The following is a 72,089-nucleotide window of genomic DNA, read 5'->3' as shown; positions in this document are numbered from 1 at the left end:
ACTTTAAACAAACTTTACATTTATAAAAATTCAAGCCTGGCCCGGACTCAATACGTATATATATTTTCTTAATTTTTTCGAAAAAAGACACTATCGAGCGAAAAACGTGATGGGGCCGTGGCCCGGTTTGGCCCGAATAAAGATCCGTCCATGACTCACTTCCCATTTTATCTATACATTGGCATAGCAAGGTTTACTTTGCTTTCATTTTTCTTTTATCATAAATCATATCATGTAATGTGTATAGAGAAGACAATGATTTAACGAATTTCTTCGGATAATGATCCGAAGAATTTCTTCATTTTATTCGCTATCACATATACTCGTTTTTAATCTATAGGTAATATTGAATAGTTCAACACATAATAGAAAATAATACTAATAAATAAACACTGGACCCTCAACGAATGAATAATAAGAAAGTTCACATTAACTCAAAATTCTTTCATATGTTAATCAATATAGAAAACTTCGGTTTTAGTTTCTGAGCTTTTTTTTAAATTATCAGTTTTGGTTCAATAGTTTGTTTTAGGCTTTGTTAGGGGTCATTTTATCTCTAGCATGATCCTGAAGATGATCTTGATAATTCGGATTCCCAGATAGCTGCAGGATCCTGAGCGACCGACCATGTTTATTTTACTTATGATATACTTGCAGGTTACTCAAGGAAATAACAGCCCATAACGGCTAGTTGAATATTTCTACTTAAAGCTCGGAGAAGCAACTAAAAATGCACGTGGGAAGAAGACTAAGTCGTTATATACTAAAGGCGGCTAGGGTTCCAGGAATAATAGGAATATTAGTTATTTTCTCTTTCTATAAGAGGAGGCTGTTGAGAACGTTTTAAGAACACGGTTTTCTACACTCACAACACTAATACATGTACTTAGCTTTCGTTCTTAAACAGTTCTCGAGCTGTAACCACTTTTTGCATTATTAAATTGAGGCAGGGGATAGTACTTTTCCCCTCCCGAGGTTTTTTTTTCGAAGATCATTTGATAATCCCAATTATTTTATTTTATTTATATTTTTCAAGTAAAAGAAGTTAGAAATAAACAATCAATATTAATTATCTATATATAATATCTATATTAACGGGAAAAATTATTTGAGTTTTTAAGCTAGATCAGTTTAGATAAAAAAAATTAGATGACAAAAATATTTGCTTCATATTATTTTATGTATATGTAAGTGTATATGTGTGAAATTATATAAAGAAACACACACATATATATATATAATAAAGAAATCATATTATATGCGTATACATACATATAGATAGGAAAATATGACGCAAAACCATGGTCAAAAAATACTTCCGGGGTTCGGTTTCGCTAAAATAATGTTTATTTATTATTTACATTATTATTAAACTAATTAAAAACAAAGAAATAAAAAAAACAAAACCGGGCCTGGAGCGGTTTGAACCCACGCCTCCAGGCCGGTTCGAAGTATTAAAGGATTATGCGCCTGCCACTGGGGCAGGTGTCTAACTCAGTTATAAAATCAATTAAAATTAAATATAAACCAACATGAAAATTTACCCCCAAATCAATAAACCCTAGAACTTCAAATTGGTTTAATTGTTTGTTGTTGATTCAAATTGAGGTAGGGTTATCGATTAACAGACAAAAATGAGCTATAAGCATATACTACCTGTTTTGATAACTGATTGAGGGAGAACGGCAGACTAGGGTTCGCGGCCTAAACTTGGGATCATTAGGGGATGTAACAGTTTCAAATGATGAAATTACGTTAGGGCTTCGGTTCGCGAGGTTAACAGGAAGGTGTGTGCAAGTCCAATTGTAAATTGATCATGTATCTATAGTGGTTTAGTGTTCATATAGCCGCGGTTTGAAATTATGGGGTTTAGCTGTCATCTGATCATCGTTTTCTATAATTACAATGTCGGTAGGATCATTTAAGGCATGAAATTGATTTTGGTAATGTCAATTATTGATTAACTTCGAGAATTAGGGATCAAGAAATAGAGATTTGGGTTCTCGGCCAATGGAGGGAAAGAGGAAAGAAGAAGAAGAAGAAGAAGAAGAAGAAGAAGAAAAATTTTGAGGTCGGGTTTTAAGGTCGGGTTTTAAGGTCCAAAATTTAACGAATGTAACATCCATTTATGCATACAACATCTGATTATCATCATATACACTATACAAAGGTGTTATTGGTGTTTTGGTGGTCAAGCAAGTAAACGAAGGAGGTTCTGGCCAAGGTGGTGTTCTGATCAATTTTACAGTAGTATTAGAAGTCATTCCGAATCATTCTTAGGTTCTGAGATAGCTTAGAAGCAAGGTATAGTGTATCTAGAGCCCGTTTAAGTTCGTTTATTTGAAGCGAGTATCCAAGCTATAATCGATTCAGTATAGTTATACTATAGAAGTTGTATGTGTTTTTAAGCCAGCATATGGTCTTACAACATAGAAACAAACATTGAAAGTTGATTAAAATGATTTTTTTAACAAAACCGGGTCTGTGCAGACAATTAGATGGATCGTCTAATCATGAGATGACCCATCTAATAGTGACGGGGTGTATAAGTTATTATGACCCTATCAAAACATAAACATACGATATAATTGGTGATACGGTTCGTCTCACCCAAATGGACCGCCTAGTTTTGTGACACCCCGTATGAAACCATTTTCAGTCAAAGGGTCAACAAAAATCATACGAAACCGTATAATCATCATACTGCCCGTCTAATATTAAAAATTATTATTTAAATGGAAATTAAGTTTTGAACCTATAAACCGAACCAGAATTTATAAACAAGGTTTAAAACAATAAAATCAAGCCAATATGGTTTGTAGTTGGATCAAAAGATGATCCCGGTATATATGTAAGCATATTTGTTGTAGGTTAAGCATCCGATAAACAGAAGGTTTTCAGAAGCGAATCACTAAACAGAACAGATTAGATGAATACGTTAGACCTTTACAAACAGTCAAATAGATGCACTCTTTTAGGATAAATGGGCTATTTGCATTAAAGAGTCAATAAACCATTTACATGAGATTACGTGATCTCTAAAATGTTATAATACAAAATTGAAAATAAAAACAATCAAATCGGTTACACATGTGTTTGTATTCGAACATAACTGACTAGCAGGCATGTTACATGTCAATCTTAACCAGCTCTCCAATGGGCACAGCTTCCCTCCTGGGGAACCCTTGAATTGTGTGTGTAGGGCAGTGGCAACAAGCTGGGGAAAACATATTAGATATCCCTGCTGAGTTGTACATAAAACTATTTTGTATTTAACGAACATTAAAATCTTTTAAAATCTATCAACGTTTCACCAGCATATTGCTAACGTGTTTTTAAACATTTCAGGTAACTAAGATTAAGAATGATTAGGAGCCATTAATGAAGATAGATGTTCACAACTCAAAAGATGGCTCAATTTTGTTTATTAAAAATCCTTGTAAACTAATGATACAATATTTTTGGAAACCGTATACTAAGGTATTTAGTTATCGATAATTTTCAATGTAAATTAAAATTTAATATTAAAAGTCTTTCATTAAAATAAATGTTACACTCTGATATATTTACAAAATAGGTGTCAACTCGTAGTCACACTTCCAGGCCCTAAGTCGGGGTGTGACAGGGCCCTAGTTCTGTTAATTTTTTTTATGATGCGGCAATTTTTTTAAATGAGTTGGTAAGTGCCAGAAGAAAACAAGGTGAAAGTTGGAAGTTGTGGTAAAGATTTTCTTAGTTTGGACATATTTCCAGACATACGGTGAAAGTTGGAGAGTATTTAAATCCAGTACCCTATAAACAATATTAATTAAAAGAGCCAAATTTGAAAAGTCTAGCAAGATATCGAGTTCTTCATATGATGGGTTTACTTAACATGCCAACCGTTTGTATCTAGTGCTTAACATTATGTGGATTCTATTGAGCTATTTTCGCTCATGTTTTAATTTCAAGACTTGATTCCTTGGCTTTGGCGGACAAGGCCCTTGGTTGCAACCTGATCATGCAAGTCGGAAGAATCCCTATAACAAATATCATAATTGAAATATTTATCATCCGGTTAATTAAATCTTCTAGAATAAGTAATAGTTTTCACGATGTAGATTATAATCAATAGCAGATTATAGCAATTTTTATTGCTGGGCCTCAAAAACATTAGAATAATAATAATCATAATGTCGTTGAAATTCAGTGTTGGTTTGAATAAATGGAATCATTTTCAAAACATCCTAATGTGAAAGGAATTTTATCATGGGACACACACATACATTGGCTTCAGTACCCATTCCTTTATCTCTTGTATTTACCCAAATGGCCCCACACGCTAACAAGTCATGAATAAACCTTTCACACAATGTTTTTGTTGTGAACAAATTAACAGGTTACACTTGGAAGAGTTTAAAGTATGTAAATCCCATCAACCGCCACCCATCCCAAAGAACTTAATTTATAAAAAAAGCAACAATTATAAGTTTATAGCATATGTTTTTTGCTAATTGGCCAATGTGTAAAATGCCTCTCTTTCTTTTGCTCTCAATGAATAAAGAGCGGGTAGATAATACCCTGCAGGTCCACACACATGACACATGCCTCCTTGAGAATTCATCACGTGAAAACATACCGTAATTAAAAGGCATATAAAAGCAAAAAAGAGTGGAAGTATCATAATACAGGAAGTACAGTTTTTGTAGAAAGGATAAAAAATAATCTTGGCTATTGATTTTGAATATGAAGGGTTGAAATTAGTTTATGTGGAAATCAAGTGTGAAAGAAGGGGGTAGGGCATAAAAGGAATAACACATTTGTTGTCTGTCTCTCTTCACATGCAAGACACAAGCCAAATTCCCCAATCATTTTAAAACGTCCATAACTTTTTTTACTACGTTTTTATTGAAAAACAAATTCACCATAATAATGAGTGTCTTTTTATCTTTAATATGAGTACCATATTGTAATATAAAAATTAAAAAAAAAATAGTGGGTTTTTTACAACTTGTGTTTTACCAAATTTGTTTTACAAAATTGTATTATACAATAGTATTTTTCATTGTGTTTTTTTTTTCATTGTGTCATACAATTGTGTTTTTTATTGTGTTTTTATCATTGTGTTTTTTTTTTCATTGTGTTTTTTTCTATTGTGTTTTTCATAGTGTTTTCCATTGTGTTTTTTCGGACTTTCCCGGCGAGGTGATGGCGGTGGGTGACGGGTGTGGTGGCGGTGGGCGGTGGAGTGGTGGTGGATGTAGGAGATGAGTGAAGATGTAAGTAGGTTTTATGTAAGTGGGTTTTTGAAATTAAGTTAGGTGGGTTTTGAGATTAAAATAAGTGAGTTTTGATATAAAAGTGTTAAGACAAAAATACCCTCCTTCCTAGTCTTTTTAGGAAAATCAAACTTCTTATTTGAATATAACCTATCATAATATATTGTAAGAACTAGTGTTTATGGTAAGATCTCGTATTCAAAATAACTATGTGGTTCAGTAATAGTATTAAACGTTTTATTTGATTGTAGAAATTATAACATGAAGATTTAATTGGTTTGAGTTAAACTAATATTAACCTAATTCTCAGTTAATTAAATTAAGAAAAACAAACAAAAAAACACATAAAAATACAAGATAGTTAAGAAACTAGACATCCCATCCAGGTACAGGTTGATAATTTACACTATGTATAAATGTATAAACCGACTTACTTCACTTGAGTACGTAGCAACATAAACATAGCCACCTTCAATATAGAGCATGATGGACAATTATAAGACTAAGGTATATAATTTCTTATTTTTATTTTTTTAGAACAGCTCTTATTGAATCAAAACTAGCAAAAGATAGCAACAAAAACAAAACAGTTATATTACAAGAAAAGGATTTTTAAGCCACTCGTTACAACTAATAATACTTTTACTCTCTCTTTTTGTTATCCATGAAAATGAGTAAATAATAAGAGAGTTGAAAATAAGATCTTTTCTGCAAACTTTCGTTTGAAAAACAACTTCATTCCGAGCCCGCCAGATAATCCACCACACGGAGAGAATAATACCATGAATTAATTTCCACTTCTTACTAGTAACTGAAAGCATGTCGAGCCATATCAATATACCCAAAACAAAAAGTCTTGTATCGAAGGCAAATCAAGCCACTTACATATGGCATTCCATACTCTAGTCGCTACTCCACATGCACCAAAAACATGATCTAAATACTCCTCCGAGCTAAGGCAAAAAGAACAAAGAACCGAAGGGACATCTATACCCTTATGCACTAAATTGGTGTGACATCCTACATCGGTTGAGGAGGAGAACTAAACATTTTTTATAAGGAGGTGGATACCTTCTCCATCATAACGCGTTTTGGGTGCTTAATGGTAGTGGATGAGAGGAGAACTCCATAGTTAAGCGTGCTCTGGTGGAATTAGTATAAGGATGGGTGACCTCCTGGGAAGTCTCCACCTGGGCAATCAAAAGCAAATCCATGAGGCGATGGTGGTACGTCCCGGCCAAAGCGGACAATATTATGGTGCGACGGTAGCTGAGCTGTTACAATTGGTTCGTAAGGCACCCGATTATTATGATAAATGCGTCAACCCAAAATGTTTACTATTAAAGGAACCAATCTATTCCACTACGTAACAAAGCCCCAATCCGGTAATGTCATAGAATAAATATGTTTCCTAATAGTTTTGACTGGAAACTTATAATCTACATCAAAATCCTAAAACCACGAATTCGGATGATTAATGAACTCCATCTGTGAAATCTCCGCCAATATAAGATCAAATTGCTCCTTATCCACACCTCCCCCAATCGGTCTCCGCCAAGACCAACTCCAACCAACCATTCCACGTTTAGAGGTAATTGAGCATCTCTTATTCGTTTCTAGGTGATACAATCTATTATACTTAGAACAAAACGAAGAATCACTTAACCACAAATCCTTCCAAAATCTAGTGCCCTCCACGTTCCCACCTTCTTTTTTAGCTTGTTCCAAGTAATAATGTCTTTTTCATGAAGGATTCTACTAGACTTAACAATGCGGTGCCAAACTCCATAACCCGACCCAATCTCAATCACATCAATAACACCTCCCATACTCCTGGCCATGAAGCACTTTTATCACTTTAACCCAAAGATCATTAGGCAGATTAACGAAACACCATCTCCATTTTTGAAGAAACGCTAGCTTGATGCCTTTGAAGCTACCAATGTTTATACCCTGTTTTTGTTTGTCCTCCAAAATCATATCCCATTTTACCCGCGGAATTTTTTCCGCCCCCTCACCTGAGCCCCAAAAATAATTAGATTGAGTTGATTCTAGTTTCGAGCCACATTATCAGGCAAAAGAAAGATGTACATATAATAAATCCCCAAACTTCTGTAACATCTCGAAAATTCTGAGCCAAATTGGACAAATATATAAGACCAAGGACTAAAAAAAAAATTTTGAAAAGTAAGACCCATCGCGTAGAAGATGATCATCGCGATAAACGATGGATTTTTCACAAAACTCGAGAAAAAGGTGACGTCGCACTACGCGATGAACCATGTCGTTGGTCATCGCGATACGCGACGTGGTTGACACGGTCAACAGACACATGGTGCACCACGTGGCAACACATGGCACAATCTGGCATGCCATGTGGCAAACCTAGGATGACGAAGCATACCTAGTTGGTCCACGTCGTGCTACAAGACGATCTAAAGATTAGTTCGTCGCGATACGCGAAGAATTAAAATAGCTAAAGGGCGGTTAAAGGATCCATCGCGTTATGCGATGGTGAGTTTTCTCTTCCATCGCGATTCGTGACAAACTTCAAAATTTTTCCTATAAATAACAAGGTCGAGCTCTGTATTTGTGCATCCCAAATCACACTCCCATGTCACATATTTAACATCGGGTCTATTTCTACCTTGATCGAAATTGAAGTTAAATATAGTTTTTCATAAATCGGGGGTATAGTTAAAATATTGTTTCTTTATATAAGAAATATAAAGTTTTACCTGCCGAGGGTATAGTCAAATTAACATTTTTCTTAAAGAGGAAACCTATTATATGTGTTTCTTCATGAAGAATAAATGTACCACATAGTTGATAAATAAAAAGGGACTAAAGGTCCAAATGTTTTAATAATTGATATATCAAGGTAAAGATAAGGGGACTAGATCTTTTGATCTAGATATTTATACAAGGTTATTCTCGTGCTATAGGTTCAAGATAACTTCAAATCATATTCTGTGAAAGTGTTGATCATAGAAAAGGTGAATACGCTCACATCTAGAAAACTCTTTAATTGAGTCATTAATTCAGAAACCAAAGTTTACATGGGATTAAAAATCCCTAAAACTTTAGCATCTGCTGGCATTCAGGCTAGTTATACTTGTGTTTTGATCCTTACATATGTGGGTAAAGGGTAGGCATTCCCCACCACGCATGGTACCGGGTCCCTGTCTCATTGAGCCAGTGTATAGGGTTACGAGGGATGGACTGATGTGATATAATTGGTACTCTGGTCTAGAGGGCCACTGATTGTTTTAAGTATGAACTAAAGGTTTTCATAAATGTTTTAAAGTCAACATGCTCACCAGTATGTATTGTTGACTTATTTTTACAAAAAATGTTTTACAGGTAATCAGGAATAGATGTTTGGAGACGGTGTATAGCCATTAGAAAATTTGATGCCTCGGATGAAGTTTTAAATTTATAAATGATGTAAAATTTATGGTTTTGTCAAACAAACTCCTTTGTAACCGTATCGGGTATTAAATTCCCGACCTGTGAAATATAATATTTTAAATAAACAAAAGACTTTCTCTTTAAACCTTAAACTCTAATAAATTTACAAAACAGGTACCAACTTGTGGTCACACTTTTAGGCTCTAAGTTGGGTTGTGGCAGGTTGATATCAGAGCCATCGATCTTAGTAAATTATGTTTTTGAGCATAACTAAGCTTAGATCAGAGATAAGTTTTAATATTATGTTATATTATATTATATATAAGGATAAGATTGGTTGGTATTCTTTCCTATCCCTTCATAATCTAACTTTGGAAGATGTCTATTAATCAATATGTTAATTATTACGGTCTTAGGAGAAAGATGGCTTCCCGCTCAAACCCAATTCCTCATCCGACATCCGATGACAGCGAAAAGAGCTATTTCATAAATTTCTTCAACTATGATCATTTGATCAAGTAGATAATAGAGCAGGTAGTGTATTTCCCATGTACCCAGCAAATGCCATTGAAATCCCTGGCGGTCCTTTAGGAGGTCGTAATCCCTCACTTAACATTCCCGAAGAACTAGAAGCAATTGAACGTGTCAAGCAAGAACTTTCAACAAAAATGCTAGATTTCCAGCCAACAAATAAAATGGAAATACAAAGCAAGAACAAAGAACCAGTGTCTGACGGTTTTAGTTGGATGAAGTGCCATTCAGATAAGAACCAATGGCAGTTTGGAAATCCTCAATATAACCCGGGTATATCCAGCAGTGAAGCATGCCCATCAAGGAGGCCAAAGATGAGAGTGATTAATCCCATTGAAAAATTTACCTTTCAAGCAAATAATATGGAAGAACGTCCAAAAAAAATCTGAACAAGTCAGAAAAAGAACTAGAAGAAGAAGATCCCAAGGAAGAATCATATGAGGAAGAAAGTAATGATGAGTATGAATGTCCATACATAAAAGAATAATATGAAATGTGAGTGTTCTGAAGATTCCAACTCTCCTGAACCAATACAACAAGGTTCTCAAAACAATGATATTTAAGGACCATCAAGCAATGTTCCACCTTTTCCTAGTGTTATTCCTTCAATATCTGAATAACCGATGAAATTCACCGGCAAGAAGCAGCTGTTGAAGCTTTTTTATAATTTACTATTTGAAGCAAGTCCCCCACCACCATATCCGAGGAATCACTATGATATTGTCATGATGGGTTACAAAGATCCATCATCACGGTATGGATTTCCCAATTTCATATCACGGTCTCAAGAAAAACATATTGAAAAGGCATTACATGAAACTAATGATCTCAGGAAGATGGTAGCCAAGGATGGTAAGAAGAAGAAGAAGAAGAAGAAGAAGAAGAAGAAGGTTGGAAACAAGTTACCTCAAAAATGAAATAAAATGAAGAATTTCATCAAGGATTTCATGAAAGATTAGAAATAGTGTGTGTTGATGCTTGTAATTGTGTGGTTGCCCTATGGCAGTTGATGTACTGTACTCTATCATCAATACTAGCGTTAGTTGATAGTATTTGTAAGATATCGTGGTAGCTTGTACATGATTTGTGAAATAAATAAAAGTTTCTGTTTCTAAAAACTATTCTACTTTTATTTGAATGTCAGAACAAAAATTCCAGGACAAAACCCTCATTCACAAAACAGAGAACCTTCTAACCCAAGAAGCAATCGAACAATAAGTCAACCTGCTCCAGAAATTCCTAAGCAATTGATTAATAAAATGCAATAATTGATAGCTAATGATATTAATCCACTAGTTGAAGCCATGAAAGGCGAATCAACACTTAAAAGTGAATCTCGGCATTCAAATAAACCAGTCAAATCTAGATCTCGTCCAAACCCTTCAAACCCGCATGAGGAAAGTGATCAAGGTTCAAATGCTGATGGAATTTTCAACAAAAATTTCAAAAAGAAGTTAACAATTGAAGGTTGTCTTTTCAAGGATTTTAAGACTTATGGACCAAAGGAATTTTATGGTGATAAGGGCGCCATAACTACACTTCGCTGGTTAGAAGAAATGAAATCGATTGTGATTATTAGTAAGTGCGCCAAAAAAAAAAGATTCAGTACACGCCCCAAATGTTCAAAGAAGAAGCATTAAAGTGGTGGAACACTCTAATAATATCAAGAGGTAGAGAACCCATGTATCAGTTAACGTGGGAAGAATTTAAAGGATTGGTAATGCAGAAGTTCTATCCACTGCATGAGACAGATCTGATTAAAACAAAGTTCCTAAATTACAAGGTGGTCAGAACTAATCTGAAAGACTACAATACGAAGTTTCAAGAGTATTGTAGACTTGTTTCATAGTTGGTTACACCAGAATCAAGCAAGGTGACTCGTTACATCTGGGAGTTACCATGAGAGATCCGATAGACGGTGAGGTCTCATCTGCCACAAACCATTGATTCAGCCATGAACTGGCTGGTTATGTAATGAATGGTCTGATTTGTAACAAGGAAGAGGATAAGAAAGGAGTAGACGGTGAAGGAAACAAGGATACCCGTTTTAAGAGTAAACAGACGGAAAGGAAGAAGGGAAGATTCAATCCAACCATTCCATTGTGTAAGACTTGCAAGAGACGCCACATGGGGTGATCCAGATATGAAACTTCTACTTCAACAACCAAATTCTACGATTCATGTAAACGGACAGGACATAAGGCGGCAGGTTGTTGGAAGAAAAACATGACTTGTTTCAACTGCAATGAGATGGGGCATCTCAGTTTTGATTGTCCTAAAAAGAATATTATGGGAGGAGGTACCGGTGGAGGTGCTGGAGGAAGTGGCACCAAGAATGAAGGGAAGAAAGGTAATGCTCGAGTCTTTGTACTCAACACCAAGCAGGCTGCCAATATACTAGACACCATAACCGGTACGTTCTTAGTTAATAACGTTTACACAAAAGTTTTATTTGATTCAGGTGCAAATCAAAGTTTTATAATTTATAAGTTCTGTAGTCTATTAAATGAACCTTTAACAAAATTAAATAAAATCTTAAACGTCGAGACAGCCAATTGTGAGATAGTCAAAATTTCAAAAACCTCAGAAAATGGAAAAATTTTGTTCGCAGGTTATGGCATGCCTGTTCAGCTATTATCCATGAAATTAGCCGATTTTGATATAGTTCTAGGTATGGATTGGCTATCTGACAACCATGCCCGTATTATTTGTAATAAGAAAATCATAAAACTTCAAGCCCCTAACAAGCGAACTATTCAAATCGCCGGTGGCAAAGATGCAGGGCAAGTTAGCCAAATCTCTTTGATTAAAGCTAACAAATGTCTAAACCATGGTTTTTTAGCATTTATGGAATACGTTACAAAAGATCAAAGCCAAAAGAAATCACAGATGTACTCATAGTAGCTGAATTTCTAGACGTCTTTCCATATGAACTTCCCGGTATTCCACCTAATTGAAAGGTCGAATTCATAATAGACTTGATTCCTAGAATTGCCCTGAGAGCCAAATCTCCATATTAATTAGCTCTAACCGAAATGAAAGAATTGAAAAGAAATTGGATGAACAACTAGAAAAAGGATTCATTCGACCAAGTTTATCACCTTGGGGAGCTCCAATATTATTTGTCAAAAAGAAAGGCGGATCAATGAGAATATGTATCGATTGTAGAGCATTAAATAAAGTAACTATTAAAAATAGTATCTGCTACCTAGAATTGACGACTTATTCGATCAATTGCAAGGAGCGAGTTTCTTTTCTAAAATAGATTTACGCTCTGGATACCATCAATTGAAAGTTCAAGAAGAAAACATTCCAAAGACTGCTTTCTGAACGAGGTATGCCCATTATGAGTTCACCGTTATGTCATTTGAACTTACTAATGCCTCAGCCGCATACATGGACATGATGAACATAATTTGCAAACCTTATTTAGATAAATTTGTAATCGTATTCATCGACGATATACTCATTTATTCTAAATCAGAAGAAGATCATAAGGTTCATCTTAGAATCTTTGTTGAATTACTCATGAATGATAAATTATATGCTAAGTTCTCTAAATGCGAATTCTGGTTGCATGAAATGCAATTTCTTGGTCACGTTGTTAATCCTAATAGAATTCAAGTAGACCCTGATAAAAGTGGAGCAATAGCCAAATGGGAGATTCCTAGATCGCCAACCGAAGTCAGAAGAATATTAGGATTGGTCGAATATTACAGAACATTTATTGAAAACTTCTCCCGAATAGCAGTTCCCTTACCTTCGTTAACTGGAAAGAATGTCAAGTATGAACGGGGAACTAAACAACAAGAAGCATTTGACTTACTTAAGCGAAAGCTTACTAGTGAACCTGTGTTGGCTTTGCTAGAAGGTCGTTGTATTTAGTGACGCGCCCCATTTAGGTTTGGGTTGCGTACTAATGCAAAGAAAGAAAGTAACAACTTATGCTCTCCCGTCAATTGAAAGTACACGAGAAGAATTATACAACTCACAACTTGGAGTTAGGTGCTATAGTTTTTGTTTAGAAATTATAAAGGCACTATCTCTATGGAATTAAATTTATCATGTACACTGATCATAAGAGCTTGAAACATATCTTTGAGCAAAAAGAACTTAACATGCGTCATAGAGGGTGGATTGAAACCTTAAATGACTATGATTGTGAAATATTTTACCATGAGCGGAAGGCTAATGTGGTAGCTGACGCGTTGAGTCAAAAAGAACATGAGTATTTAATTCCATGCAATTGCGATTGCGATTTGGTAACCTTGCGATTCTGCATGCGATTGTGAACAGGAGTGCAATTGCGAGCAAGAATGCGATTGCGATTAGGGATGCGGATGAGATTTGAATGCAATTGTGATTTGAAATGCGATTGCGATTTCAAACGCGAATTTGATTCCTAATGTGATTGTGATCTTGAATGCGATTGCGAATCAGATATCAAATGTTATTACGAATCAAATGCGATTGCGATCGACTATTTGATAGTACAGATTTGCAGAACGAGCTGTTCAAACACGAATCTTAATGAAAACAACCTGTTTGTAGAAAATAAGCTTCAAGCATCCCGAAATAACCCTTAGTACACTTAAGCACACTCAAAAAACACTAAAACAAAACCAAAATCCAAGGTTGTGATCTAAAAACCACAACTAGTAGAGCCGAACACTCTGATACCAATTGTAGATCCTTAGAACGAATCTTACAACTAGTTCTTGAATCAATCTTTTTGTAGGCTAGCGGAAATCACCTACAACTCACAAAGATCTCAGATCTTGTAGTGTTTGATTTATTTGCTATATTTGGTAAGGTTGGATTTGGTGAGAGGATAAGAGAGAGAGAGAGAGAGAGAGAGAGAGAGAGAGAGTAGGAGTTTGAATATTTTCGAAAAGGTTATGTTGCATGTCATGCCTTCCACTATTTATAGTGGAAGCATGGCTATGCATTCTTTCATTACTTCAAATGCTCAATGGGCTTTGTTTATATATGACCTTGGGCCCAAACATACAAAAACTAAATGAAAGCATATAAAATACATCGATGATAAAGTTAACAAGTATAAAAGACTTATACATATAAATTGGGCTCGGCACTAATCCATCTTCTAAGTCGATGAATAAATACTTGTTACCAGACGTCAACGTGTGACATCTAAAATTCAACTTTATATACCATAGATGGTTCCAAGACTGAGAATCCGATCCAAGTACCACTTCTTCAGAAATTTGAGGCATGCTCTTAGAAAAATTGAATTGTTTTTTAAATATCTTTTTGTCTCTACCCAATTTATCAATCTTGTGCCCAAACCTGTGACAAAATTAACATCGAATCTTACTTTTGTTGTCGTAATATTGTATCTTGTTTTCCAGTTTCGCTTCGCCTAGTCTCTTCTAATTTCTTCTTGCGGACAAAGATCTTTCAAGTAGGAGGATGATACAGATAAAATATACCATGCATTATCTAGTTTATTCCTTTATCTTAATTAGTGAATTATCATCATAGTAGTGTAAGCAGTTGGTTAGTGGTAGGTTTATTTCCTTGTTATTGTAAACACATATATAAAAAGGAAGTGAATGTTTACACAAAAAGGAAGTGAATGTTTATACGGAATGAAAATATGAATCGAGTCTCAATCTCCCAAATATCTCTTGTTTCTCTTTGTTCTCTTATGTCCCGCTTCCATATGCAAGATATGAGTCTAATAACCTAATGTTCCTACAAATTATTAGAGATATGCATCATGCATGCCATTAGTTAGTTGCATGTTGTTTCTTACAATTAATTGACTTATAATTAAGATACGTATGACAAACCAAAATTTCCCCATCACCGTAACTCATCAAGTGAACTACGACTAGAACAAAAAATTGATGATAGAAAGTTTTTAAACTTCGTATTCATGTGCTTTGTTTTGTCACTTATAGTGCAACCAAAAGACAGATGGGATGGCATTTACCACAAGCCCATCTAATTTGGTGATTACAACTTATTGTCACCATTATTGTAGACGAAAACATAATAATTCATCATATTACATGGTATTAGTTTCGTTATCGATCAGGCACTAAAACCAACGATTGTAGGATCCCATTGCCCCATGTTATACGAACCACATGTTTCCTTGGCAGCTTCATCCATGGCTTTCGTGCTAACACCATTGTTGCACACCTTAGCAAATGCTCGAGTACGTTTCATGCCGTACTGGGTTAATGATCCGCAATGTGTCTCAAACGTTCGAACCTTAACCAATCAAAGATTTAGAAAGGTTAAAAAATGACCAAAAAGGAAGCTGATCGTAAATTGAATCATTTTTCTTTTGGTATACCATAGATTTAAGACAGTCCCAATCGTCCACGAGGGCCCAACCTCCACCCCTCTGTGATCCATGTTGTTGGTCTCCTAATAGCTGGAATTTTATGGTATTGACACTACTATCCAGATGTGTCCTATGTGTGGTGATTTCCTTAATGTTGTTGAGCAATTCCTCCTTTTCTTGTGGTTCTCCGGTCCATTTCTTGTACTGTAGATTATGAAATTAGATCAGACCCTTGCAACAAATTTATGACTGAAATGGCAGTAGCTAAAGGATCGTGACCAGTTGCAATGAAAATTGCACATAAATACCTAATTATTCTATAGTTTTTGTATATGTGTACATACCATATGCCACATGGAGTGAAGATCCGCTTCTCTTTGATCTACAACACCCATGGATTCGAAAGATTGCAAAGGTTTTGCGGTGAGCTTCACTGGACAAGAACCTTGGTAAACAGAAACAGTCTCGTTGCTTATACGTTGAGTGCCATATTGCATCACATGAGATCCGAAAGAAGAGTAGTTGTTTAGAGTCCTCATTTTCACCTACAACCATTTTGGGTGATTTTGTGTCACGGAAAAGCATCTTGAATAGTACTAACATCTTACTTCATGCGGAAATAAGAAGCATCACCGATATCCATAGTAGTCGTTAATGATGGTTACTGTTGGATCCTATTCCGGTTAACCGGGGAAGGCTCCTAACTATCACAAGAATGGGATCACAAGTGTAAAAGTATGTGGTGTTTAGTATTGAATTAGTGAATGAATACACAAGTGTTATCTCCTATTTATTTATAGGAGAGGATAAGTGTACACAAGATCCTATGGTTTATCACTTCCGGTTGGGTCCTTTGGTCCGATCTTCTTTCCCTCGGGCCTTGCTTTCTTCGGAGATCTTTACCTCTTACTGGCCCCTATCCCGGATCACACGCTCCTCGGGCCACCCACCGGATCGGACGTGCTGCATGCGTTTCCCTCGCAAACCTTTTTCCCTCTATTCCGTCTTCTAAAACCATTTGTGCTATTGGGCTTTCCTGGGCTGGGCCTTGCTTAGATTATTGGGCTTGGGGCATGCCCGTGAGCCTGTCTCATGGGTAGGCTCTTCAAGTCCCCTAGTCTATTGTTCTCGTTATTTACGACGAGGACAATAGACTCATCTTGTGCTCTTGATCATCCTCTTGTGCCTCTTCCCGTGGATTCTCTTTCTGGTTTGGCCCGCTTAATTATGCATTTCTTCCCTTTAAGCCAACTTGCCTGATCCGGCCCAATTTCTTTCCTTTTTGAATTTTGACGATTTACCTTCCCAAGGCAATAATTAACCGCCCCCTTGTCTTTTCACCATTGTTGATCCTCTCTTTTCTACCTTTCTTCTCCAAAAGTTCCAGCGATTTCCTTCCTTGCCCAGGTTTGTCTCCTCCTTTCTCTTTTACATTATGAGTCGCGACAGTCGATCAACCATTACCTCGGCCATGTCCTCTGTCAGAATGGCTACCCAGTGTTCGACTTACCATATCCATTTGTCTTTGTCTCCGATACTTCCCGGACCAAATACAGCTTGCAACTGTCCTGGGTTTATCGCCTTTTATGCGAAAAACCTTGAGTTTTCCAATATCCGTTATCCTTTAACTGAATTTCAGTTGGCTTTGTTGAAATACCATCGATTGTGTTTCTCCCAAGTCCACCCTTTAGGGTTTCTTCGTGTCACTCACTTTGAAGTCGCTTGTCGGGCCTTCGGTGGAGATCCTTCTGTTACTTTGTTTCGGCGGTTTTACCGTTTAAAGGCTGACGACGACGATTGGTTCACCTTTGAGCGAAGAGCAAGCGGTAAACACCCTCCCTGTACTTCCTACATCCCCTCTGGGTTTTACCCTCGGGAGTGGAAAAATGATTTTTTTCTTTGTGTCTTCTTATTTTGCTCCCGGTCTTACTCGTCGCCGTCATGTTGGTTCTCACATTGATGATCCTACCCCCGGCTTTCCTACTGTACATGATTCTCTTTATAAATTGTTGATTAAAAACCCTACTGAAGATGCCACCTACCCTGAGCCCCTGTTATACATGACTGGACTAAGCAACATTTGGCTGGACCCGTTGACACGTCCTACTATGTTTGACGGGGAGCGAGGTTGGTGATTCCTAACTTCTGTCAAATGCCTTAAATACTTTCCCCCTGTTTCTGATTTACTTTTCTTTTTTTCTTTGTTGTTGTTTTGCAGAGATGGATTTGATGGAGATACTTCAGAAACGTCAAGTTAAAGGTGCTGAATTCGTTGCTCTTCCGGTATCTGCTGGTGTTTCCACCCCGGTGACTCGTACCGGTGATGCTTCCTCCGATTCCGAAGCCCCTGGCTTCTCAGGTGTGGCTGTCTCAGATTCTTTGAAACGCAAGAACTTTGCTTCTGAGTTTTTTGACTCATCCTTAAAGAGTCGCCTTCGTAACTCCAAATGCACTTATGGGCTCCACTGGGCAGGGTTCTTCTTCTGCTCCTGAAATTGTTGATGTTGATGAAGACTTTTCTTTCAAGGTCACTGATGCGGTTCCTGACCCTATTGTTGCTCATGCCTTTGTTAGCAAACATTCTGATGCTGCCGAGGCTGACCCCAAAGGTAAAGCTCCTATCGCCCTTGAAGGTTCTTCGAATCCTTCCTCAGTTAATCCTCTTCCCCCTGACCTTTTTGTCCCGAAATGGTCATTGACTGTGAACTCTTCTGTCAACACTCCCCACCATGCTCATGAGTTCTTGACATGTGTTATTCCCCCTGTGGATTATGCTCATATGCAAACTATGATGCCCGATGTCCTGTTTGGGGAGTTTGGTACGTACCTTTATCGTACCCTGGTGTTGGGTTCTTCCCTTCGTCAGGGGTTTGTGGATGTTCAAGTCGTCCATCAGAATAGTTAGGAGGAGATTGCTAGTTTGAAGAAGTCTATTGATGGTTATGTTCGACGGGTCGGGGAGATGCGCAAGAGAATTAATGTGGCCGAGGAGTTGAGTTTAGAGGTCTCTTGTTTGAAATCTGCATTGGAGTCTTCGTAGAAACAGGTGGCTGACCTTACTACTAGCCTTCAGCTTGCCTAAGAGAAGGTTGCTGATCTTGATGCCGTTCGATCTTCCCTTGTTGATGCTTAGGCTAAAATTTCCAAGGTTCGTTTCCCCTTTACTTTTCTTCTTATCTTCTTTGTTTATCTTATTTTTGCCTTGTGTTTTTATTGAAGCTTAAAGAGAGCCCCCCGCTTGTAAGAATTAATGAGCTGGAGAATTTGCTTGATCGTGAACGTTTTGATCATAAATCAGCTTTAGAGCAATTAGGGGCTGCTAAACATCAAGAGGGGCAGAAGGTTGATGGTCTGTCGAAAGAGATTGAGTGGTTGAGGGGTGAATGTTCCCGTCTACAGGGAGTTGTTTCGAAGCATGAAGATGATCGGAAGTGGTTGGTTTCCACGAGTTTTCAACAGGTATATGATCGGGCTCTGGGCTGTAGGGAGACGTTGGAGGTCCGGGACAATCTAAATCGGGCTGTGTTTGCTTCTGGTTTCCAACATGGGTTACAGGTGGCCTATGAACATTCTTCCCATGGGATTCCCATTCAAGAAGCTCCCACGTTTTCTCCTACTGCGGAGGTAGAAGCTCAAGAGGCATTTGTGGCCTTGACCTCCCATGTTCCCCCCATCATTGCCCTAGTTTCCTCGGACCCTGAGATCTTTGTTGCAGACATTCAAGCCCTGGCTTCCGTTGTTGATCCTCCGTCTCCGTTGTTATAATTTGTGGTTTGTTTTAGACAATTAACTTTATGTGGGTTTGTATGCTTTTAAACAGTTGCTTTGTTTGTCTGCCCCTGCGTGGGCAAATTTGAAATTTTCATTCTTTGGTATTTGAACATGCATTAGCATTGGAATATGTATGACGATTATTAGCGTATGCCTTAGCATGTTTAATTTTTGCTTATTGGTTAACCATTTAGCCTATCGGCGAGGCCTTCCCTCTTTGGGGAGCATATTGTGAGTATTTACGAGGCGGACTCGTGTTCTATACTTGTTGCCCTTATGATGAGACGGACTCGTTGTTTGCATGTTACGATTTTGATAAAGTACTTTCTTGCATTAGGATCACGTTTGCATAGCGGTTACAAAAAATACAATTTGACTTTCTTGTTTATTCCTCACAGAGAGGTCACTTGTTTTGTTTGATCCTTAGCTCTTTTGCTATTGCCTTCAAGCATAGTACTTTCGGAGTTGCATGGAGTTCCAGGTTCTAGGAATCTCCTTTCCTGTTGATTCTGCCAATACGTAGGCCCCATTATCCAAATAACTTGATAGGGCCCCTCCTATTTAGGCCCTAATTTCCCCTGATCTTCTTTTCTACTCGCCTCATTTTCTCTTAACACCCAGTCCCCTTTTTTGAATCTGACCTCCCTGACCCTTGCATTGTAGTATCTCTCCATCTTTATTTTGTACTCAACCTCCCGCCTTGCTGCCTCCTCCCTCCTTTCTTCCACCAGATTCAAGTTCAACCTCAAATCTTCTTCACCTCTCCCTTCTTCTTGCAAAGTTCGCCTGGTTGGCGCCCCGATCTTCGTAGGGATCATAGCTTCTGTTCCATACATTAAGCTGAAAGGTGTTTCTCCATTTCTTGTTTTGGGCATTGTTCTGTGCGCCCACGATCCCTTTTCTCTCCCTAGCCTTGCCTTGATTCCCTCTACCATACTTCGATTTGCTCTTTCTACCTGGCCATTGGACTAGGGGTGGGCTACTGACGTGAACGTTTGCTTGATTTTTAATTGTAGGCACCATTCCCTGAATGGGTTGTTGGCAAACTACTTCCCATTGTCACTGACTATGGCGTATGGTAGCCCAAACCTGCAAACAATGTTTTCTCATACAAACCTCTTAACCTGCTCCCCCGTGATAGTTCGAAGTGGCTTGGCCTCCACCCATTTTGTGAAGTAGTCGATTGCTTCCACCAAAAATTTTGCCCTTCCTATTCCCTCCGAAAAGGGTCCCACGATGTCTATACCCCACTTTTGAAATGGCCATGAGGAACTTACCAGGACTAACGCTGATTTTGGTTTCCTACCCACCGGGGCATGTATCTGACAGCTGTCACATTTTTGTCTCTCTAACAGCACTAAAGAACATCGATGGCCAGTAGTACCCGACTCTCATTGCCCGTGCCACAACCATTTTGGCTTCCATATGCATTCCGCAAATCCCCTCATGTATTTCCCTTATCACGTATTCTGCTTCTTCTTCATTAATACACTTCGAGGATGGTCCCAAATAAGACTTCCTGTATAAATTCCCTTCAATTATTTCATACTGTAATGCTTTGACCTTTAGTTTCCTTTCTTCCTCTTTATCTTCCGGGACCTTCCCTTCCTGCAGGTATTCAACGATGGGAGTCATCCAACTTTCTTTTTGGGTTTCGACATTGTCTATCATAGCTTCTGTCACCGACGGTTGCTTGAGGGTTTCCACTTTTACTTCTTTTTCCAAATGATCAAAAGCACTGCTAGCTTGCTTAAGGCATCCGCTTTCATGTTCGAACCCCTTGGAATGTATATTACTTCCGCTTCTTCGAACTTTTTCATTATTTCCTGAGTTACTCTTAGGTATTCCCTCATTTTTGGGTCCCTAGCATCGTAGGTTCCTCCCACCTGGTTGGCTACCAGGAGTGAGTCAACGTGAGCCTGCACTTTCCTTACTCTTATTTCCTTGGCAATTCTGAGTCCAGCCAAAAGTGCCTCGTATTCTGCTTCGTTGTTTGTGCTCGGGAAATTCAGCCTTATTGCATAAGTCAACTCTATCCCTTCGGGGCTTACTAAAATTAGCCCCGCCCCACTTCCCTCTTCATTGGAGGCCCCATCGGTGTATAGTTTCCACCGAGGTTCCTCACTCCCTGCATTCTCACTACTCCTTGCCTCACATTCTTCCCATTTCTCATTATCCTTCCCCCTTCCATTTCAGCTAAAAAGTCGGCCAACACTTACCCTTTGATGGACGTTCTTGGCCGATATTCGAGTGTATGATCCCCCAGTTCTACTGCCCACTTCGTTAGTCAGCCCGAGACTTCGGGCTTTGATAAAACTTGCTGAAGAGGTTGGTTGGTAAGTACTTGCACGACATGTGCTTGGAAATACCTCCGGAGTTTCCTCGCCGTGTAAATCAAAGCTAGCACCAGTTTCTCTACCGGCAAGTACCTTTCCTCTAGTCCCTTGAATGTGCGGCTTATGAAATAAATGGAACCTGTGTTTCTCCTCTTTCAACCATCAGCACGGAACTTATTGTTTTTGGTGTTTGGGAAAGATATAGTACCAACGTTTCCCTCGGTAGAGGTGTTGCAATTGTAGGGAGGTGACATAAGTGTTTCTTCAGCTCCTGGAAGGCTACTTCTGCTTCCCTGTCCCAACAGAATTTACTCTTCTTTGTACTTCTTCTTAGAACGGCCATAAAGGACAAGGTCCTTTCCGCTATTTTGGAAAGGAACTTGTTTAAAGTCACAAGTCTTCCATTAAGCCTATGCAGTTCTTTGATGTTCTTGGGGGATTTCATCTGTATCAGTGCTTCCACTTTCTCAGGATTGGCTCGAAACCCCCTTTTGTCACCAACACCCCCAGGAACTTCCCCAATTCTACCCCAAAAGAGCATTTCCCCGGATTCAGTTTCATGTTGGCTCTTCTTAGGGTTTGAAACGTTTCTCTTATGTCTTTCAACATTCCCTTTTCATGTTTGCTTTTTATGACTTGATCATCCACATAAATCTCCACGTTTCTGTCCCTTTGCTCTTCAAATAGTCAGTCCATAAAACGCTAGTACATGGCTCTTGCGTTTTTCAAACCGAACGGCATCTTAGTGTAACAGAAGGTCCCCTCTTCGGTGTAAAAAGCTGTCTTTTCTTCATCTTTGGGGTCCATCTGTACCTGATGGTATCCCGTATAGGCGTCTAAAAAACACCTCACGGGATATTCTGCCAAAGATTCTATCTTCTTCTCTACTTCAGGGAGTGGGTATGCATCTTTTGGGCAAGCCTTGTTCAAATCCTTGAAGTCAATACATATTCGCCAACTGTTGTCGGGTTTCGCTATCATCACTGGGTTGGAGATCCATTGTGGATAATTTACCTTCCTGACTATTCCAGCTTGCAATAACTTCCAGGTTTCTTTTAACACGGCTTGGCTTTTTTCTGGCCTCAGACTTCTTTTCTTTTGTTTTACAGGCTCCATCCAATGAAACTCTTTGAGACTGTGTTGCATTTGGTTTCGAGGGATCCCCGTCATGTCTTCGTGTCTCCATGCGAACACGTCCATGTTTCTCAACAACAGCTCTTTTAGCCCTGCCCTCCCTTTATCTGTCAACGAGGTCCCTATCCTGACCGTCTGATCGGGGAACTCACCGTTGAGGACCCATTCCTCAGTTCCTACATGTTTCTTTTTTTTACTTCCCTTCCGGATCTACACTAGCTATAATCTCAGTTGAGGATCGTATTGTGGTTATTCCTTCAGGAGTTGGGAATTTGATGCATCCGTGTGCGGTGGACGCTATAGCTCAGAGAGCCCTCATACCAGGGCGCCCCAGTATGATGTTGTACTTTGAAGGAGCTCTTACTACCGAAAACCAAAGCTGGACAGTCCGAGTCTTCACGCCTTCCCTCAGACTAAAAGGGAGGGTTATGGAGCCCAAAGGCTTAACTACCTCCCCCGAAAAACCTACCAAAGGGCATACATCTTCTTCCAGACGGTCCCGCACTTCCTTTCGGAGTCTCGCGAAGCAGTGCTCATACATGACTTCCACCTCGCTTCCCCCGTCTACGTGGACCCGGGCGACCCGGTGTCCTGCCAAGCTGCCGGATATGTTCAAAGGCATCTCCCTAGCGTCCTTGTTAGTTAGCCCTGAGAATGAGAGGGGGACGTTCATCCATATAGGAATCTGGGGAAATGCTTCACCTTTTCCCCTTTTAATACACCGATCTTCGCGCCCCTCCTCATCTCCTCTTCGTCGGATCATATCAACTCGTTGTAAAACACACGTATTTTCTGCACATTTTATCTACGTTTTACATTATATTTTATATGTTTTAACTCGTTTTAGATAGGTTTTACGTAAGTTTAATAACCTTGTAGGTTTTGGGTGAAAGAAAGAAGAAAACCGGGACTTTTCGAGCATTCTACGAGCCTTTTACGCATACAAGTTCAAGACAAAGCTCAAGGCCCGACCCGTATGCATCATGGAGGCCCAAGACCATATTATATTATAACATAAAAAAATTAAAAAAACCTTAAGCTGCTACAGTTGTTGCGATCGGAAATCAGGAAGGAAGAAAGAAAAGAAAGAAAGTTTTGTGTGCTAGGGTTTGGAGCTTGTGGCGGCTAGGGAATGAAGAACAAGCAAGAACCAAGCCTCGGGACCGATTATATCATATTTTACAGCAAGGAGCAGCCCCGGAAACACTTACATCTTTTTCATTGTTCATACACTTTTAGTTTCTTGCTTAATTGTTAATTTGTTTTGCAATTGTGTTAGAGATTGAAGTGTTTATGATTATTGTTGATCGTTGGACAATTGTTAAGATGATTGGTATGAGTTTATTAATGGTTTTATTCAATGTTCATGGCTGTCCAATTAATATGCTATGCTAATCTTGTTAGTTATACCTAGGAATGATGATTCTTGTTAGGTTTTGATAGGTTTTATGGATTGTTTGATTGATAGACTTGAATTGCTATTGTAAAGTTTGATTTAGACATGAAATAGGTTGTGTTTAGTGGCTGGAAATTTTAGTGATTCATTGCATAAACCCCATGTGTTGATTGATTAGTTTCGTATTGATTGATCGGTGCATTGTTTGATTCTAGACTTTGTGTTTAGGGTTAGTTTGCGGTAGGAACAACCGTAGGGTTTTGTTGCGTGATTATTTGGATTAAGTACAGCGGTTAAGCACCTTCTTTGAGACCGAGAGGTGATAGGAAGTTAGGGTTGTCTCATTGCCTTTGCATGCTAGAATAAGGATTGTGCGAGAGCGAGTTCGTTTCTTGTCAGGTTTAGGTGTTTTGAGTGATTAGTTGATTTATTTTGGTTTAAGTTGAATTGTTCCTCTATCCTTGGTTGTGTAGTATTCATTGCCATTAGGGTCAAGTGTTGGTGAGACCGAGAGGTGATCCTTCATTAGAACACGTTAGCAATTGTTTCCTGATTTGGTCGTTTTAGCCGATTTTGAGTAGTTAGGGTTTATTGAGTGAGACCGAGAGGTAATCCAGTGAGCCCGAGCGATCCTTAGTCGTGTCATCTTTAGAGACCGGTGTCTTGAAGTCATCCAATCCATTAGCTTGTTAGGCTTACAATTTGATTCAGACCTAGGTAGACGTTTTTTCTCCATCCTAAGTTAACATAGTTAGTTTTCCGTTAAGTTTTCCATTTTTGGTAAATTTTGTCAATCAATTAGGTTAGTTCAGTTAAGTTAAAAGAAATCAAAAATCAAAATAATATTATTCTAAGGTAGGTCTTGTCTAGGGTTAGTAATCGTTAATGTCTTACGTGTCCACGTGTTCGATACTCGGACTTCCTAGGTCTATACTACTTGCGATCGGTACACTTGCCGGTTGTGTGTGGTTTTAGGATTTTCGTTTTAATATTAAAGCTTAGTTGTGAGTGTCATTATTATAGGGTTATTAGACACACATCATCAACAAAATGTTTATCTTCATCTTCTTCCTTAACCTTTGAGGTCCCCTCTTTGTGAGGGAGCGATAGCTGCCCTGCCTTAAGGGCCGCCTCCCATAACTTTTTTAACTTCATGTGGCTCTCAGTGGAATGCCTTGGGCTGTTGTGATAGTTGCAATATCACTGAGGGTTGGGCCTATAAGGTTGCTTTAGTTAAGTGGGGCCAGGGGGTATACTTGCCTCGATCAGTCATCATCACATCCTTGTTCCCCGCATGCAACCGATCTCCCAAAAGAGGTTTAGGGTGAAAAGCTTCCGCCCTGCTAGGAGTGGAAAAGCGAGGGGGGTAGTAGGACGCGCCAACAGGATGTGGGGATTTGTAAGGGGAAAATCGGATCCCTTCCCCAGCGTTCTTCCTCGTCCTGCGAAGGTGCCTCTATATCTTCCCGTAGTTTCCCCCTTCTTTCCCTCCCACTCCCTTAGCTTGGACCCCGTGTCCTTTCCTCTAACAAAAGCTCGGACTCTGTCCATCAGCTAATCAAAGGTGGTGGGAAAATCCTCCCTTAACTTTTCTGTAAGTTGGGAGAACCTGACCCTGTTAATGAATCCACATATTTTCATTACCTCCGGTACTCCCTTTATATTCATGCTTTCAGAGATGTACCTTTCCATGAATTGTTCGACCTTCTCTTCATCTCTTCTTCGTATATGGAGGACCTAATTTGTGACAGATTAACGGCGGATGTGACCGAGGGATCACTAACGTCTCACTTTATCAACATGTTACCAAATAGCTGTTCTAAATGTTGATCGCTCATCCTAGGTGCTTGATGCCATTGGATTATACCAGTTATTTAATTTAACTTATTTTTGTGGTGTAATTGTTTTACATAGGAGATCCTTCAATATAATACCGACAGAAAGTTTTTGTCGGTATACTCATTTTTCTAGTAGTAAAGGGTAAGATTAACCAAACAAAGAAAAACCCTAGTTATTACTTATTACTAACCGTCAAGTATTGTTCTTCCAATTTCTCGGTTGCCAAATCTTTCACGTCACTAACAGAAGAAAGTTACATAAAGTTTATTTAGTGGCGATAGACAGATATCAGTCGGTATTGATCACTAAATTACATATAACGAAATACCTATATTCCATCCATGAGACACTGTATAAATCACCAAAGCAAGTCTTGTACTCCTAAGGTGGGGGAGGGGTTGTACCGGGACAATAAGTGCCATAACTACTCTCATTTGCATTCGATGCGGTTGTCACGTATAAGTTTAGATTTTCTTGTATTAGGCCTTCGAAAATGCTTCCACTTTCACATGCTTCTACATACATAACCTATATTTTAATATTTCACCATTAGAAAAGTGAATATTACTAACCGAATATATCTCTGACGACCATGAACAGTAATCGTTTATAAATCTATAGGAAAATGTAGTTTACCATCTCGCTATATGTACCCATTGCATGCTTTGTTTCCAAAACTTGGATCAAATCATTAGCGTATATGAAAGGCATGTTTGGCATCCCTTAGAGCATTCTCATCTCATTCTCTATAATTATGTGAGGAAAGTTTGCAAATTATAGGGTGAGGTTGTGAGTGATTGTGAGTGTAAATTATAGGGTGGAGAGATAAATGTAGTGATTTTTTGTAAATTTGGGGAAACATTTGGGAAAACATTGTTTCCCCTATTTATTTTTTAATATTTGTTGGATTGGTTGTGAGTAGAGGAGAGAGAAAACAGTAATGATAAAGGTATAAAAAATATTATTTAATTGAACATGAGAGAGAAATGTAGTGTTTTTAGTGTAATTACAGAAATAGGGATGGAGTACGGGTTGAGAATGCTCTTAACAATATTATAGTTATGTTAGAAACAATTTATCACTTCTGTGTTAAACAACAAATTAATTAAACACGAGGTAACGGAATACCTAGAATTCCAGGGCCTCCGTGGTCCGTGTAGTACACAAAGATTTTATCAAGAGGGCTGCTGGCAACAACTTTTCCACTTCCACCTGTTAGTGCTGAGGCGTTGCCAAGAAGCACGGCATAGAAATTGGCAGCGGTCACATTTTCACCGGTGTAATCCTAACACAACATATATATCATGAGGAGCACCAAAAGTTTTGGCAACTTTTTTGTCACTAAAATGAACCATTAGCGACAATTGCAATGTTAATCTTATATGATACAAATACATCATATACCTTTGGCACACCAGCATAAACATCCGAGCCATTGGGACTATTGATTATGACACCAGGGCTCGGATTATATCTATTATTGGCAATGTCATCATACATGAACACGATTATATTCTCGTCTTTCAATCCACCCCTTTTCAGTATTTGATACGCATGACAAACATCCGCCTGAAATAAGTACAATTAATTTATCTGTCACATTTAATTTTTTTGAAAAGATATCCACTTTATTAACGAAAGTCAATGGAATACAAGCTTGATGGCGATAGTTGAAGTAATTGTTCGAACCGGCTACCAGAACAGCCCATTTTGTGCCATTGAAGACCGGTAAATCAATATTCGGAGAGAATGGGCGGGCGGCTTCGGAGAGTTGTACCGTAAACTGTGTTACTAAAAGGAATTGGAAGGTGGCCATAGGAAATAGGAAGATAGTGCGATTCATACTTCGATAGTTTCACGTACATGCACAGCTAGAGGAAACATTGTACTTGAACAAGAAATATTAGTTGTCTCCGAAGTTTTTAGGTTTCTCGGAGGACAAAGATCGCACCAATATTGTAACATGTGACTCGTCCTCGACCTCGTTCATCCCGCTAACACTACAACAAAAGGGTGTAGGAATATAGGTCACCTTTTATATTAAAATTAATACAAATATTAACGAGACTCTTGTTATTAACATGAGAAAATATGTAGTACAAATACCGTAATACAAAATAAAAATAAACATAACAAATATGTTAAATGATTAAACTCAAAAACTTCAAATTATATAGTTTTCAACTTGTTATTCAGCAACATCTTCTTGTAATCTTTCTGACAAGAATTTAAATATAATTTTGCCAATTTTTACCATAATAACGGATTCTAGTAGTCTCTTTGGCTGCAAGAATAAACAAAACAAAAGTTGACGGTTGAGGGTGAGGCACGTGTTCAACACGCTTCCCTTAAAACAGATTTAGCGCATCTACATAAGACAACGCGTCTGTCTCCCATGGTACAACAACCAAAGCAGTTTGTACTGCCGGAGATGTCCATGCGCCCGAGGTTACATCAGGTAAATTACAGTATTAGGACTGGTGGAAAAAATAAAAGAATGAAAAGGTAGATGAATTGAATAAAGAAACTCATCTCTATAGGATCTCGTCACATGGATCTTCAAGACTTTCTCATTCACCAAGAACTCTTCATGTATGCATACATTTTTCCTTGTGTTTTCAAGCTTATATTTTTTTTTCTGGCATTATCAAAAATGAGACACATAGCCTATTATGTATAAGAGTTATGGATGGTGAATAATCTCCCTTAATTAGAAATTCAATTAGATACATAAAGTCTAATAAAAACTAATCAAGTTCATAAAGAACTCTACTCAAGAGTTTTTCATCATATAAAGATTTTAATATATTAATATAAATTCTAATAAATAAAACAAATGACATGAAGAATTTAATATTAATAATTTAATAAATTTCCATTCATATTATCCAATTTTCCATCAATTGAGTCACTGACAGACCCACAAAATAAGCATTCGTGGTCTTCTCATATATGGCATGCCACTTGGCACTTGACGTCCTAAGATTCGCATTATAAGTGGTCTTACAAAACAAAAGAAAAGTAAACATTGTACAGAAGAAACGACGACGTGTATTAGTGTATTAATCGTCATTTGTACGGTGATATCAATGTCCAAATTGGATTGGAAATGAACTGGATTAGAGATTTAGGGGCTGTTTGGGTTTCCTTATTTTTACCTTTTTATAATTTATTAACTTTTGTAAGTTAAAATAGTGTTTGGATCATCATCATCATCATCATCATCATCATCATCATCATCATCGTACTCAGTATATCCCACCAATAGCAATGCTATGGTAGGGTCTGAGGAGGGTAAGATGTAGACAGTCTTACCTCTATCCCATAGGGATAGAGAGGCTGCTTCCGGTGAGACCCCCGGCTCGATAGTAGTTTTGCATCAAGCCTTGGACATAAGGCACATAGCACTCAATCATCAGGGACACCGGCTGATTGGTGCATGTGCCCTTGTCTTTCAGTTATCAACGCCACCACATGATGCCTGATTAACCTTCCGTCACTTTTAACGTTATTTTCACGAGATTAGTAAAATAACGTCAAAATTAGTGCACTTTTACTTTTGCCCACCCGAGGGTTCACACATATATACATTATATGCGCGCACCGCAAGCAGGGCGTAAATTGAGTAACTTATGAAAAACCCTTTAAAAAAGGAAAAAGAGTTTTTTATAAGTTAGAATTGAGTAACTTATGAAAAACTCCTTATACAAGGTATAAGGAGGTGCAAACAAGGAATCCCAAACACCCCCTTAGAGCATCTCAGGAGACATGCAGTTTTTAAATAAAGTAAATTACACGTCTTCGTATGTACCTAAGCATAAAAATTATGTGTTCGTGTTTAGTGTTTAGAGAGTCATGACATATTTTGAATGATGGTCTCAGAAATATTTTAAGTGGGTTTTAATTTTTCGGTATGATTTTTTCCCGAATCGAATTTTTTTCCCAACCAAATCGAATCAGGAACAACAAAACTACCTTTGGGTTTTTCTAACCCAATTGAGTTGTATTTTGTTTGCTTGTTAAAAGATGGTACATTGGTACAGAAAGATGTCATTTTATTTAAGAGTGCTTTACCTTAAATACTCTTTTTATTTACAGCAATAAAATAATTCAATTACAATAGAAAGATGTAAGTGAACAATAAGGTATATCGCCCCACCCCTTTTAAATGACAAATCCAAAAAAAGAAAAAGAGAAAAAAAAATATGTTTGATAAAGGCTTTATGAAAAAGAAAACAAAAAAGTCTTAAGTGAATTTTAACACTAAAAAATAAGAGGAAAAAAATGCTTCAAATGAGGTTGGAACCCCTATCCTTTAATTAATGAAAAACGAAATCAACTACTTTACCCTCTTATCAACTACATTTTTATTTTCACCAACTATTTATACGAAAATATGTTGGATCAATCAAACTTTGATAGCATGTAGCATACAAATTTATAAGGAGTTTGAGGTCGCTTGACCCTGGTCCACATTTAGTGGGGTCCGTTCATGTGCATTTCGTCCACTTTTTTTTAACGGCCAATAAACATATAATGTCTAGGTACTTCGTACGGAGTGCCAATGGATGTCTTTTTTAACGGCCAATAAACATATAATGAATAGGTACTTCGTACGGAGTGAGCCAATGAATGTCTGTTATAAATTTTGGTTGAATTTTATTTATTAACTATTTAATCCTTAGTTAACAGAAATAACAAAAATTGCCAACATGTTGACTGTGAATTTTTTTTTCAACAGTCTCTACCCCTGCCCCCTATAAAATTTTGGTTAAGCCACTCGATTGACTCACATGAAAGGAAAAAAAAAACACTACTAATCATCACCGTGAGATACTCATCTTTGTGGTGAACATCATGTTTAACCGTATGTTTATGATTCTGATGAGGGTGTGCTTGGGGATTGATTTGTGGTGGCAGGTGTGGGGGAGAGTGGAGATGGCCTTAGGCTTGCTTGGTTTTGTTAAGTCATTGGAAATGAATTCGTGAAGAAGATATTATTAACTGGTATATAGTACCCGTGTGTTGCGCTGGGTTGTGTCAAGGTATGCGAAACAGAAAAAAAAAATCCACAGATGTTTTGACAAACATTATCATCTCAAATAACGCCTCTCGATGGAAGCCATTATACCGAAAAAAAAAATTACAAGCAAAAAAATAAAAGTCCAAGTACAAATACGTCAAGCATATTCTTATACATAGCAATTAAGTAATGAGTTTTAATATGATTATGGAAAATACTCCATTTACATAATCAGAAGACAGGAAAAGTCTCTCTGACTTCATATATTTTGGTGCTGGCAGATCGTCGAGGCATTTTGCACCTGGAGGAACCTAAATGCGTGTACAGTACATGAAAACGCCACAGTAGGTTAAAAAGTATGTGTATGCAAAAAAGTATGTGTATGATAAAAAGAAACAACTTAAGGATTGTTGACACACTTGAGCTTAGCGATGAGCAAATTCGGTGCTGGTACTGATTTGGTACCGATTCAGCAGTTGGTACCAAAGTTTTGAGTTTCGGTATCGGTACCGTACCAGTATTTAAGGTAAAGGTACTGATATTTTCCAAATTTTACCTTAAATACTGGTACCGAGACAAATATTTCAGTACCGGTACATTTAAATCTTCCATCAACAATCTTAATAATCATAAACTATCAAACACTGATCAAATCTGATTTAAGGTCATTGAATGCTATGCTAAATGCTAATCACCATAGTCAGATTCATACGCCTTATGATTGTTTGCCACTTTTTAAAAATAAAAGAAAATAAAACATTTGCAGCATCACCTGTGGTTATCCATTTCAAAGACAAAACTAATCAAAGTGACCCATAAATCACAAAAAAAAAAAAAAAAAAAAAAAAAAAAACACAATATTTGGAATTACAGTACAAAAGCCCAAAATTAGAATAAAAGGTTGAAAATCTATTAACAATAGGCCGGAAAGCCGCAGGCAATAGAATGATTCGTGAGGAGCCACCGAGTTACATCACCTAAGTGCCATCTGCCGAAGTGACAAACAAAGAGGACCAGAAAACACAAAAGCACCCACGGTTCACAAAAGCACACACGGCCAAAACAACCAACACCAAAACAATGAACTGCAACATATGAGCTCAAAAGTTGTGGCTGTAATGTCGTAAGTCGTAATGATCATTGCGCGCATATTTAACCCACATGTGTACACATAACCACCACATTTTATAGCCATTCGGTGGTAATCATGAATGCCATAGATATGAATCGTTAGCCAAAACTAAAATTAACTGCAAGTTCAGGCTCAGAATCAAGGAGGCAATATATTTGGTTGCTTGTGTGAAGCCATCTCAGTTGCCAATCTAAGACAATCATCATATCATTGCTGAACCTCAGTGGTATCGATGTAGCAGGCTCAAATACACATCATTAATTGCCTCGTAAATTCAAGTAACAAAGTTGTTAGCAATGGAGCCTCACGTGACCATGATAGACTCTTAACCTCAGCAATGCATCATAGGCTACAAATTTTCAAAGGTGAATAGATTGAAAAGTCGCAACCCAAGTCAAAGTCAATCCCCCCAGATTATTCAAGTTGCTACACTTGAATAATAATGAATTCATTCAAATTCACAACATGACTGCCTAGCACTCTATTCCAAAATATGGAACCCAAAAACAATCGTATTCGGAGAATGCACTACGGACACCGCTCTCAACCAATGATGACAACACCAAACTGCTTCATGCATGATATAAACTTTGAAATTCTATAAAATCAAAGAATGAAGAACATTATCTATGACTTTGCAAAGTTGCTATGAAGAGTCAATGCTATCGCTCTTTGAAAATTAAAATGTAAGAGTTACAGACCAAAGTATGACCTTATTCGTCACTACACAACAAAATCTGGTCGGGCTTTGGTGATAACAAAGCTTCATGTAGAATACTAAATCAAACCAAACTGTAGTGCTTTATTAAGAATGCAGGATACACTCCAACATGGGATTTTAAGTCATAAACCCTAACCACCGCCACCAAACAATCACTCCATCAGACTTTGGAGGATTGCATCAGAGAGAGAATTGACAAAGTAAAGCATGAGCCGAGTGATTGCATCAGGATGATTTAATCACCTCATGTGGCTTTGGAGGAAAGCTATTGGATGATGTGAGCGGCGGTGGAAAGCATGATTAATGAAGTAAGGCCTCCGATGATTAGCATAATTGTAAGGGGGAGGTTGAAATACAGAGTACAGCATCTTAAACATACTCTATATGCCCACTAAAACATGCAGTACAGGTAAGAAATGCATTAAGAAGTTGCAAATTAAATTTATGTATAATATAATTACTTTATACAAACTCTACAAATTTGTGACATTACAAACCCAAAAATGACAATTAAGTGGACACTAAGAGTGGGGGTTGATTAAAACTACTCACTCTAAGGCATCAATATCAATAGGATAGCATCACATCAAAACAAATAGGATGTGGTGTATCAAAATACTCAATAATTAACCAATAGGATGGAGTCATTTCAAATCAACCAAAACCATCCCAACTAAAATCCGTCTACTCCACCCGAGTACGTATACTCGCTCCAAACTACTTGGCCAAAGTGAGGTGGTTTTCCACGTACTCGGATGGGCCAAGTAAAATGCCCCTTCCACTCAAGGACTAGAGGTGAACAAAACCAATTTTTTTCCTAAACCAAGCTGGTTTGGTTACCTAGTGGTTTGGTTTATAAACCATTTTAGAAGCAAGAGAGGCCAACCTAGTCCAGATCGATTCGATCCGGTTTAGAACCGGTTTTAGCCGGTTTCAAATAAGTTTTCCTCAAACCAACTCAATTTTTGGTTGTTAAAAGAGGGAACCGATACCAAAACCGACGGTTTGGGTCGGTTCATGAACCAGTTTGGGTTAAACCTGCTACCGGTTCGGGTCGGTATGCCATGAACGGTCCCAAACCAGTTTTTTTTAACGCCTCTACTAAGGAGGCTACATCTACTTCTCTAACTATAAAAAAACAAACTCTATAAAGGAAAAATTGAACGTTAACCTCATGGGTTTCGTTTCTAACGTTGGTAAAAAAAACGAATCAGGACATTTTAAGAAATAGCATGTTCATGTGCTGGTATGCATACGATTAATGTTTGACCACAAGCACCACGTTAAAGGAAAGATGACAAACAAGACACGCTAATGAATTAAATCCAAAAGTTGCAAAAACCAAAATCATTTATCCCTCAACATTAGCACCAGAACATTGACCAGTTTTAATCGTGATTTAACTGAAACCACCCCCAATAGAAACAAACAAAACCAAAACCATGAATCAACATCATTATCTCATTTGCACAATTCCAGCAGTGATCAGCTTCTGAATCTTGTTCATCACAGAAGGATTCTTCATGTGATCCTGTGCAGCCTTCGGGTTCTCTTGAAGGTCTTTCAAAACCTGCTCAACAAGCAACAAGTGCATGTAATGTAAAAAACCAACATTTTACAAACAAGCTTTTACCAAAAGAACAACACAAAACAAAACATACTTGCGCCATAACAGGATCTGTAAGAATATTCTGAATTTCCGGATCTTGCATAGCCTTTGCCTGCAAACAAATAACGATTATAGGAATTAAGCACGCAACAACCCTTTCTGTAAGATAATTATTCAGATTGGTACTGCTAAATTTTCAATAATTAAGAAATGTACATTTAAACTAAAATTAACTTTTTAGTGCATACCTGTCTCTCTTTTAGCTCATCAGCTGTCAAGTCCCCACGGGTAGCTCGGTTAATCTGCTGAATGCAGCTGAAAATAACAAGAAATCAACTGATTGGTCAAAACAGGTTGAATTGGCAAAATTGGTCAAAACAAATAATTTTTATGTGGGTTGACCCAAAAACACTGGTGTCCAATTTTTAAAGCAGTTTTGTAAATAAATGAATTACATGCTACAAAGATAAAATTAATAATAAAAATCTTTGAAAATTAATTAACATTCTACAAAGATAAAATTAATAATAAAATCCTTAAATAATTGGCGCCATTAAATAATTATCTGTATCATCAACAATTAATAAATAAAACAGTTAATAATTGGCACCCCTAAAACACACACAAAAATATATAGGTTGTGACTATACCTCCTGACACCTTCAAGCAACTCGGGATTTTGAGGATCATGTTTTAATCCCTCCTGGTAGGTCTCTAAAGCTTTATCAAATTCTTTCATGAAAAACTGAATTGCACCTTTCCGGGTGTACCCTTTCGAGAATTTTGGATCAATCTCTATGCATTTCTCTGCATCTTTCAGACCTTCAGGCATCGCCCCAAGTTTTGTGTAGCTCGCAGCTCTATTACTGTATGCCTGTGAACAAACAAACACAATTTTCATTGAGTGATACTTCAAAACAACCATTTTTACGAATTGCAAAACTTTTATGTACTGTAAATAAGCTTCACCCTTTATGTGGGCACATAACCAACAAAGAACTATATCAAGATCCAAAAGTTATACCTTTGCATCTTTGGGATTTCTTCGCAAAGCTTCTGTGTAGTGCTTAATAGCCTCCGGGTATTTCTGGTCTTTGAAGCATTCATTTCCTGAAAGTCGATTGTAACTCAATCATCATGAACATCTAAAAGCAATATGAAAAAGTAAAATAGGTACACTACAAAAGCCAAGGATAACCAATAACCAAAGATGAGGCAAAGTAAGGTGTAGACTGTAGGGTAAAGTTTCAAAACGTATTCTGGACAAAACAGGTTGCTCAGCTGCAGTTGACCATAAAACACTTTCTGCCCGCTTTTTAAATATCATGTTTTAGTGACCGCTGCAATAACTATCTAATTTCTTATTTTTAAGAACTTAGGGGTTTAAACGAGCCAAGCCACTCATAAGCTTCTTGAGATCACATCGCTAAAAGCTAAAATCGAGCCTAGCCTAAACATGCTTGAGCCTAGAAATAAGCAAGCTCGACCCTCACTTATCGAGCTCCAGCGGGTTTGCTAGCCTGAACGAGCCTACTATCTATATAGACTTCTAAATAATATATATACTAAATATATATTTATATAATAAACTATTATAATACCCAAGCCCTACTAATAGCTTGCTATTAATGAGATTTTACAGGGTACGTCTGTTTGTTTGTTCACAATGATTGTTATAATATATAAAATTATGATAAAAACAACTATATCATATATATAGAAACTATCCATAAACTACTCACGAGCCACGCTAAAGCTTTAGAAGTAAAGCACGAAACAAGCTGAGCTCAAGCCAAGTGAAATCAGTCTCAACTCAGCTCATTAAGTTTGACTCATTCCCATTTTAGCTGTTTTTAAAGCAATCTGATCAAATATAGACAACTTAAAAATCAAACTAACCTTTTTCGCGCTCTTTTTCAGCAAGTTCAGGGTCATAATACTCTTGTTGCTCCAATTCCTTCTTTGCTCTCTCTGCATCATTGAGCTTTTTCAAGGTATCCGGATTGCGATGCTCAGTAAGAGCTTTCTGGAAAGTCTCAATTGCGGGTTCAAAGTCTTTCGAGGTTTTCGCCATTTTAACCAAAGCAGTGCCTTTTCTTGTTAAAGCTCTTGCAACCATCTTATAATCTGACCTGAGCTCTCTTCCTCTCTCTACAGCTTTTTCACAATCTTTAATGCATTCATCATACTGCAAATAACAGAAAAAAGGTTTGTATAACACTTGCAAACAACAATCATTCAATGCATATATCATTCTCAACCACAGATATACAACAACCTCAATAAGATATTGAACACTTAAAACAACCACTTGCATTTGATTCATCCATGTGTGTCTCAACTCTTAGGAACAGTAAATCCCCTGCAGCAATTAATTCATCCACAAACCCGACACCTGATTATGTCGTGACCGAAAAGATCAAGAAAAAGAATGCCAACAAAATTCTGATGGCCAAGAAGTCTCTTTTTCCCTATGCGGATATTGCTAGATATATTATATTATTATGTTTATATCTTTTAACTAATCGCCTACGTTAGATATGATATTTTGGCAATATTTATATCATATCAAGCATAGGGGATTAAAAATATAAACATAGTAATAATAACAGTATATTAAGCAATATCCACAAGAAAAAAAACAAACTTCTTGAAAATCAAAGTTCTGTATGTCGTCGTTCTTCCTGGATCTTTTCGGCAACGACAGCAGGTATTGGTTTGAGGATGAATCAACCGCAGCAAAGGATTTACTTTCTTCAAGAATTGAGACACAGATGAAGTAATGACATGTTAGGTAACAAAAAGTTACAGATCAAGAAATTATTCAATATCCAACCCCCACTTTAGTAAAAGATCATCAACGGAGAATAAGAATGATCAATCCTCACAATATAGACATTGTCATAACTTATATCATTTATGAATCTGTTGTACGAAACGACATGTTCCAGTTATGGAAATACCGTGCGTTCCAGCAAGTGAAAACACTCCTAACATCCCATCCTTGTTCATCCCAATAGATGGAAACTTTTTGGAGTGTGAATGACGTCAAATTGAAAGAAATGGATGAAATGCCAAATCTTGTTTATTAATGGCCTTACCCAGCGACATATTTCGCAAGTGGATTCATGCGAATATGCTAAATCAATTAACAAATCTACTTAATGGTGGAAAGAAAATGAGGAAGAATGGAAAAACCAAGTGCTTAAGTACATGTAATCGACTAATCTATGCGTAAGGTATGAAAGGGTCTATGTAAGGACTCGCTAAACAACTCACTTAGCTTATAGTCAAGCCTATAGAGCATCCTTCTAAAAAACCATAAATCACGACAGGTCGACAGCCATATAATTTCTAAAAAACCATAAATCACGACAGGTCGACAGCCATATAATTAATAATGTTAATAACTTAATTTAAGGTTTCTGCAATATAACCACATTCCAATCCTCTCCGTCATCTCCCCCAACCTTTGCCAGATGATTGTGCATCACCCTCCCCGATGTGACGCATCGGGCTTCTAACACATACTGCGTGATCAAATCACAGATGTTTTTTACAATTTGATAAACTACCGACATTAAGCTTTTATGAGATGAGAATAATAAGCACGTCAATAATATCCAAACATGTAAAAGCTGCCTCTGAACCACTATGGCATCAATCAGTCTCTTCACAAATATAGCCATGTCTCCAATATAACTTAAAAAACCGAGAAAGAAAAATATAAAAAGACAGCTAGCTTTGCGGACCTTCCTTTTCTTGGCCTATGACGATCAAGTACTATTCCGCTATTCCTAAGACAACTAAGCACATAGCCTACATTTGAACCGCTACGAGGATGTGAAAGTAAAAGCAAGCCACTTATAACCTTATGGCAATCATAATCAAACACAAACATTCACAAAATCGGAAGTTATGCACAAAAATAATATGCAAGCCCCCGATTTACCACTTTAAGACTACAAACTTAATGTTATGCTACAAATTAATTAACTTAATTACTAACTACTTCAATCGACACCCTATGTATCAAAGTCTCATTTTTCACATTCACAAAAGTCACACATACCTTCCCCATCTCCAAGTACACCGCAGCCCTATTCGTAAGAAACGAAATATCCCCATCATCCAACTCAATCGCCTTACTATAACGCTCTATCGCAGTCTCAAAATCCTTCTTTTTATAAGCAGCATTCCCCGCCTCCTTCTCCTTCTGCGCCCGCGCTTTCCTCTCCTTAACCTCCCTCTCCTCCTCCGAGACCTCCATCGGCTCCAGCTCAGGTTCCGGCTCCACCTCTCGCGTGTTTGTATTCGTGTTCTCGGCCACGGACTCCGTCTTAACAGGCGAATCCGGCATCTCCATATCATCACCAGGAGCATGAGCCTGCATCTTGACATTCAACAAGACACTAAGCGCCTGCATAATCCTCTGATCCTGCAAATACAAATTCAAATTGCTCGGGTTTCGTTGCAGATCCTTCATCATGTTAACAAAATCCGGCTGCTGCATGTACAGCCGCGTCGACGGGTCAGCCGTAAGCCTGGCCCACATATCCGGCCCAAACGCATCTCCAAACAAATTACCCGCCGGCGGCCCACGTGGCCTACCCGAACCCGAACCCGAAGCCGCCTGAGCCGCCGACTGAGCATCAGCCAGACCAGACTTCAACGTCTCGTTAGTGGGATCAACTTCCAAACCCTTATTATACGCCAACACGGCTTCATCGTACTGGCGCAAGCCGTGATGAGCCGCGCCGAGCCGAGAATAGCCTTTAGCCCAGTCGGGTTTGAGATCGACGGTCTTTTTGGCATCGGTTAAGGCTTCGGAGAATTGGTTTAAAGAGGCGTAAGCGGCTGAGCGGTTGGAGTATAAGACGTGGTTGGTGGGTGCGAGATTGATGGCGTCGGTGAAGTGGCGGATGGCGTCGGTGTAGTTGCCGGCGGAGAAAGCGGCGTTGCCCTTGGCTTTGGATTCGTCGGCCATATGGTACGGTGGTGCTGGTGTGTGATCTGATTGATATTAGTGGCGGAAGACTTGACTGATTGATTGTTTGAAGAGAGAGAGAGAGAGAGAGAGGTTAGGGTTTATAAGGGAGGATGAGAAAGCTTCTCGAGACTTCTGGCCAAGAAAAGAATATTGTTAATTAACTAATTAAAGTAGTTAAAAATTTTAATAAAGTTTTTTTTGTTAACGGTTAACGAATTCTTCAAGCTGGCTTCTGGCTAAATTTGCTTCTGGCTAAATTCGATGATATAGTTGTTTTTCAGCTCAGGAAAAACTCTCACTAACTTCAACGCTCGTGAACACTCGTCCGAAAGCATGACAGTGCGGTGAGATAAAACCCGTTTAGTTTAAGGATTTAGTTAGTGAACGCCAAATACTCGCTTACTCTTCATCATCATCCCGGTTATGCTGAAACTAAATGCTGAGGAAGGAATCGAAACTGGGTCATATAAAAGATCAAGTTTCTTCCTTTACCACTCCACCACTATCAAACTTGTATTTGTTTTAGTAAATAAATACATTACTATGTTGTATTTAATTAAATAAAGTTCTTACTTTTAAAGCTTATAATCGATTAGTACAGTTACAAAATTACAATAATCATCGTAGTATATGTCCCGCTGTATCAAATCGTTGTTAATCATGTTAGTCTACGATCAATTTCTCTTTTACTTTTGTTATTCGCATCTCTATTGATTAGTTATATGCGTGTTGCCTATGTCGATCAGTTCTTAAGAATTCAATGATTTAATATTGGTTTATTGTTCATGTCGATGTCCATTTTCTACAACCATCATTCGAGCGGTTGAGTAATATGCTGTAGCAACAAAAGGTTTTCGGGATGCAGAATTAGAGAATGTGGAATTTGATTCACTGAAGGTAATTTTTTTATTGTAAGTTAATGATTTTTTTTTTCTAATTCAATTTATCTACCCTGGATTTTTTTAGTTCTTATTTAGGTAAAGAAAATAATTTTAAAGCCATCTTCGTTAGTTAACTATGGTTTTTTTTTTTGTGTTGCTTGATTCTCCAACTTCATTCGCTTCTCCATGCCGCCCAAGATAGTCATATAGGCGGTGTTTTTAAAACCGGTTTATACCGGCCGGTTGAATCGGTAATACCGAGTTTTGCATACCAGGCTGGTTTTTTGTGCCCGGTATTTTTGAATGGTTTGCTAGAGCATCGAACCGGTGGTTTTTCCTAAAATACTGGTTTTAAGTCCAAAAGATTTTTGATATTTTGCGACCCATATTTTCTAAAAATTATTTTTAACCTAGCGATTAACATTGAAACGAGTAAACTTTTGGGGTACTTTTTGAAAATCGTGTGTTTTTTGTATTATATTTTTAAATTGATTTAACTTTTGGATTATATTTATAATGAAATCATATACTTTTTGATTATTTTAGAGTTAAAGTTGTATTTATATGAAATTACATGGTAAACTATTCAGCCGGAAGATTCAACCAGTTATACCATTTTTTAGTCCAATCTGATACGAGTAAATACCGATTTTAAAACATTACATATAGGGTTGCCACTAGGGTGTGAGCAAGATTATGTAACATTTGTATTTCCATGTTTAAGATACACATCAACAACCCTATTGTTCACATTCAAATAATTAGCAAGCTTCTAATGATCCGAATCACTATCTAAAACATGAATGCCAAAATCTAAATCTTGTTATGCCAATCCAATCCAACTATCCAACTATCTATCTATTATAATAAAAGACTACTTAATTTTGTCACTTGTCAATCTTATAGCCATCCTCATCTTTTTTCAACCTATTTAATATATGGTCCCTTATCTTTAAACCATTTCAATATATTAATTCAAGTTTCTTTTTATTATAGGTAAATCCTAACCGATTCATTCATTAACATTAATGGTGAAATAAAAAAATAAAAAAATTTCAACAATGAAGTTGTAGACTTGTTAGAATAAAATTTTCAAGTCACAGATAATTACAAATTAAAGAAAATAAAGGCGCATCATTGTCGAAGAATTTGGATTTGTATGGTAATAAACTACAAATTATTTTTAAACTTGGATTCGAGTAACAGTGTACAATATTTTATATAAGGTTAGTTTCAGATTTGGATTTAAAATTTTCCCATATGCATTTGAACTTAGTAAAATGTGCATTTTTTTAATTTTCTCTAAACATTTTGTATAAATATTACAAACATGGAGAATACCTATTACATAAATCTTGGTGTTTAGCTTTAATTAATTCATTGAAGTTGAATATTATAATTACAATCCATATGTATAACAATTTACTATATAAACTATATGTCATTTATTTATTTGACCTTTTATATAATATAAAGGGTTTTAGTAATAAGAAGATCAATATTTAGTTTTCAATATTTTCTTTCATAGCTTAGAACCAAATGCTTCAAAACATATATTTTATGACTGGATTCATACATTTAAATATATTTAATTTAGTATGCCTTATAAGACAAATTACTTAATTAAAAGTATTCAAATTCAAATTTTTAAACAAAAAAAATCAATTAAAATCCCATCCCACTATTTTCGGTTTCCAAAAGTCATTTAGGATATTGAAACCTAGATTCATAGAATATCGTTTTCGTTAGGTTTTTACATAATTTTCATATTATATTAACTTATTAATTCTATTTTTATACAAATACAACGAATTAGGGTTACGTTGGTGTTTTTGTTGATTAGTACATAATTAAAGTGCTTATTATTATGGTTTATATTCAAAATAATAAAGTTATACATAAAATTTTTTTAAAAAAATTACAGTTATAACACTTTTATTATTAAAATGTATTATAAAAATTTATTAAGATTCATACTTTAATTATAGTGTAACCTAATAGAGATATTTATTATTTTTATTTTTATTTTTCTTATTATTTGTAATTTAATCATGTTTCTCATTACATTTCAAGGATATTCCGTTTTTATATTAATTTAAAAATTAGTTAATTAGGTTAAAAGTCATTTATCATGCTTTCATAAAATCCAAAATCTTTGCTTCTTCTTCTTATTCTTTTTTCTCTATAAGTTGTTAAAATATATATATCGATTAATTAAGTATTTCAACAATTTTTCATAATATTAACTAATAACACGGGATTAGTATTCAAAATTTAAGCATTCCTTATCCAATACTTTGAACTATTATAAATAAGAATCACACATTCACTTTATGCAACTTTAAATCTTCTAATATTCTTCTAACTCAGAATAATCACTGTTATTTGAACAATGAACTTAATGTTATTATGTCTTTGTCATTTTCATACGAATTACATTCATATGAAATGAAACAAATCATTTTTTATATTTTAATTTTCGATTTTATATGTTGCTTGATTATACAACTTTTAATTGTAAAATATAAAATCAATTAAAAATTTGTTATACACACAATATTAACGACAACAAATTTATCATGATCAATCAATTTCAGATTATAAAGATTCCAAGGATGATTATATCATCAAAGTTTAGGTAATCTGGTTTTTGGATAAACATGAACAGATAATCTAAAATGACATCATATTAATTGTTTAAAAGGTATGATATTTTATGTGTATGAATATTTTTTGTTAGTTTCATGGATATATTTTTCATTATTTAAGGTTGGTTTGTACTTGAACGAACCTAATTTGTCACATGGACAACTATACGTGTCTACCTCAAGAGTTACAAGTAAACCTATATGTTATCTTATCAATTACAAGAACATATGGACTAAAGATTTTGATTTTTGATAAATAATGTATGCCCACCAATACAACAACAAATTAGTGTACAAGGAAGTTTTTTTACTTATTTGTAATAAATTTGTGTAACTTTATTTATTTAATTTTTACAATTTTAATGTAAATTGTAACTGTATTAATAATATATGATCATTTTGTTGACTGAATGTCACATAATGGCTAGAGTTTAAAATTTTTATCAATTACCCGTGTAATACACGGGCCTCAAACTAGTATACAAATAAAAGAAAATAATAAAGATGATGTGACAATCACACATTCATTCTTGGCCAATATTTATCTCATATTCTTCTAATCTCTCTTTTCATTCACCATGCATGTCCATTGGTCATGTTTTGACAAATGGGTTATAACTTTCCTTTTAATTATTTAATCTCTTATTTCATTCTACCTAGCTATCTATGGGTCATGGGTCAGGTTATAATTTCCTTTGTAATTCTCATGTCTCTCATCTTATTTATCATAGTTGCCCATGGGTCATGTGTCTAAACAATTTTAGCAAATGGGTTACAATTTCCATTCTAATTCTTTAATCTTTCATCTCATTCATCATAGCTATCCATTAATCATAGGTTATGGTTAGCACAATTTCAATATTGTATATAAAAAGATTTTTTTTAATTTGTAAATTTGAGATTCTAAACTTCTTATTGTTTATACTATATATTATTTATTTTTTACCTTTAATTTTGTTCATTTTTGGATTTCTTTCCAATTAGGACTGTTCAAAGGGTAAGACCCTACCCGGACCCTTTACCCTTTTAAGAAGAAATGTTACCATTTAAACAATAAAAGGGTCAGGTATAAATAAGGGTTTCATGGTCCAACCCTTTTCCCCTTTAAAGCAATAATTGCAACTCCCTTTATGCATTTACTAGTTGCATATCTCATATTGACTTTAATAAATGAATCCTAGAACAATCATACTTTTATTTAATAACACAGTAAACTCTAACTTCGAAAGTTTATCAACCATTTAAACCGATGCAAATAATATTCACATTCACAAATTACATATAGAGAACAATTCAGTGATTTTCATATATATATATATATATCCAATCAGTAGTATGGCCTTTTATTTTTATTTTTCTTGGTAGTTGGAAAATTTATGATGAATCATATATAAAATGCAAACCTCTCCTACATTTCAGATTAATCGTGAATCTGATGTATATCTATCTATAAACTAGTAAACAGGTCAAGGGTTTGAAAAAAGGTCAGACCCTTGAAACTTTTTTACCCTTTAAGGTGAAATTTAAATACCCTTTACCCAACCCATATTATATATTCGGGTCTAATTAAAGGTTTTATAAGTCGGGTAAAAGGGTTTCAAGGGTATGACCCTTATCTTGCTCACCCTATTTCCAATAACGAGCCTTTCTTATTTTTATTATTTGAAAAATCTCGTGTAATTCACAAGTTCAAAAGCTAGTTGGTATTGGGTAATAAGTAGCCCCTCCATCTACCTAACCTACCTTTTTCCTTATCAATTCAAACATGTGCACACCAAACTTTACAATTTCCAACAAATCAACGAAAGTTTTTTTTTTTGAAACGCTAATTTAATTTACAAAACCTGGTTAACTTAGCCCAAAGCAAGCCGAGAAAAGCAACGTCAATCAAAATACAAAACAATATACTGGTTACTTGTATATGTTGAAGTTACAAGTAAACAGGAGAGCTAGGTCTTATACTCAACCAAAGTTTTGCTTCAGCTTTTACTATCTCAAATTCTTTGACCTTCCAGATGACCAAACAATGACCAGATGTATCGTTTGAATTCTACTTCTTTTTTTCCTCATGTCCAAATTTAGTATGACAACCCAATAAGCTTCTTATTGATTCACATCCACCATCGGAGGCAAGTTCAGCCATAAGCACAATGGATTCCAAATATTAACAAACCATGGGCAGGTGACTGTTCACATACATATGGTCTGGAAATGAAGTGAAATAACCTCCCTAATGCATATTAAAATAAAAAATAAATAAACAAAAAAAAATTAAGGTGGGATACAATTATGCAATTTCTAGAATCAAAAGAACATTCAATCTCTAAGATCATCTCCAATAAGAGATTCTTGGATGTTTGTAGAAGAGAGAGAAGATGAAGTGGAAGAGAGATGATGATGGGGAGGAAAGAAGGTGGGATTAGATTCTTTCACAAGAACCTTTAAGAATATTTTTGTGAGGGGAAAATTATGAGAGAAGAAAATGTATTTTGGGTGGGCCATATGCCATTTGGCATACAAGAACAATCCTACAACCTTTTCTATGAAATTGAATCAGTAACTTAGAATTCACTATCATCAGATTCATCATGTTACTAACAAATATGAAACGGTAACATATTTTCTTCACATCGATTTGGGGATATGGAGCCAATTGAAGAATGATCGAATGAAACAATGTTCATACTAAATTTTTTAGCATGCTAACGGAGAGTGAATTCGGTGGTAGGGTAATAAGTTTAAAACAATTTCATGAAATGAGGGTAAATAAATTTGCCCTCACATCTATTATATGTGTGTGTATTAACTAGTTTTATCCCCCGTATTACAGGGTTGTTTTACACTATTCGTTTCTAGTATTTTTATATATTCTTTTATCTTAATTTTATTTATTGTAAGGAAATTAATAATATACTTATGATTTGATGATGAAAGGGTTTCACAAATAAATGAGATGTTATAGCCCGGTTTAAAAGATATGTGGGTTTGGTGAGACCCAGGGGCCCGCTTATTTTTTTTACTATAAAATTACTTCTTAATTATAAATAATATCTCTTTTTTTTTCAAAAAAAAAACTGCATATTTATTTTTGGTATATCCCTATTTTATAGGATTTTCGCATTAAATATTTGGTGAGATTAATTTTTAATTTAATAAGATGTTATACCATTTAAGGGCTATATGGGTTTGATGAGACCCAAACCCATGAATTCGGGTTAAATGCATGAGAGCCTCATTTACAAATAAAACAATCTAGTGTCTTGAGAGAACGTAAAAAACAACCAGAAAGCTTTTAAAGGTTTCTTTTATATATTTCTAAGATAATTGAGAAGTTAATTCCACTCATAGATTTCTATTGTTCTACTGTTGCCACTTTTTATGCATGGGTTACACCACTTGAAGCGTGTTCTTACTGCCAGCTCATTGTATTTCTTTTGCAACGTGTCTTCCACTTCTATCTTTCTAACATATCCACTTGCTTATACTTCACTTTACTTTTCCCACTTTCTTAATTCTCTCTCTCTCTCTCTCTCTCTCTCTCTTCAGTTCTTGGCTGCCGTGTCTTCTCTTCGACGACTCCATGGTTGCCATCTATATTATTGACGACGCCGGATCTATGGTTATGTATCTAGAGAGTGAAAGAGGGAGATAGAGAAAGAGGGGCGAAGGGTGTGCTTTAGAGAGAGAAGCAAAGAGACGAGAGTTGCCCCACCGTTGCCGACGGCTCCGACTGTCTATGGCAGTTGCGGAATGTGCGGCACCTGTTCAGTTTTTTCTTTTTGCACTCCTTCTCCTGTGACTCAATGGCCTCTGTGGATGATTACTAGCGGCAGTGAATCTGAGACTATATTGGGTTCTAGAGAGAGAAACAAGGAAACGATCGTTGCCTCTCCGTTGCCATAGACTTTGGTTCCTTATGGCGGCAGCGAAATGTGTGACGCCTTATGCTCTCCGTTTCTTCCTTTAAACAATTTTCTATGACCCGATGATGATAAGAATCTGACTGGGTGTTGCACAGCCGTTGCCGGCGGCTTTGGCCGTCTATGATGGCGGCTGCCATATGTGTATGTTGATGATTATAAGTTTTGTTAGGTTTTGTATTTTGGCTATGATATACTTTTGGAGATATCTGAGCCTCCTTAGCCACAATAAATCGATGATGAGCCTAGGTTCATTGGAGAGGTGATGGATTTCGTATACAATAATTTGTTTATGTTGATTTATATAATTTAATGATCATTGAGCGTCCTGTATTGATTGAGAAGTTCATGGTCACTCATAAACATCTATTGTTCCCATTTTTTTTATGCATGGCTTACAACCATATGAAGCGTGTTGCTGGAGGCTCCGACTATCTGTGGCGGGGTCGAAACATGCGGTGCCTTATGTTCTCGGTGTATTGCTTTGAGCCATTTGCGTTGACCCGATGATGAAGAGAATCCGCCATTACCGGCGGCTCGGCCGTCTATGGCAACAGCCGCCATCTTTCTATGTTGATGATAATAAGTTTTGTGTATTGGCTATGATGATAATTTTAAAGATATTTAAGCCTCTTTGGCCACGATAACTTGGTGATGATGAGATGACCATAAATTCGTCATAGAGTTGGTGAATTTCTTAAGCAATAACAATATCTGATTTCTTGCTTTACATGGTTCATTTTTGGTTTTAAAATTGATTTCAATTTCTAATACCTAGATTGTTACATTGGTTGAAATTTGTAACTGTGTTTGTGTTATTAAGATTTTATTCTAATAACCATTTGGAAGTAGAGGTGTTCAAAAAAAACCGGTTATAGAACCGGTTTGGTCGGTTTAACCGAAAACCGGTTAATAGAAAAACCGGTTATTAAAAAACCGGTTAGACCGGTTATTGAACCGCCGGTTAGTACTTCGGTTACTCATTCGTGGACAAAAACCGGTTATTGAACCGGTTAGTAAAAAAACCGGTTAAATTTAAAAACCGGTTATTAAAAAACCGGTTAACCTAAAAACCGGTTAACCGGTTAACGGTCAAAAACCGGTTAACCTTAACCGGTTTTTAGGTTAACCGGTTGACCGTTAACCGGTTAACCGGTTTTTAGGTTAACCGGTTTTTGACCGTTATAAAACGGCCATATGACCGTTTGGGTCCTTTTTTGCCCGTTTTTTCTTGATTTCTAGCCGTTTTTTTTAACATTTTACCCCCACAAACAACTATATATAGTTTAGGTTGGGTAGGTTAGCTCACACTCGATTATACAACTCTACTAGCTCTAAACGTTTATTTCATACGCGATTATTTTGTTATCTCACACTCAATTATATCACATTACCACTCCATACGCTCTTATTTCGTAGTCGTTTATTTCATACTCGTACTCGTTTATTTCATACTCGATTATACGCTCTTATTATCATGGCCTCCCAAAGTGCTGCTTCATCTGTCAACATGGGTGCCTCGAACACAGACATAACGGTCGTTCGGATCATCCCCACGAAACGAAACCAAGACGTGTGGCAACATTTCGACCTATGCGAACTGTCTAACGGTCGCCAAAAAGCTCGATGCAAGCACTGTTTGAAGTTCTATGCCAAAGATGCAAACTCCACTTTAAAAGCGCATATACAACAGCGCTTTTGCAAGGCCTTGAAGGACGAAGCGGGAAGTAGTTCGCAGCCGGAGATGACGAATCAAGGAGGGGTGTTTACGTACGACGTTGAAGCGGTACGTCAACAGTTTTCAAACTTTGTGATTCAACAAACACTTCCTTTCAACCACTTCGACAACCCTCATTCACGGAGATGATGCAAAACTATGTTCAACCACGCTATCAACACGTAAGTCGTTCGACCCTTAGAAGAGATTGTCTTAAAGCATGGAAAAAAGCTAAATCCGAACTAATTTCATATTTTTCAAACTTACAAACAGGTGTAAACTTAACAACGGATGTTTGGTCGGTACCTCATGGTTCGCCCGACTCATACATTTGTGTGACGGCTCATTGGGTTGACCCCGAGTCGTGGCAAATGATGAAACGAACCGTTGCGTTTCAATTGTTTGATTACCCGCACACGGGTAGAAATATTTTTCAAATCTTGGATAAAGTCATTCGACAATACAAAATTGAAGATAAAATCTTTTCAATTTCGTTTGATAACGCGTCCAACAATACGGCCGCGGTTGGCCATTTAAAATTAAAGTATAAACCTATTTGTGATGGAGCGTTTTTTCATAGCCGATGCATTGCACATATTATCAACTTGGCCGTGCAAGATGGGTTAAACGTGATCGAAACGCAAAGAAACAGTTTTAAAAGAATGTTACGAGATGTTTTTAGCAACAATAAAACATTTTCAAGATACAAAAAATTTTGTGTAGAAGCTAATTGTCAATGGTTGGGGCCAAATTGGGATTGTCCAACAAGATGAAACTCGACTTGTAATATGTTTGAGAAAGCCATCCAACAAAAAGAATCATTAATTGCGTTTCATCAAATTTTGTCAAGTAGGGGTAAATGTGCACCATATGATCCTAGAAACTGGTTATTGATTGAGATCGTTACGGAGGTCCTTCAAATTTTTAAATCTTGCACAACTAGTTTATCCGGGGTTTACTATCCAACAAGCCCCATTGCTTTACCAAAAATTGCTGTCATGTGCACAAAGTTGAGTGAACTTGATTGTAGGGGTGCACCTTATTTTGATATGGGTGTAAAAATGAAAGAAAAATTTAGAAAATATTTTCAACAACTACCCGCTGTTTTGACATGTGCTGCTGCGTTAAACCCTTGCATCAATGTTGGTGGTGTTGAAGCTTTAATAGAAAAAATTTGTGATGAGCTTGGGTTAAACGACGATCAAAACCCCTATTATAGCCAAACTTTAAAGAATGCTTTCAACACCACCTTGTCAAACATGTATGATGTCTACCTTACAAAATACGGGTCGTCTTCCCAAATTCATGACTCGTTAAGAGCTGTTGCCCAATCTCAATCCCAAACCGACCTTGAAATTGTACTACATGATTTGGGAAGACGCTGGTAAACGTCAAAGGGTAAACACCCCAAGCAGTGAACTTGGAAGGTATGGTGGTACCAACTTTGTGAAACACATGACTCCGGATGAATTTAGAAGTCTTGATTTGCTGGCTTGGTGGAGAGGTAAGGAGGATGAGTTTCCGATCCTCGCCGCCATGGCCAAAGATTTACTAACGGTCCAAGCTTCCACGGTAGCTTCGGAGTCTGCTTTTTCTGTTTCTGGCAGGGTTATATCGATTAGGAGGACTCGACTCACTGCACCAGCTATAGAGATGTCGATTTGCTACAAGGATTACTTGGACTCTTTAGATAGGGCACAACATCAACGCTCACTCGATGGGGAAATGGAGTATGAAGCGGGCTTGTATGAATACGAGGTCAATGAAGGACACACTCAACCAATGACCGATGAAGAAGCCGCGTACGACGATTACCTAAGAAATAGCTCGGGATCGGGTAGCGAAGAAAATTAGTTAAAGAAACAGCAAACATGGAGGCAAATCATGAGTAAGAAACAGCAAGTTGTTCATGTAATCGTGTCTAAGCATTCTTTTTCCTAATATGTGCTCTTATTTACTTGTTGATTTGAATTTTTCTAATTTAGTTAAAGAAACAGCAAACATGGAGGCAAATCATGAACAAACTGCGATTGGGAACAACAGGAGCATCTGCTAGTTCACGATTTAATGTTTGTATTTTTGAGTTAAATCATGAACAACAGTTCTTGGCAGAGATTTCTTCAGTGTTAATGATTTAATGTTTGTATTTTTGAGTTACGAATATGCGATAACGATTTAATGTTTGTATTTTTAATGTAAAAACTATAAATGAAAGTTATGTGTTTTTAATCTTTGGTTTGTTGAAAACACATTCACCAACACACACTCATACTCATCTTCCAAGCAAAGAACCCTAACAACGAAAGCAAAGAATGGCTTCGGTCAGTCCGTTTTGCCTTGTAGTTACCGGTTTGCCTTGTAGTTACCGGTTTGTTTATATTGTGAAAAAATAATGGTCTTCATTAAGTACAAAATATAAAAAACAAATATTCGTATTTGAAACAGCGAAATTTTAAAAAAAAAAAAAAAAAAAAAAACCGGTTAATAAAAAAAACCGGTTAATAAAAAAACCGGTTTATTAACCGGTTTCTAAACCGGTCCTAACCGGTTAGACCGGTTAGGGTTTTGACAGAAAAAACCGGTTATTAACCGGTCCGGTTATTAACCGAACCGGTTTTTTCCGGGCCAAAAAAAACCAGTCCGGTTAATAACCGAACCGGTTTTTTTAAAAAAACCGGTTTGTGCACCTCTATTTGGAAGCACAATGCCAACAAGAGCATCAGGGCTGCAGGTCTTGAACCAGCCGTGGTTGCATCCATTCCCACTATGAAATTTGACCGCTGAACCTTGGTTCCATAGAGGATGCTTTGTGAAAACAAATAAATATATTTGTTTAATAAAAATCAGGGTTTTGAAAGGGAAACGAAGTAGACCTGACTACGGTTACAGACTATTCATGTAGCCAAAATAGAACGAGATATGTGCAAGCGCTCGTCGCAACACACGAGGGGCAATATTCTAGTTTTACATGAATTGACTTAACAAAAAAACTAACAGAGATGTCTAAAAGATGAAAAGTGTAACAGATAGGCACGTAAAGAATGAATATGGTGTTTTATGAACATCTTACTAATATATTAAAGCAAGATGATTCTATCCACATGTCCTTATTCTAGCCTATCCACATAGGATTCTATGTAATCACATTTCCATATCAATAATTTCCACATATTCATAATTATTTTTAATCCACTAAATTAAAATAAGCATTCCAATTTAATTCAATTAATTCTGCAATTAAATCTATTTATTCAAATTAATGCAATTAACTCCATGATTAAGTCTATTTATTCCAATTAATAACCACCTTATCAATGATTTAATTTACTCTTGAGGAAAGAAGAAGAGCCGGTGAATGGTGATCAAACCGAATGTTCTTTAAGTTTTATTTATTTATTTATTAATAAATAATATGAAAAATGATATAAAAATATAGATATCTCTGAAAATTATTTATAAAAAACACTATAAATGAAAAAAGAAAAAAACGTTTTTTAGAACAATTAGGAACATTTAAAAATTAAAAAATTATTTACAAAGAGATTTTCAAAAACTTAATGTGATACAGTTTAAAGTTGGTATGTATTTGTAAACTCAGTTTTCAATTAATATTACAAAATCTTTTACTAATATGTGTTTTTTATTTTTTTTTCAGGTCTAATGGTTCATTTATGTTATATTATTTCTTATTTATTGCATTGTTTATTTATAAAGTATTTTCTTTTTATGTTATAGATATAGTTTAACATCTTTTGTAACATCTGAGGGTAAAAAACTTATGTCAAATATTTGTGTTGACTGAATGCGTAGTTTATATTTTATATTGTTTGTTGATATGTTTTCCACCCGTGTGTAGCACGGGCTATTATCCTAGTAAAGGAATAAAACTGCAACTGTTAATGAACACAAAAGATAATTAACGCAATTAATGAACATTAAAGATAATTAACGTAATTTTGCCATTTATTTTTTAGAAAAAAATGAAATATGTTAATGTTACTCATGCGAAGAGAATGGCTATAACATTATTATATATAACAATTACAAAGTTCGGTGTCGCATATTGCCCATTGGACCACATGGAGGCACCGTATTAGTCCCTGAATTTTGTTTTGATTTTTTTTTCCGGTACCGTGACGAACATAACGAAAACCCGAACAAATTCCCGTAGACTCGTAGTCTCAATGACCAGGACCGACAACACTCGGCTTTTAACAACACCCGATTTTACCAACTTACGCCATCCCATTGGTCCACTTCATTTTTTATATTTTTTTCGTTTTCTAGCCCTGCTACCCAAACGAAAATATCAGAAACTGACCAAACTCGTGTTGAGTTACCGACTCAATGCCCGAGATTGACAACTCCTGGGGTTTACCACCACCCTGACATCGAACATTTAATTTTTTATATGTTAATTTAACGAATTTATTTTTTGGGTTTTTACGCTCAGGTTTTGCCAACGATTTTTATACGTTAACGAGTGTAACCGGCAATGCCCGATTTGCGTCGACTCACCATCGTTATGCTCAATGCTAGGCTTTCACGTCATTTTGTTTTTTTTTTGTTTTACTTTCAGTAAAGTAATGAAAATCGACCGAATGCCTTTTTTATTGTTTTTTTGTTTTAGCTTCGGTATTGTAACAAACATGACGTAAACAGACCAAATTCGCGTAGACTTACCGTGTTTTGTTTTAATTCAGGTACCTTAAACGAGCGTAGTGAAAACCTATTTAATGCAATTTGTTTTTTTAGTTCAGTTACCATAACGAATGTGAAGGGAATCGGCCGAGTTTGCGTAGACTCACTGCCTCAACTTCCGATATCCACAACGCTCGGATCTTCCCAACGTCATGTCCAGATTTTATCGAATGACGACACCCAATTGATCCACCTCAAATTTTATATGTTTTTATTTTATTTTTGGTTTTTAGTTCCGTGATCATAATGCACTTAACCGAAACCGACCGAATTCACGTCGACTTATGCATCAGTGCCCGAGACCGACAATGCTTGGTTTTATCATCGCCCAGGATTTATCGACTTGCCCGGTGCAACACGCCGGTTAAAACACTAGTTTAATGCAAATTTGAAGTAAACTTTCGACATTTACCAGTTCTAAGGGCAGACGAGGTGGGCGCCCGACATGGCACTTTTTATAGGGGCAAAATTTTAAAAAAAAAATCCACACACACACACACATATATATATATATATATAATACCCGAACGCTTATAATCTCACTATTTTTATAATACCCAAACACTTTTTAGACCTTTTTTTAATTAATCAACGAATTATAGGCTCGTTAAAATTGATAAAAGACCCATTACTTTTAATTAATCAATAAAGTGAATAGGCGGGATAACGACAGGGTTGACTTCGAACACCAGCAGTCACGCTAGCATCTGCAGAATGGAGTTTTTCAAAATTATAGTTATTGAAATCTTATTCACGATCCACAATGCCAAAGAAATACTTAGCGGGTTGGTGATGACAGTTATCGAGAACTGCATATTAGAGAAGATCAACTACTATGAAAAGTTGATTCACTAAATTGCTATCAAGAATGCTATGAGAACTTCACAAATCATCGGTTAGCTATTAGCCTCTTCAATATGTCATAAACTCATTTTAATACCATTATTTTTGTTAATTGCTATGTTTATTGTCATAACTTTAATCGTTTTTTTAAAAAAATTGTTTATATTATTTAGTATGTTAAGGTTTAAGGGGCATATTTTTTCTGGCTCAGCCAGGACATGCGAATTCCCAGGGCCAGCCCTGACTTTCGAGTTTTAAAGGGTTGTAGTTGTTATTTATTATCAAATAAGTTTAATTAATAGTTATTTGGTATTTTCAAAGCCTTTATATGCATATTTTACTACTTATAATCTTATGTGTCCATATACCACTTGAATACACATGTATTAAACTCATATAAGTCTTATAATAGTGGTACGTTTGTGTCTAACTTTAATTTGCGACGATGATAATACTTATGGGTTTATGGTTGTTGATTATCATGATAATTCTTTGAAACTAGGATAGGGAGAAGACATAGGGCTCTAAAATCATGATAAACTAGTTTCTTTAAACGTACCCATTGCGACAGGAATTCGGTCATTATGTATTCGGTTTGTTACGGTATTAGTTTATGTCATATGATTGTTGAGTTGTTTGTGTAATTTTAAGACTGAATAACAAAAGTAGTCATTTATTTTTGTATGTTTTTTCAATGATTGGCACTTGGAAAACTTAATGAAAGAACTCATCCATTATGTTTAAAAACTCTATCACGTGATCTCCTTTGACCCTAGCCTGGTTAACTTTTCTTGTTAAATCTAGTCATGATGCGTAATGCACACGAGGGTAGATTAGTCTTTTTATCATGTTTATCTACTATAGTATTAAAGAAATTGAGTTTTTAGACAAATGGCATCTTATTATTGGTTCATCACTATTGTTTCTAAATATACCAAGCATTCTCAATTTTTCTTCATAATTAAATAATATTATTTAATGCGGGACCCGTTTTTTTACAATAACCCAATATCTGATTTTATGGATTCATCGAATAACCTAACAGCAATCACATCACCCTAATTAAATAATATTATTTAATCTTCTTTCATCAAAGTCAGACTCATAATCAAGATTGATAATGAACAAGGTTAGTCTATTATTTCGATTTCAAGTCTCGATTCTATTCCAAACTCAGATTCATGTTTTATGGAAGTAATGTATATGTAAATCCTTTTCAGGCTATTTTTGTTTGATTGATTTTGCAATAATAGGTTTTGATTTTTTTTATGGATGATATCAATATCCTCTTAGTTTGTATCAATTATTCGTTTATACATCCTAATTGCTTAATGTCGATACTTTGGTAAACCCTAATTACGGTTTTAGTGTTTGTGTGTGTGTACTGCTGATTCGCTTTTCTCTGTTCTTTTGCTTAGTGGTTTTCTTAGTTGGTCTTTTAGGTTGTATTTTTGGGATTTCATACTCTTTTTTATGTCGCACACCAGGTGTTAGACCAAATGTCAGCTGTTTTCTTTTGAAATGTTACATTTAATCGATATAATTCAAATATAGTAAGGTTAAACTGGTTACCCATGTATTTAGGTAATTAAGGTACACTTTAATATAGCCAACTAAATAGGCTAATTTTTTTTTGTTTTCATTTACTTTTATTATGTAATAATGTTTCAATTATTGATTTATTTCCAACAATTCGTGAGTTACAAGTTTAAATCGGAATTTAAATGACTATAAATGGATTTTACCAAAATTTTATTACACTCAATAATTCAGTTACGGAATTATTTAATAGCATTCCTTTTTTTTTTTGTTTACCGAAATTAAAATGAAGATATTAACTTGAATGATACAACTATGTTTGTTTAGTAATTAACTTCAATTGCTTATATCCTTTTCGTTTACTTGTGTGTAGACTTAACTTGTTTGGCAAATCTGATTCACGTTTTTGTTGAAAAAAAAACATACGTAATTGGTCGGGTGTAAAAATTAGGAGTGTAGGTGTTTTTATTAGTTAATTAATTTTGTTAGTTTGATGATGTGCAGTTGTTTACATTCAAAGTGGTGAAGAAGTTGCTATTATGTTGGCATAGCCTTATTTGCTATTGTTTTGATGTTTGACTTAAAGGAGCTACACCAGAAGGTGTACTGAAGCTCATGAATGTTGAAGGTTTGACTATTTATCATGTGAAAAGTCATCTGCAGGTATGTAACAAAGTTATTTTTGTTCTGAAAATGGTTGGTTTAACCACCAAATTCAAAGTAACAACCCATATCAGATTGATGTTTTTCTGTTTTGATTCAGAAATACAGAGCAGCCATGTACAAGCCAGAGTTATCTGAAGGTAATAATATTTGTAGATCCAGTAGTTATTATATTTTTATTTATATAAGAAAATTATCGGTTTAATAATATCATTAATGTAGGAATAGCAGAGAAGAAATCAACTTCTATCGATGAGATAGTAGCTTTGGATATTAAAAACAAGTTTGTTTCTATCTCCAAAAACACAGCACATTCATTTAATTTTATAACCCTTATCTTGATATGATTGCTAAAGAAAAAAATTGACAAGGGTATTATATACATTTAGCTATGATCAACATTTTTTTTTTGTATTTACGAAATGGAGAACGATTCATAACTTCCAATTAATATGTCAAACTAGAAATTTAAGGTGTGTTTTCTTTTAATAAAATAGCTAATATCTGAAACTTATGTAAACGGTTTTTGATGACAGGAGTTTAGGGTTCACTGGTGCATTAAAATTGCAAATGGAAGCTCAAAAGCAACTTCATTAATAACTTGAGGTATGCAAATATTTATTTGTTTTTTTATAACAGGTAAATACAGTTTTGGTTTGAAATGGGTTTTTAATACAGGATGAATTGGGTCTGGTTGACCCACTAACAGTTGTTCAGTTCTAAATAAATAGATAATGGCTACAGGGAGGTAACAATTCAAAACACTATATATTGTGAGAACACAATATTAATATGAACAATTTACTTTTACCAATTTTTAAAAATTAACAATAAAAGAAACAGGTTTAAAATTATAAATTTAATGGTTATTGTTTCTCTTTAATTTTTATTGAAAATTAAAAAAATAAATAAAAGAAGAGGAACAAATTTGTTTAATTCTTCATTTATGGTTTTTAACACACATTTGTTGATAAACGGTACAAATTTAAAATAAGTGAACAAATTAGTCTGATTATTCGTTTATGTATATAAGCACACAAATTTAATCGGAAATAAATACGTTATGAATATTAATTTAAAATATGTATGTGATTAGGTGTTAATTCAACAAAGAATCATATTGTTGGTGGAAACTTAAACATTGAGTTTTTTTTTTGTCGTAATCAAGTTCGGAAATGTTAGATAAAGAAGCGATTAATTACTTGAAGACAATGTTGAATTCTCAAAATTTTTTGGTTCAAGGATACAGGATAGTAAGGGATTGTTTTGAAAACGATCCTAGTATGGATTTGAAGTTGCGCATTATTGGAACAAGGCAAAAAGATGCAAGAACTTACAACCTAGCAAAAACTTCTAAAGTTGCAGCATTAATCATTAGTGATATTGGTGACACAATGGATAAGTGCGATATAATTGTAACAAATAAAAAAGAGGATTTCTATCAAGAGTTGTAATATATCTTAGAGACATGTTGTAACATCTAAGAAAAACGCATACTTATTTTGGGCTAAAGTTGCCAAATTTGAAAGTTGAAGGATTAAAAATAATTACAAAGACAAGTAATGAGAAAAATAAGATAAGAAAACGAAAGCATCTTATCTTAAGGGAATAAGAAAAATTTCCATCTCACATGGAAGGATGAGAGAAAATAGAAGTGTTCTACATGAGTATAAATAAGGAATGGAATTTTCTCCCATATGAAAACAAGTAAAGAAATTGAAGCTCTTTATAAGGAAGCAAGTTTCCATAAGAAATGTTTTAATGTGACTAATCACTCTCCATATTCCTAGCAGAGAGTGCGAAGCACCCGACACGCACGCACACGGACTCGGACTCGGACTCGGACGATGGGCGTAATGTGGCGTTTTGATGGCGCACTTTGCACTTCGCACGCTCGCATCACTAAGGGCCGCTTTAATATTTTTGGATAGTACAAGGACTAAAAATGAAAATCTAAAATTTTACATCTTCGCGCATCGCGAAGGATCAGGCTTCAACATCTTCGCGATATGCGAAAGACAAAAGACTTGAACCGGCCTCGAAGCATCTTCGCGATACGCGAAGTTGCAGAATAGGCATCTTCGCGATACGCAAAGTTGCATCTCTGTATGCATGACACGTGGAGATACGTGGTAGCACCTGGTGACACGTGGCAACCCTACTGATGACTCAGCAAACCTAGAGCATCTTCGCGATACGCGAACCGACCAGGCCTGCATCTTCGCGATACGCGAAGATGCAATATTTCAATTATAAATAAAGGGGTGTTCGGCCTCTTTCATCTCACACCAAACACACACTTTTACACGCACTTAGTCTCGTGAAGCGTGTCGACCTCGTGAGGCGTGCCGATCTTGTGAAGCGTGCCAAGCTCCGAAGCTCTGACGATTTAAGCAGTAGTATGTAAAGTAGAGTAGAAGTGCTGCTCGATCAATCAGAGACATTTAACTTCAAATACCCGTACGAGGTAGGGGTTCTGATTAAATTATTTTATTATTATTATAATAGCTTAGATCTTAGTCAAGGGTATAGCCCGAACCTTGATTACTGTTAAACCTAATATAGCTTTTTCATAAGCACAGGTTATAATCTAATTATAGTTTCTTCATGATTAAGAAACATAATCATTTACATGCAAAGGGTATAGTTAAAATAGTATTTCTTAATGATTAAGAAATATACTATTGATTCACAGGTTATAGACAAAGTAATGTTTCTTCTTGAAGAAGAAACCTGGTATAAATGTTTCTTCCTGAAGAAGAAACCTGATATATAATTAATAAATAAACAAAGGGACTAAAGATCCACATGTTTTGTACAAACAAACGAATTGTCAAGGTTACAGCTATACAAAACAGACTACGGGGTCGGAAGCTAGATCGTAGATCTAGATATTTATACAAAATTTATACTCGTACTATAGGTCCGAGATAACAGCCAATCAATCAATCTGAAAGCTGAAAACGAAAACAAGAATCAGTAACAGAAACTGATTTATAGACGGGGGTCAGTAACAGAAACTGATCAATATACAGGAATCAGTATCAGGAACTGATTACAATCATAAAAGGTGAATACGCTCTAAACTTTTACAACTCTTTTAGAGTCTGAACTGTTTACATTGGATTTATGAATCCTTAAAACTTTGTGTTGCAATAATAAGAAACGGGCATACTCAGATTAAGAGTATACCTGTGTCTGGATCCATACATACATGGTGACTCGGAGTTTCCCCGAGGCCATGCATATCATCTAACATGCCTCTGGAAGTCTACGGGACTATTCAGAGAAATGATATTGTGTATATGATTAATTGTACATGTACTTAGGGTAATTTTAACCCAATTGAGTTGGGTGCCTAATGAGTATTGTCACAAAGGTATTATTATTTACACAATGGTATTACTGAGTCAGCATCATTCACCGGCTGTATGCTAACGTATATTTCCCCACATTTCAGAAAAACTGTAAAGAATAGAACTGACAAGCAAGACTGATAAAAGATTGTAGACATATTCATTAGAGGTGATCTGATGGCTCAGATATTTTATTCAAAATATTATTAATAAATTATATTTTCAAAAGACATGTATTTGAAATATCAAACGGGTATTCCGGCCTGACATTTTATAAATGAATATTATATTTTAAAGACTTCCGCTAATAACCCGCAACTCTGATATATTTTCAAAACGGATACCAACTAACGGGCGTCGCACCCAGGCCCTGAGTCGGGGCGTGACACACGTTTTTACTCATAGTCAACTATATGTTGTTTTATCAAGAGTCAAGAGTAGAGATTGTATTAAAATTCTTATTTTGAGATAAGCAAGGTAAGTTACAAACAAAACAACAAATATGATTTATAAGGAAATATTTAGCAGTTTATGATTTTGAAAATTTTAAAGTTCTAAATTATGTTTCCAATCAATGTACTATGAATCTTCTGTTTTTTGGTAAGTTTATGTTTTTAATTACTTTGTTCACATACGAATATGAATTGCAATTATATCAACTAATCCTCCCAATTAACATATAAAACAAACTTTTGTCATTTTAAGTTATATGTCTTTAGTTGACGATTTCTATAAAAGAGTCAATACCCTAATTTATAATATGTTTATTAAAATTCAAAAAAAAAAAAAACACTCCCCCCTCTCTCCCTGAACTTTCTTAGCTTGTCCAGAGCTCCACCACCGTCGCATAAAACCACCATCACCATTGTTTTCCCTTAATCGCCAAAATCCACCACTATCACCACTACGATTCCACCAACAAAACAACTTGAAACTGCTTCCATATTTCCCCACCCAACCTACAAAAACCACTGAAATCGGAATCATCTCCGCTTGCAAGCACCACCTACAACCACCGCATATTCAAATGGCAATAAGAAAATTGATAGATTTGGGTTTCATCTCCACCGCCATTTTTGCCAGAAAAACCAAATTGGGAAACCCATAGTTTTGTCGAAATACGGGGGTTAGAAACCTAACCACTGTCACACCGCAACCTAAGGCGGAAATGCTCGGGCGTGATCCGATTGCTCACAGCTCGAAGATACTATCATATATAAAATGTGACAATATCTAATTAATTATTTTATTCAAATAATACACAATATCCAAATACAACAATAAAATTCAAATAAATATAAACAATAAGTTAACTTCAAGTTTGTATTCAATATAACCCTAAGGTCTTTCTAAGTGTCCATAATTCAACTCAGGCAACCTGCATATGCGTAGAAAATGGAGTTTTTTCAACAAACATGTTGAGTGAGTTTACCACCAAGTTTTGACACCAAAAATAATGTTAATATAATAAATAAGCAAAACGTAATAACTGCGGTAATGAAATCAAATCATAAGCAAGTAAGTTGTCGACTAAACCATTGCCAAGCGAATCGGGCGCCGGTAAATCAACCATGAGCAAATAAGAATAAGACCGTTGCCAAGCGAATCAGGTGGTGGTCAATAGAATGAGAACCCTTTCCAAGGGGATATGTCAAACGATTGGATACAAAAACAAATAAGCACAGAACAAGTAGATTTGATTAATCACACACAATTACACGTTTGCTATTTGTTGATATGTATGCATAGATATGTATATATATAGTATGATATACGCATATGTCCCCAAAACGTTTAGAAAAGTTGGTAAAATAGGGGAATGATAAACTCACCTGATCGATTAAGCCAAACGAAAATGAATATGTCAAGAAAGTGGAAATCACACTCTTCGAGAATTATCGACAAGAATCCTAATTAAATAATATTTAATGAATTATAAATGATGCACTACGTATAACGAATTTAGGATTTCGATATGATTTGAGTTATATTTATGGTTGGATACGTTATGGATTGAACGATTGATCTCTAAGGATTATTATTATTATTTAATTATAAAAATCATTGTTTATCATAAAATCGGGTTTATGAATAATTAGTTTAAATAAATATGAGTTAAGACCTACTATAATAATAAACGTTTAAATATATAATTATCATAAAATTTATATTTTGGAAATCTTAACGAAATTCGATGGTAAAAGTATATTTAACACCTTTAATACGTTAAATACGTTTATTATAGTTTTATTTTAAAACGGATAATACATACATACATACATACATACATACATACATACATATATATATAATAAATATGAGCAATTTTACAAAGGCGTTTTACGACGAGAAACATCACATTACTGCCGGTTTTTAATAAAATAAGGATAATTTATTATTGATAATATATATATATGTGTGTGTGTGTGTGTGTGTGTGTGTATACATGAAAACTTATAACGAGATTATTTGACACGAAAAGCTTAACTTTAGGATGTCGGTTTAAATAAAATACCGTTTATTTAATATCTAATATTAATTATAATATATTATATAACATTAAAATGATAAAGAAATAAAAATAACAACAAAAAGCGGATGGCCGGACTCGAACTCGCGTAGATGGCCGGGTCACAGAAGATGAACACACACACACCAGCGAACTGAGCTGGTGTGTTAATTGATTTAAGATTATAAACGCTTATATATATACTAAATTAATCAAAACCAAATTGATTATAAAACCTAATTCATAAATCGATCAATCCGTTAATTAATGTTAGGCCTTTTGATTGTTGATGATCGACGAACATGTTCATTTAAACAATTACCTGATTAGATGTTTGAACACAGGTCAATTGGAAAGCAACAGAGCCGGCTTATGAGGATGATGAACAGGATATACGAAGACGACGATTCAATTAAATATGGGGGTTCAGATGGCGCTGGTATTAGGGAGGTGCAGGCATGAGGAATTGAGTTATGAACAAGCTTAGGTTATATAATCAAATTTTAGGTTAAGTCGGCTAATTAACGAATCAATACACATTATAGATGATCGGGTTTCCTAATTCATTAGGTTGTTTAGGCTGAAATTAGTAAGAGGAATCAAAGTCTGGATTCAATTCCTAACTTAGATCGTTAATTTAGGCTCAAGTTAACCATACGGGTCATGGATACGGGTCACGGGTTTGGGTAAATGGGTTATAAAGATAATCTATGAAAATTGCATTTTAGTCCTTGGGGATTTGAGATGGGAACAATGGTGGTTTAAAGTTTATATTCGGGTTAAAAACGTACACTTTTGAAAGTTGAATATATTTTAAATAAATATAATAAATAAATATAATTTGTATAGAAATTCCTCGATAAACGTGATACCTTTTTAGTGTAAAAATTTCTCGAACCATAAAACGGGTTGAGTAACAGGTTTGAATCAGTACGTGGAAAAACCGAGTTGTTACAACCACCACCTCCGGCCCCGGAAATAAAAAAAATGAAGCTAGTTCTAGATGCGATGAATCGGAAATCGAAGCTAGATCTGGATTTGAAATGCTGTTACTAGCGTGTTTATGATCAATTTTTTTTATCCAGATCTAGCTTCAACTTCCGACTTAGGTCCAACTCCAATCTTTCAATTTGAATGAAGTCGAACTCAAATCCCTCTATAGCTTAAAATCCTAGCCAACAGTGGAGGAGATTGTCAGAATTTGTTTTAGACCTTGGCGGTGAATGGTGATGGTAGTTGTTCGTTTGAGGTGATGGTGGTGATTTTCTCCATTAATATAATTATAATATAAAATAATGTGTGTGCTTACATACATATATTATATAATATAATATGAGTATTGTAATTTATTTAAAATGATATTAATATGTTATTGATATTTTTAATGAATAAAATGGTGAAATGACTGATATACCCTCATGTGTCTTAGATTTAACGGAAAAATTTAACTGGGTTAGGGCCAAAGGACCTAACATGAAAGGAATCTGAAACAAGAAGTATCTTTTGTTAAAGGACGTCCACTGAAAAAAAAAACATTCAAATATAAAGGGCAAGTTTTGTTATTCTGTCTGGTTTTAATTTTCTTTATATGGCTACATCCATTGAGCTTTAGCCCATTAGAGATAGGCAATATGTTTGGGTCCATTAGAGTTTTGTGAATAGTGATGGTAGTTGTTCGTTTGAGGTGGTGGTGATCGTCGTTTGCATGAGACAGTATTAGGGTTGTTCATCTGAAACAGTGGTGGTGACTTTCTCCATTAATATAATTATAATATAAAATAATGTGTGTGCTTACATACATATATTATATAATTTAATATGGGTATTGTAATTTATTAAAAATAATATTAATATGTTATTGATATTATTAATGAATAAAATGGTGAAATGATTGATATACCATCATGTGCGTTGTACATGATCAGATTTAACGAAAAAATTTAATTGGGTTAGGGCCAAAGGACGTAACATGAAAGGGATCTGAAAACATGAAGTATGATTTATGTTATTTCTTTTGCTAAAGGATGTCCACCGAAAAAAAAAAACATTCAAACATAAAGTTATATGGATACATTGAGCTTTAGCCAATTAGCCCATTAGATATTGGCAATATGTTTAGGTCCAGTCACCATCCTTTAAAATGAGATTTAAGCCCAACTGAAAAGGGCTCCCTTCCTTCCCTAGTTATATCCGCCCTTACTATTTAATCATAGTTTTCAAACGAAACTATTTAGACAACAGACTAATAAAAGGGTTTTAGGTAGCCCAAAACCTAAAATAAAAAAATCGTGTTTGACCCATAACAACAGTCCAATCCACCCATTTCCCACCTCTACTCTAAATTTAAATTATGGTCCTTTCTTCTATATGACAATGAAAATTATCAACCATCATTTTATGTACACAATAAAAATAACAGATAGTAAGAAAGATAAATGGGTAACTACCATGATAATTGGAAAGATGGATTTTGTGGAAACCTTTGCAAGCTTGATTAATCAATTTGTCACCAAAGAATGTTTGGCCTAACGGCACCAAGTTGCTAGATAAGTCTGTTTTTCTAAACGGTAAAAGTTCAAGTTCCTTAGTTGTCAAAAAATATGCGATTTAGTAGTAAAGTGAGAGAGTTTAAAAATATGTAATTTAGTAGTAAAGCGAGAGAGTTTGTAAGTTGATATTCTAAAAAGAATTCATTTGGGCTTCTCAAGGATCACACAATGTATCAAGGAGACAAGGGACTGGATCAAGGTAGTTTATTTTCTCAATCCCAATGGGCTTCTCAAGATCACATAATGCTCCTTTTCTTTTCTACCTAAATGGTGTTGGTGAAAGAATATTTATTAAAATGGTAATGTTCAAAAGCATAGGATTGATAGTTAAGGCTTGAAATTTTTACAGTCTCATGTTTGAGACCTAATTTAAGGGGGTTTTCTCACAATTGCGAGTTTCATGGTGGTTGTCATTAAAGCTCAGCCATTGATTCATCTTCTAATATTATTTCACATGGCGCTGACTGAACGTTGACCGGGCATTGGATAAAGCCCCTATTGAAGCCATCTGACCTTGTTGTGGTTCAGGTGAGCGGGGACTTCAACGATTCTTTATATATTTCTAAATTTGTAACTAATATGATATTAAAATAAAATATTACAACAAACAAATAATACTAGCCTAATACAAGACCTTCGGGTCATCTATTATACATACATACATACATATATATTTCTAAATTTGTAAACTAATATGATATTAAAATAAAAATATTACAACCAACAAATAATACTAACCTAATACAAGATCATCGGATCATCTATTCTACAAATGTTCAATCAACTCATCACGAAGCAGATAATTATATAAATATACTACTTCAATAAGCGGGTAATTATACTTAATTGAAAATTTTTAAGTTTATAATTTTCCAGCTCATTAATGTTTAAACCCATTTTGATAGTCCATCTTCGTTTACACCCAACAAAATATATTATTAGGTTTAGGATAAGAATATATTATTCCTTTCCATTAGGGGTGAGTAGAAAACCGAATTAACCGAAAAAACCGCACCGAAAAAACCGAACCGAAGCATTAGCCAACGGTTAATGTTTTTTTTTTGAAAAACCAAAATTTCGGTTTCGATTCGGTTATCCATTTTTAAAAAACCGAAAAAAAACCCGAACCGATTGATGATGATAAAGATTATCAAGATGATGAGGAATTGATTAAACTTTTAAGATAAATAAATAAGATGATGAATGAAGATTAGGGCTAAACTTTCAATGCTTTTTAATTTTTAAACTCTATCTAGCAACTTTGTATTCGTATAGTTCCACGTAACATGTCCCTATTTTTGTTTTTTGAATTCAATATATATATCGACTGTGTTACTCTAACACAGTAACACGTTCTTACAGGCTTAAAATATGCATTTTCATTTTTAATTTTTTTTGCAACGTCAACACATAAGTGAAAAAAAACCGAGTATAACCAAACCAAAACCGAAATTAACCGAAAACTAAAAAACCGGAAACTAAAAACTGAAAGGTTTGCATATTCAAATAACCGATTACTTCGGTTTCGGTTCGGGTCCGATTAATAACCAAACCGAAACGTGCACAACCCTACTTTCCATTGTCTTCTCCATTTACAAAGCCAGTCGTCATCTCCAAGCTTCCACAATCGTCAACATTACAAAATTCCACAATCTCCCATACACTCCTTTCTGCAGCTAGCCCAGTCACGCCTCAATGATAGCGCCCCCGCTCGTTGGCACACATTGTGGTGTGCGTGACCATCGTGGCAGGAGCTGGCCCTAACTCACGAATGTCAACCCACAACCTGATGGTGTTTCTAGGTGAGTTAGTTTGGAGCTTGAAAATCAGTATGGATGGTTGGCATGGCTCACTTGGGTTCTATGGGTAGTTCCAAACACTATTAAAAAACAGTATATTGGTTTTATTTAATTCCAACTATTATCTGTTAGTCGTTGTTGGTCCCCACAAATGGATTGGCTGCTAACGGTGTCATCTTTAAACGTATTTGTTCCTAATGGTCCGTGACTAACAGAATCCTAATGCAATTACTTGCAAGTAGCAAGAAAAACGCTTTTGAGCGGAAAAGTCCCATTTTTTGTCGGAAAACTCAACCTAACCACCACATGAGCACAGCCACCACTACCGAATAATTCACCACCACTTGAGCCCACACCAACCGATTCCGATGATGGTTCTAGAGTTTCGAGGACCTCAATAATTGAGGATTTTACTAGGAAAAGGTTTCTAAAGATCCGATCCAAGGTTACAAAGATGCTTGGGACGAAAATGTTGAGTTTTCCAGAAAAAGTTGTGAGCTTTTCGGTCAAAAATGCTTTACAGCTACCCGCAACTAAAGGCGTTAGGATTCTGTTTGTTGCGGATCGTTGGAAACAAATACATTAAGAGATGGGACCGTCAACAGCCAATTCGTTAGTTGGAAGCGATAAAGACCAAAAGATGATAATTTGAATTAATAAAAACCAATACATCTAAAAAAAATGCACGATCAGTAAACATTACACACCACACATTTTGTTAACTTTGAATCAGTATGCTACTTGAGGTTGGGACACTAAGGATTGACTATAAATCGGATCCAATACTAGCACCCTTTATAAAAAACGACTAGCTTATGTTCCCTGTATTATAGGGCCATTTTTTTTTTCATTTGCCGTTTCTAATACTGTGAATATTTTTTTTTTGGATTTTAATTTAAATTATTGTAAGAAAGTTTATAAAATACTTGGACCTATTTTGATCCATTTATGTTTGGTTATTTTTTGGATGAAACATTGAATGAATCTCTACTTAATGTTCTATATTTGTTTGCTTGTGTTTATTTTAAGTGTGTTTATTCATATTCATTTATTTTTGTTTGTGTTCGTTTGCGTTTGTTCATATATGTTTATTTACCTTTATTCAATTAGGTTCGTTCACGTTAGTTTATGTTTATAAATTTTTCATAATGGCGATTCAGGAGATGATGGTGGTTGATTTATGAGAGAGGAGGTTGACAATGGTGGGTTGTAATAAGATGCTAACCGGTGATGGAGAGGACAAATTGATGACGGAGAAAATGTAGAGGAGATAAATTAAATTATGGTTTGATGTTGGAAATGTTTTTCCTACATAAATGAGATGCTATATAACCCATTTGAGGGCTATCCTGGTTTGGTGAAACCCATGACCCGCTTATTTTTTTTTTAACTTAATGTAATAACTTACAAATAAATAAATAGTCAAAAAGAGTAGATAATGGGAGTTTTCATCCCACATTGGTGGAGGAAAAAATGGAATCATTCCACTTTAACATATATGAGAAAGTAAGTTCTTGTCCCACATAGCTAGATTACAAAAATTGTGAGCTCCTTATAAGGAAAAGAGCTCATATGATAATATTATTGTATGACAAGACACACTAATGGTCATAGCAAGGGTGCAGAGCACTCGATGCGCAGAGGCTTGGGCATGGGCGAAGTGCGATGGGCGCAATGTGGCACTTTGATGACGCACTTTGCACTTCGCATCACCGCATGCCGCCTTAGTATTTTTGAAAATCAGTTTCGTCGCGCTACGCAACAGGTAAACCAAAGTTTTATCGTGTTTTCACTTTGCACGCTCGCTTCGCCATGAGCCGCTTGAGAGTCGTCTTAGTATTTTTGAAAACCAGTTTTATCGCGCTACGCGACAGGTAAACCAAAGCTTCATTGCGATACGCGAAGGCTTGTGGCTTTCCAGAATTTTTTTGTGTCCGTCGCGCTACGCGACAAGGTTACGCCTTGACTCGTCGCTCTATGCTTTTGGTACGTCACGTGACATAGCTAGGGATGACTCGGCGAAGTTATAGGCTCGATACGCTACTTGACGGCCTTTTGTTTGTGGTCATCGCGATACGCGACGAGACCAAAACTACGGTATAAAAGGGACGTGATCCGGGGCTGAATTCTTCTTCCAAAATACTTTTGCTCTCTCTCACTTTTTGTTATATTAAGGTATTAGTATAATAGCTCGAGTAGTCGTAACCAAACCGATCGAAAGAAGCTTAAACACAAATCCAAAAGCTATGCCCGAAAAAGGTAAGACTTTGTGGCATTGTGTAAAGTTACTAATCTTGTGATTATCATTATGGTTATTAGTTTATACTAATCTAGATATACTACATTGTGTTTAACTAAGTGCTTAATACCAAGAAGCTATTTGTTTGTAAACTTGCAATGTGAGACATTTGAGTTTTTGCACAACTCACATTTGTGCGAGACAACTGGTTTTCCAATACAGTCATGATGAATTTTAAAACTTATTAAACTCATTACAGATAGTTCAAATGCTTTCAAAATATTTTCAAAAGGTTTTAATTACGTTACAATGATTAAGTCCATGTATACTTACGGGATGGTTACTACTGCTACTGTGGCATTTTGTATACAACGCTTGCCTAATGGGCTATTATACACTACATATTGGTCAAATGTTAGCCAATTAGTAATATGACCACAGTCACAGATACGCCCGAGTGACAAGTACCTTTCGGTAATTTGTAAACATGCATGTATAAAAATATCTTATTGTTGTAACTATAAAAAATGTGTCATTTACAAAAGAGCATGCTCACCAGTATTTCTTGCTAACCAAATATTTTTGAACATGTTAGAGACACAAGAATGATGTTTGTGGCCTTCCGGCTTAAAGAAGTGGATTGTCACCATAATAAAGCACTATGTTTTGTAAATTAGGGTTTATCCCTATAAAAATTATATTTGTATAAATATGGATTTTATTCTCCGTATATGAAATAAGAATCATGGTCTTGTATAGTTGTATGCGTTTAGTGAACTCATTTCATGGGCTTTTTATGTGTTTTATATCCAACTAGTGTTTTACCGGCGCGTTGCGCCGGGCAAACTCGAACGGTGGTAAAATTCAAACGTTGTCAATCCCGGGCATTGAATTTGTAAGTCGACGTGAATTCAGGTGATTTCGGTTACGTGCGTTATGGGTGTAGCGTCGGTCTGTAAAACTCAGTCTTTGTAAAACCCAAGCGCGAGACAGTGAGTCTAAACAAATTTGGTTGGTTTCCGTCATGTTCGTTTCGTTAACATAACAAAAACAAAAAAATAAAAAAAAGATATACATAATACACCAAATTGAATTTAGCAAAAAAAGGCTAACAAACAATAACAACCGTTGCAAAGAATTGAACTTGGGTGGCAAAGCACATTAGACACATGAACAACCCCACACAACCAACATGCTAGAAGTCAATGTTGTTTTTTAAGTAGAAACTATCTACTATATACCAAAATAAAAGTTTATCAAAATACAAACTTTGTGGCACCAAATTTCTCTTCTATGCTATATATATATATATATATATATATATATATATATAGGGAGAGGATCAAGAGAAAACTCATCTTTAGAGAGAAAACTAAAAAACTCATAAAGAATTATTTTTAACTAAAAATAAAAAAATATTTTCAAAATTCTGTTTTAGCCATTATTCTTATATTTTCTTATATGTCACTAGAAAAAAAAACCCCGCTGTAATGCACATACGTATTACTGTGCGATACCGTTGTATTACACATGTGTATTACTATGTATTTTTGAGTTTAATAGTGCTTTATTGCATATATTCAATATTTGTGTATTGTATATGTGTAATAGTGTCGTATTCTATGCAATACAAACACTTTTGCATATATGCAATGCACACTATTACACATGCGCACTATACCGACGAGGTTACCGACAAGTTTTTTTTTTGAACCAATAACAACATATAAGAATAATGGAAAAAAAAAGAAACTTCAAAATTTTTTTTTTTAAAAGTTAAAAATAGTTTTTTAGAAGTTTTTAAGTTTTCTCTTTAAGAGGAGTTTTCACTAGAACCCGCCCCTATATATATATATATATATATAGGGTAAGGTTAAAATGAAAACCCATTTGAGTTATGAAAACCCGCGAAAACCCTATGTAACATCGTTTTTTTTTGTTACATGTAATATATGTTGTAACATTTAATACAAAACATCGAAACATCAAAAAAAAATGTTTTGCTATTTTTTTAACATTTTTTTACTAATTTTTATATATGTGTTCAGGAGAGAGAAAAAGTTATATTTATATTTACATTTTTTATTCACTTTAATTGTGGACTATAAGATTTAAACATTAATTAAAAACATGTGGTTGAGAATGAGTTTCTAGAGTTTTCACAACTCAAGTGGATTTTCATTTTATACTTAGCCTATATATATATATATATATATATATATATATATATATATATGAATTGTTTGTTTTCATATTAAATGGGTGTTATCCTGAGTGTTATCATATTATAGGGTTATGAATTGTTAGACGAACGACCAATGTTACTCAGGATAACACTATATATAACCTTTCACAGTATGTTTGTTTTCATATTAATGTTAGTGTTATCCTGAGTAACATTGGTCGTTCGTCTATATGTTTCGTATTCTTTCCAATTTCATTTTTATATATAGGAATAGGGGTTTGCCATAACTTGATTTACATCGAGTCACAAAATTATTCGATTACACAAATCACGACGACGAATGTACTACATTTGATTTTGTTTGTGGTGGTCATTACGTTTTCAATTATTAATTATTATTTGAGTGTGAAGACGAAGGTTTGGATTGAGAACCTATTATTGTTTCGTGTTAGAAATAACCCAATTATGCTTATCCATCACGATCATTTAATTAATGCTTATCCATCACGATTATTTAATTAATGCTTATCAAGATGACATAACTACAAGTCTCCCCATACATTTACTTGATGAAAGTAATTGTAATAAGTTAAATGGGCTTTATGATTTCCCTTTAGATGGCGGAGATAATACAAAGAGTTCTATAACCATCATCATTATCGATTATTACATGGATCATTAGTAATATAAAAAAACTTAAAATAACACCAATGTGAATTCTCTTCCAATTATCCATCACTAAAAGACATCATAACGGGAATCACTATGATTTCATCATCTTCATCAAATATCGTGCTTCCCACAAGTAAGTCTTATGAATTTACATGTTTATTTATATGATAGATTGAATAAACAAGATTAGGGTTTGATCCAAGTTTAAGATATAATCAACATGTGGTATCAGAGCGTATGTTGATTATATCAATTCAATAATTGATTTTCACTCATGTGCTTAGATTTAAATCGCTTCCTTATTTGAAACGAATTCAAGATTTCGTAAACTCTAAAAACGATAAGATTTTTCTGGAAATAATGATTTGAATGACTTAAGTTTCCGAAACCAATTAATT

The 72,089-nt window shown here is 35.6% G+C and overlaps 1 protein-coding gene and 1 pseudogene across 2 annotated transcripts; both read right to left on the bottom strand.

The window, feature by feature from the left end:
• Window positions 1-15,236: 15,236 nt before the first annotated feature.
• LOC143536767 (vacuolar-processing enzyme beta-isozyme-like) lies at window positions 15,237-27,811 on the bottom strand (annotated as a pseudogene). Its single transcript, XR_013135935.1, has 9 exons — window positions 27,653-27,811; window positions 27,400-27,564; window positions 27,124-27,280; window positions 26,632-26,717; window positions 26,324-26,523; window positions 26,186-26,234; window positions 15,864-16,064; window positions 15,529-15,723; window positions 15,237-15,443 (listed from the first exon to the last, which is right to left on the bottom strand). The product of XR_013135935.1 is annotated as a vacuolar-processing enzyme beta-isozyme-like (transcript).
• A 6,510-nt stretch (window positions 27,812-34,321) lies between these two features.
• Window positions 34,322-39,475, bottom strand: LOC143536781 (hsp70-Hsp90 organizing protein 2-like). Its single transcript, XM_077030698.1, has 7 exons — window positions 38,553-39,475; window positions 36,380-36,668; window positions 35,505-35,590; window positions 35,131-35,354; window positions 34,729-34,795; window positions 34,533-34,592; window positions 34,322-34,441 (listed from the first exon to the last, which is right to left on the bottom strand). Exons 1-7 carry the CDS (start codon window positions 39,465-39,467, stop codon window positions 34,328-34,330), a joined length of 1,755 nt encoding a protein of 584 aa, XP_076886813.1. The 5' UTR covers window positions 39,468-39,475; the 3' UTR covers window positions 34,322-34,327.
• Between the last annotated feature and the right edge of the window lie 32,614 nt (window positions 39,476-72,089).

The sequence above is a fragment of the Bidens hawaiensis genome, unplaced genomic scaffold (genome assembly GCF_021521415.1).
Source record: "Bidens hawaiensis isolate Kalapana, Puna unplaced genomic scaffold, B.hawaiensis_p1.1 tig00010926_1, whole genome shotgun sequence".
Lineage (NCBI taxonomy): Eukaryota > Viridiplantae > Streptophyta > Magnoliopsida > Asterales > Asteraceae > Bidens > Bidens hawaiensis.
Note: the sequence above shows the minus strand (reverse complement) of the source record. Positions and strands in the feature narration are given on the sequence as shown.

Coding starts and splice junctions, on each gene's coding strand:
- LOC143536781 (XM_077030698.1), bottom strand. CDS start 39,467: ATGGCCGACGAATCCAAAGCCAAGGGCAACGCCGCTTTCTCCGCCGGC. Junction 36,669..38,552: donor TGTACTTGGAGATGGGGAAG/GTATGTGTGACT, acceptor TGTTATTTGCAG/TATGATGAATGCATTAAAGA. Junction 34,442..34,532: donor CAGATCCTGTTATGGCGCAA/GTATGTTTTGTT, acceptor CTTGTTGAGCAG/GTTTTGAAAGACCTTCAAGA.